This window comes from Simochromis diagramma, unplaced genomic scaffold, assembly GCF_900408965.1.
Source record: "Simochromis diagramma unplaced genomic scaffold, fSimDia1.1 OVJJ01000321.1, whole genome shotgun sequence".
NCBI lineage: Eukaryota > Metazoa > Chordata > Actinopteri > Cichliformes > Cichlidae > Simochromis > Simochromis diagramma.
Genome location: NW_024386772.1, coordinates 4,635,938 through 4,703,739, shown reverse-complemented (window position 1 = coordinate 4,703,739; position 67,802 = coordinate 4,635,938). Strand labels below are relative to the sequence as shown.

General features: G+C 40.3%; 7 protein-coding genes and 1 long non-coding RNA gene across 15 annotated transcripts in view; 4 read left to right on the top strand and 4 right to left on the bottom strand.

Moving 5' to 3' along the window:
* Positions 1 to 1,091: 1,091 nt before the first annotated feature.
* slc35b1 (solute carrier family 35 member B1) lies at positions 1,092 to 7,971 on the bottom strand. The gene is made up of 9 exons (XM_040044292.1): positions 7,282 to 7,971; positions 5,309 to 5,400; positions 4,992 to 5,122; positions 4,843 to 4,873; positions 4,199 to 4,359; positions 3,926 to 4,052; positions 2,511 to 2,617; positions 2,223 to 2,376; positions 1,092 to 1,936 (listed from the first exon to the last, which is right to left on the bottom strand). Exons 1-9 carry the CDS (start codon positions 7,404 to 7,406, stop codon positions 1,884 to 1,886), a joined length of 981 nt encoding a protein of 326 aa, XP_039900226.1. The 5' UTR covers positions 7,407 to 7,971; the 3' UTR covers positions 1,092 to 1,883.
* A 249-nt stretch (positions 7,972 to 8,220) lies between these two features.
* On the bottom strand, positions 8,221 to 17,343 carry fam117aa (family with sequence similarity 117 member Aa). Its single transcript, XM_040040870.1, has 8 exons — positions 17,220 to 17,343; positions 15,692 to 15,834; positions 13,027 to 13,122; positions 12,721 to 12,834; positions 12,285 to 12,401; positions 11,703 to 11,928; positions 11,388 to 11,562; positions 8,221 to 9,632 (listed from the first exon to the last, which is right to left on the bottom strand). Exons 1-8 carry the CDS (start codon positions 17,341 to 17,343, stop codon positions 9,419 to 9,421), a joined length of 1,209 nt encoding a protein of 402 aa, XP_039896804.1. The 3' UTR covers positions 8,221 to 9,418.
* A 2,450-nt stretch (positions 17,344 to 19,793) lies between these two features.
* On the bottom strand, positions 19,794 to 33,505 carry rundc3aa (RUN domain containing 3Aa). 2 transcript variants are annotated; one of them, XM_040044232.1, is made up of 11 exons: positions 33,235 to 33,505; positions 25,252 to 25,379; positions 24,903 to 25,036; positions 24,712 to 24,797; positions 24,424 to 24,513; positions 22,063 to 22,143; positions 21,808 to 21,973; positions 21,565 to 21,722; positions 20,847 to 20,960; positions 20,640 to 20,746; positions 19,794 to 20,295 (listed from the first exon to the last, which is right to left on the bottom strand). In XM_040044232.1, exons 1-11 carry the CDS (start codon positions 33,339 to 33,341, stop codon positions 20,153 to 20,155), a joined length of 1,314 nt encoding a protein of 437 aa, XP_039900166.1. In that variant the 5' UTR covers positions 33,342 to 33,505; the 3' UTR covers positions 19,794 to 20,152. The 2 variants fall into 2 exon arrangements, with proteins under 2 accessions (XP_039900166.1, XP_039900173.1); XM_040044239.1 differs by having other exon boundaries at positions 25,264 to 25,379; positions 33,235 to 33,504.
* On the top strand, positions 26,204 to 31,651 carry LOC120741416. Of its 2 annotated transcripts, none has more exons than XR_005697625.1 (2): positions 26,204 to 26,627; positions 29,285 to 31,651. It is a non-coding gene; the product is annotated as an uncharacterized LOC120741416 (long non-coding RNA). The 2 variants fall into 2 exon arrangements; XR_005697623.1 differs by lacking the exon at positions 26,204 to 26,627 and adding an exon at positions 28,047 to 28,215.
* A 905-nt stretch (positions 33,506 to 34,410) lies between the features above and the next one.
* Positions 34,411 to 38,698, top strand: rnf113a (ring finger protein 113A). Its single transcript, XM_040044305.1, has 10 exons — positions 34,411 to 34,551; positions 34,962 to 35,041; positions 35,453 to 35,551; positions 35,809 to 35,916; positions 36,096 to 36,205; positions 36,531 to 36,637; positions 37,742 to 37,831; positions 37,908 to 38,001; positions 38,083 to 38,189; positions 38,556 to 38,698. Exons 1-10 carry the CDS (start codon positions 34,446 to 34,448, stop codon positions 38,621 to 38,623), a joined length of 969 nt encoding a protein of 322 aa, XP_039900239.1. The 5' UTR covers positions 34,411 to 34,445; the 3' UTR covers positions 38,624 to 38,698.
* A 38-nt stretch (positions 38,699 to 38,736) lies between these two features.
* On the bottom strand, positions 38,737 to 48,403 carry strada (STE20 related adaptor alpha). Of its 4 annotated transcripts, none has more exons than XM_040044260.1 (13): positions 48,382 to 48,403; positions 47,443 to 47,506; positions 46,922 to 46,979; positions 44,637 to 44,665; positions 42,506 to 42,608; positions 41,648 to 41,769; positions 41,347 to 41,455; positions 41,086 to 41,209; positions 40,812 to 40,983; positions 40,560 to 40,664; positions 40,100 to 40,353; positions 39,941 to 39,983; positions 38,737 to 39,768 (listed from the first exon to the last, which is right to left on the bottom strand). In XM_040044260.1, the coding sequence occupies exons 2-13, from the start codon at positions 47,452 to 47,454 to the stop codon at positions 39,613 to 39,615; spliced, it is 1,287 nt and encodes a 428-aa protein (XP_039900194.1). In that variant the 5' UTR covers positions 47,455 to 47,506; positions 48,382 to 48,403; the 3' UTR covers positions 38,737 to 39,612. The 4 variants fall into 4 exon arrangements, with proteins under 4 accessions (XP_039900194.1, XP_039900185.1, XP_039900203.1 ...); XM_040044251.1 differs by lacking the exon at positions 48,382 to 48,403 and adding an exon at positions 48,123 to 48,243; XM_040044269.1 differs by lacking the exons at positions 44,637 to 44,665; positions 46,922 to 46,979; positions 48,382 to 48,403 and adding an exon at positions 48,123 to 48,243.
* Positions 48,240 to 56,495, top strand: ddx42 (DEAD (Asp-Glu-Ala-Asp) box helicase 42). 3 transcript variants are annotated; one of them, XM_040044187.1, is made up of 18 exons: positions 48,240 to 48,362; positions 49,917 to 50,138; positions 50,259 to 50,409; positions 50,494 to 50,555; positions 50,909 to 50,945; positions 51,233 to 51,385; positions 51,511 to 51,615; positions 51,774 to 51,893; positions 51,978 to 52,154; positions 52,247 to 52,375; positions 52,475 to 52,574; positions 52,678 to 52,725; positions 52,818 to 52,915; positions 53,183 to 53,459; positions 53,632 to 53,858; positions 53,978 to 54,088; positions 54,191 to 54,304; positions 55,188 to 56,494. In XM_040044187.1, the coding sequence occupies exons 2-18, from the start codon at positions 49,924 to 49,926 to the stop codon at positions 55,791 to 55,793; spliced, it is 2,730 nt and encodes a 909-aa protein (XP_039900121.1). In that variant the 5' UTR covers positions 48,240 to 48,362; positions 49,917 to 49,923; the 3' UTR covers positions 55,794 to 56,494. The 3 variants fall into 3 exon arrangements, with proteins under 3 accessions (XP_039900121.1, XP_039900128.1, XP_039900134.1); XM_040044194.1 differs by having other exon boundaries at positions 48,289 to 48,362; positions 49,922 to 50,138; XM_040044200.1 differs by lacking the exons at positions 48,240 to 48,362; positions 49,917 to 50,138; positions 50,909 to 50,945 and having other exon boundaries at positions 50,378 to 50,409; positions 55,188 to 56,495.
* A 2,164-nt stretch (positions 56,496 to 58,659) lies between these two features.
* The window catches only part of limd2 (LIM domain containing 2), an 11,169-nt gene continuing 2,026 nt past the window's right edge, over positions 58,660 to 67,802 (top strand). The window contains exons 1-4 of the mRNA XM_040044319.1: positions 58,660 to 58,842; positions 66,448 to 66,492; positions 66,705 to 66,841; positions 66,954 to 67,802. The exon at positions 66,954 to 67,802 is cut by the window's right edge and continues 2,026 nt beyond it. Of these exons, the coding sequence (XP_039900253.1) occupies positions 58,840 to 58,842; positions 66,448 to 66,492; positions 66,705 to 66,841; positions 66,954 to 67,113 (345 nt within the window). The 5' untranslated portion in view covers positions 58,660 to 58,839 and the 3' untranslated portion in view covers positions 67,114 to 67,802. The remainder of the gene's footprint in view (positions 58,843 to 66,447; positions 66,493 to 66,704; positions 66,842 to 66,953) is intronic.

Sequence of the window (67,802 nt, the reverse complement as noted above, 5' to 3'; positions counted from 1 at the left end):
ATCATTCCACACTGGAAAAACAACAGTTCAAAGAAATAACAAATAGTCTAAAATCATCATGACTTTCATGACCTTGATGAGTTATCATATTTTTTTAAAGTTGCTATTTTGTTTTCACTTTTGTTTTATTTGGATTTTCTCCTCACAGTTAATGTTGTTAATTTGTTGTTGAGGCCTCCCCTCTGCACTGTTATGAGTTGTAATTTTATTTTTTGAACTATAACTGTGGTATATTTAAATGCTAAATGCTACTTTCATATAATTTCCTGAGTACTTTCTCTCAAAGTGCACACAGAGTTGAGTTTATAATTTGCATTATACATAAATAGTGCTCACTTACTTCAAATTTATTTTAATTGAATGATAAAATAGATCTCAGATTTCACTGTATGATATTGGTGAACTATGATATTGATGTTAAAAGTTGGTTATAAAAATGTATTAATTAATCATGCTAAAGAAAACAAGAATTGGGCTTTGGACTGTGACATTTAGAGTGGATGTAAAACTAATCTAAGTGGAAGGTTAAACCCTGAAAATGTCATCAGATTTCAATTTTTGCTATCAAATGCACTTATTAAATTATGACAGATTTAAAAATCTTGGGGGGGAAAACACTTATGTCCCCTAAGTACTTTGAGGACCTATAACTTAAAATTTCTGTAGTATGAAGGTAAAATTTTGCAGGCCTTATTTAAATACATTAAAGATTGCGCATTTTGTTTCTTTATTAAATATAAAGAAACAAAACAGGCTGCTGTTAACATCTCTTATCAGTGTATCCATGTTTTAACTGCAGAGTTCACTGTCAACTATTTCTCCTCCAAACACTGCATTGATTTTCAAGACAAAACAAAACAAAACCCTGGCTATTTAGTTTTGATTGTCAGGTTTAAGGACATTTCCCTTAAGATATAATCAATATTCCAGTTTTTTACCAGTTCCATTCAAAATATTGATTCAGGGGCATTTCATATTTAGAAGTCCAGTGTCCTTTCATTCCTTAGGTGCATTTCCACAATCAATGCATCTTTAAAAATATTATTTGAAGTAGAGAAAATTGTGTAAGCTACATATTATTGGAATATCGATGGGTGTTTAAATACATTTAATTGTTGGGTTTGGCTAACAAGTTTAACAAGTAGCTGGTGATTAGTGCCATGATGCAGTCAATACCATTCTAGAATGAACCGATTTGAACCAGTTTTTAAAAACTGAAAAAAAAAAAAAGAATAAAAATGACAACAAAATATAATAATTTCCCTTTTATGGCAAGTAATTTTCAACTTTAGAAAATAAACGTAAATACAATTTAAAAGTAAGACTGGACATAAGACAACAGGCGACATACAACCATCTAAATTTTCATAAAGGACATTAAACTTACTAATTGTTTTCTCAGACAAACTAAATGTTACAATTACACACATTCAAGCATCCATTTGTAAACCATTTGGTGTAATTTCATGGGTTAACTGCTGGAAATGTGTTTCTAAGGCCTTGTTTGGTTCAACATCAATCCAAGGCAGGTGAGCTGGTTTCAGAAACAATAAAGATTTGTCTGAATAAAATAAGGTTTACACCTTTGCACTTCAGCCTGTTCAAATTCTTCCACAAAAAGGACTGCAGGTTGTGTCACAGCTCATTCTGGACTTGATCCCATATAATGCATCTCTTCAGTATATCAACTGTACACAACAGAAGCTGGAGTTGAAAACTACAACGACTCTCTTTTAAATGCAGTAAAATATCTGACCATAGTTCAACAAGTCATAGGCACATATAGTGTGCCTGTACATGATGTCTTATGAAAATAATATACTGGCTATGGTTTCCAATCTAGTGTTTCTCTTCTTTTTTTTCCTCATGTGCGCCAGTGTGTTTCAGTGTGTCGTCTTCTTGGGGGCTTTGCCAAATTTAGCATCCATTCCAAGACCTAAAGTGAGAAAACCAAAGATGTGAATGGAGGGAAGACACAACATCTGAACAGATATTTTATATACATTTAACCTGATGAAATGTCTTGATGCATACTCAATCATCCAGGTAAGTAAATTCCAAAAATTTGACTCTGTTCATCTGGATGTAGCGTTTTCAATGGGAGAAACGTTTTGTCACTTGGATTGAAAAGACTATGTCCAGATGAACAGAATCAACCTTTTGGAAACCTGACGAAATGGAAATCTAATATATTAAAATACGAAAGTAGTATAGTTACTGACCAAGGAATACGAGAATGGTGCCAACCCACTGCATTGTAGTCATTACATTGCCAAACAAAATAACAGAGCCAAGGATGGTGAAGAACTTCCTCGTAGTTGTGACAATGGAGCAGGTCAGAGGCCCAAAGTACACAACTGTCATGAAGATGAAGGTCTGAAAAAGGAACATTTGAGCCGGCGAGTCAGGATGTCAGTCATTACTAAGTATCTATTGTAAAACACAACAGGGTGTTTCCTGTTCTTTAATATGGCATTGCTAATAATCAGTACTCGCATTGATCCACCTACCTGGCCTAAAGCACTGGTGACTCCAAACAGAAATATATTGTAAAAGATGCCCGGGTGGCGCTCTGCAAAACTCAGGAATTCCCACACTTCCCCTGTCCACAACACCGCTGAGAACAGAGAGGAACGTAACATCAACAACTTTTCAAAAACACAGTTCATTTCTGACTATCCTTGGTAAGAAAACCAGACCGAGTTCACAGTGTGAATGTACAGCACCACCAAGTGGTTCTGTACAGTATTAGCAGTTAGGTGAAATCTTAGTGTGGGGGTGTAATGAATTTGTAGGAGTGGAGGTATAAGAATACCTTTGCATCTTGGGAAATACTAGACATCAAAGTCTTGCTGTGCATGTTGAAACCAGGAGTATATCTGCATTTGCACACATTTGACAACCAATAACTAAAAGCTGTTAAGGTTGCATATTGGAACTGCACTTAACGCTTACAAAAAAAAACGCCATCGTTTTATAAAATGTAAATTAGCATAATAAAGTGGTTCAGGAAGGATAGAAAAACACTCCAAGACAGCAGACCCTACCAGTTAGTTAGCTTAAAAGTGATGACAGTCCTCCAGTTCTCATATAATCTTTGACCTTTTGATCTTTATCTCAGAGCCCATTAGTACCCAACCTTAAAAAACCCATCATTAAATTGTGTTTGTTTTATGTGCCTTGCTCTTCAGCATATTGTAGCAATCTGCTAACAGAACTGAGGGCTTTGAGGTGGAGGATTTCTTATCTAAAAAGATAACACTCCGCACTATGCCTTGACTGAATTAATGAGTTTTTGCCTCCTGAGGGAAAAGTGCACACATTTTCTGCTTCTAATGCAGCTGTTATTGGTTCTGTTTGAGGTTTTTTTTTTTTTTAAACTTCTTGCTACCATCTACTGCATCACACCCGCTATTCATCCTGGAGCTCATGTCAGAATCCAGAATGAGAATAAAATATACCAAACTCACATTAAAATCACCTTAGGAACACAGCACTACAACGGAGAACACCTTATGGTACTTTTGTAAATGCAAAATCACCATGAGGTGATTTCACTTTGAATTGGTGTTTAAAAAGTTTTGAGTGGAAAAGCACCTGAAGAAAACTACATTAAACATAGGATATTTTGTTCTTATCTTTAATCAAAATTTTTTTGTTAATTATAAACATTATAGCACCATAGGAAATTTTCTGCAAAAGCCTTAAACCGGTACTATGCTCTTAGATAATTATTCATAAAGAAAGCTTTGAAACCATATATTCACCAGTGTTGGCAGTACTGAACCACACCAAGGTGAGTTTGCTCATTAGTGTCTCCTCTCTAGCTGCAGGTGAGCAAATCAGTGTAATGGCCAGATGTATTTTCAGTTGGAATGAGAGCCTGCATGCTCCTGACACATATTCTATTAGATGTGAGACTCACCTAGTCCCAGCACCAGACTGGACCACATGTTGATGTTCAGCATCATGTGGTTCGCACCCGTCTGGAAGCGAGCCCTCATGTGATCCTGGGCCACACCAGTCAAACCGTCCAATGTCAGAGAGACCAGCTATGATGCAGCAAAACACAACACCGAGACGTGAGATGAAAGTAATGGGAAAGTCAAAGCACCCGTGAGGACACGAGGGAGATGCAGGCAGATGGGCAGCATATGAGGACAAATAGGTGAAATGAACAGAATATGTGTTAGCTCACCAACAGAATCTCTCCAAAGCCAAAAATATGGTCATCAGCAACAGCAGAGCTCTTGTTGGGTTTATAGAGAAAAAGAGCAACACCGCTCACAATCAGCAACACACACAGGTATTTAGCCAGTGGATACTTCTTCCTCAGTATTGTCACACCGAGGATCATCACTGCAAGGACACAATAACAGAAATATGAAGCCGATTGATACCAGCCTGGACAGCGTGTCAAAACTTCAGCCCTGAGAGTGAAACATATGGAAGGAAACAGAATTCAAGCGATAACCAAGCTGTGAGGGGTGAGAGTTAACCTTCATGTATAAACAGGACATACTGTAATATGCAAAGCAGGCTCTCAGCTCCACACGCCTAAGAAGAATATTCAAACTAAATGTGTCCCTAATCTGTAAGAAAAGACCTCAGAATCACTCGTGTTTGTTTAGTAGCCTACACTTAAAAAAAAAGTAAATAATTTGACTTTGTATATTTCCTCATACACACCCTGCATACTGTACACTTTCTGAATTAGTCAGTACAGACAGACTGTTGTCTACGGAAACAAAGGTAAGCAGTGACAAAATATTATGTAAATGATATGGTGAAAGAAAGCACTTTAAAAAGCAACACTACAACACTTATTTTTGTTCGATTTACCTGGTATGGGTTTGCAGGATTTCCCCAAAACCTATCAAACAAAAACGCAGTTATAGAATATGCAAGGTTCAAGCACAAATACACATACAATGAAAAAAGAAAAACACATAACCAGTTACTGTTGACCCATTTAAATAGGGCATACTCACCTGGGTGGGGTAGTTGACATATTGAAGGGCAGAGTTACTGGACACCATGGCTCCAAGATAAGAGAGCGAGCACAGGCCATAGAGCCAGCTCTTCGTGTGATCTGGCTTGGAGCTCTCAAAAAACTGGATCACTAATTATTAAAAGAGAATTAAAGAAAAAAAGTTCACAACATTACATTATTTTAAATATTAGGCAGAGAAGTTAACATACAAGAGATTCGACTGGTGTTGTTCTCGGGTGTTTCCTAGCAGAGTCAGTGGAGTCTTTTAACCACTGTTATTAGTTTTTGTGTGCATTTTGTGCAGCACATACTCACAGATCTTTGCAAAGACACAACTGATGATGCACTGGATGAAGACCAGCGTACGGGCGAATCTGAACTTCTCGTGACCATAATCACCTCGAGTGCTAGAAAACAGAGAGCAACAGCATGTTGAACACAACAGACCCGTCTTGGCAGGAGCATGCAAATAGCTAGGTTAAACATCTGAGTGGTTTCATGTGTCTCCTAGCTGTGAAAAGGGCATTCAGAAAAGGAGAGTGAAAGAGGGGTGTGGTGAGGGTAGCAGTCTGTTAGTGGACCAAAAGTTTTTTCAGCAGCTGTCTTGCTTGAGTACTTGGTGTCAGTTTGCAATTGTTTTTAGTGGGCTAATCTGAAGATAATATGTCCATATTCATAACAACATGTAATAACATGTAATAAAAGTCAGACATTGGTTTGTAGAAGTGCCGCTTCACCTCACATGGCATTTTCAAGTCATCATTTTGAAACCAGAGAGTATTCCTGTACCCTTTGTTGACAGCATACCATCTGTGTCCTTTCTCAGTATGTGAAAGAGAACACAGGCAGAGCTCTGCTTACTTTACATAAGCCAGACTGCAGATTTTAAAGTTGCATGTATAGGAGAAACAGTATACATGAAACTAAAATGTCTCTTTTGCAAAAACTTATGCCTGAACCAGTAAATCTCTGAGATTTTTAAATGTACTCCCCAAAAAAGAAAAACAACGCAAAAACAAAAGTCTGTGTAATGCAGAATTTTGCTTTTAAGATAGACTAAAAATAAAAAAATTATTCTTCAGAGAAGAAGTTTTCCAGATGTCTTATTCTTTTGCATATTTCTCACACACGTTTCATTTCATCAAACAAATTTTAATATTAGACAGCGGTAACCAGAGAAAACCATGATTTAATTTATTAAGGCAAAAAGAGCCAAACCTGTGTGAAAAAGTAATTGCGCCCATTTATCGTTAAACCACAAGTTAACTCTGATTACCGCAATTTGAAAGCTGAGCCCAGTTTCACTAGTCACGCCCAGGCCAAACCCGTTGAATAACGAAATTGCTTAAATAGATCTTGTCTGACAAAAGATAAACTTTTTAGATAGTTTGAATCCCATCTTATCTGATGTGAAACTAACACATCATAACAGCAGCAGTCAAACATGGTGGTGGTAGTGTTATGACCTGAGGCTGCTTCATGATCAGAACAACTTGCTCTAATTGATGGAACCGCAAATTTTGCTCGACCAGAAAATCCTCATAGAGAATGTCCAGCCATCAGTTTGTGCCCTACAGTTTAAGTTCACTTGGGTTAAACAGGAAGACAATAATCTGAAACACCCCAGCAAGTCCACCTCAGAGCTGCTAAAAGCTGCTAGTCAAAGTCCAGACTTAATTCAGATTGACCTGAAACAGACATTCATTTTCAAAAAAACATTTAATGTGGTCAAACCAATTCTACAAAGAACAGTGAGGAAAGCAATATCTGCCCCACAGTGACATAAAGGAGTCATTGCCAGTTATCACAAATACTTGATTACAGTTCTTGTTACCAAGGTTGGCACAACCGCTTATTAGTTTTAGGGGGTAATTACTTTTGCAGAGCCCGGTAGGTTTTGATAGCCCCCCCTTTAATAAATTAAATAACAAGTTAAAAAAATGACAGTTTATATTTACATGGGTCATCTTTGTCTAATAGTGAAATTTAAGTGTGACAAATATGTAAAAATAAATAAATCAATCAAAAAGGGGGGATACTGCTGCAGTACTGTATTTAGTTTTACTTAACAGATCTGGAGAGCTACAAAGACAGTGCTTCAGGTCATATGCTCATATGATTACGATTATGAGAACTGTGATTTTTTTCTAATGACAAAACTATAACCAAACTCCAACTAAAATTTTAATGTATGCATAGCAATATTAAAGCGGCAGCTTTTTGAAGGGAGTTTTGGTTCACAGCAGCATAACAATGTCTCTAGTTTAGCTTCGTTACTTGTTACTTACATCGTCTCTTGCAATATTCCGTAATAAAAGTAGCACACGAAGACTCCGAAGAAGCAAACGATGAACCGTAACCTCATATTGTCCCACAGCCAGGCCGGCTTCCCAGCTCCCTTTCCCGCTGCCATGCCGTCGTCGACCACCCCGGGAATGTTAACCGACACCACCGCTCCACTTCCCGCTCCACTTCCCGCTCCTCTCGCTCCGACCTCTCGCTCCACTATAGCCGCTATCACGAGCCCGGAAATGGCGCTCGCGTGTTTACGTTGGCTGTGGATTATGCACCAGCTGGAAGACTTGGTGATATATCGCAGTAAATCTTATTTGCCGGCGCTTGCCAACTCTTGTCTTGAGATTCGAGTATCATGCCATAGTTGGTTGTCCTATACCACCCCAGACAGAAGGGCCTTCTAGCTGTGCAGCTGCTATATTAAAAGCATCCCGTTTTTCACACCCGAGTAACGGTAAGGATGTGCCGCTCGGGTTTTCATTGGGAAATTAAAACCTGCAATTAGCAGGAAAAGTTATCTTCTAAAAGGACCCATTAGGTGTCAGCACCTGAGCCTGTACGCTTATATTAAGTTTAATAAAACTACCCTGAGTCATACAGGCATAATAACGTGTTTAATATACGCCGCTCCAATCCTGCAAACAAAACGCTGCCTCTTCTGTGATCGTTTGGTGTTCGCGTTAACCTTTAATGGTTAATCGTGACTTGAGGCAGCTATTTAAAAAGCCGAGGTCCTTTCTTGAAAATGTCGCGTGCCCTTTTGTCGTCCTAGGATGTGGATTAAATTCATTGGTCCATGTAAGAATTATGGAGCCGCTTTAAGCCAATCACAAAGCTGATTTGGCAAAGGAGGGAGGGTTTAGATTTAAAAACCCATAGACACACGTGTCAAATGCAGACACGACAACAAAAAATAACCACAGGAATTATAATTACCGTAGAAGGCATTTTAACGCCCCCAAAACAATTTTCTTTTATTGTTTTCTACACAGGCAACAGCACAGGTAACAGTAACTGCTATCACGTAAAAAGAATACCAAAAAAAAAAAAAAAGCTGACAAATTCTTCATTGACGTTTACTCCCCATTTATCCTGTAGGTCATTTATTATGTTGGAAAAAAAAAAAAAAAACACAATTGAATAATAATTCAATCAAAAGGAAGTCAAGCTCTTCACTAACACTGTGGTCTAAACTCCAGGGTTCAAAAAAGGCTCAAACTGACAAACACTGCGACCTGCTCTAATTATTAAAAATAGTTTGGTTATAACAAAGCCCCCTGTAGGCAAATAAAGCTATAAAATGTCTGCTTATAAAACAGCACAAGTCAGAACAGTGAAAACAGAAGCAGTATCATCTGCTTCTTATAAAGACATAAAAATATGTATCTCCCTTGAAACACGTCTGTAGAAAAGTAGGCCATTGAAAGCTTTAAGCCAAAAATATTTCAAACAGATATATATATATATATAAAAAAATTCAACAAATATTTTGTTTTTCATCAGTTAACCCTCACAAATTAAGCTGGATGTTTATCTAAAATCAACAATACTCGACTAGAATACCCATCAATTGTTTGGATAGTAAGAAGGCAAAACCGGTACCAGTGTGTTTTCTAAGTGCTAGGGTTTTTGACAGTAAATTCTCACGTTTCAAGATGAAAAATAAAAGCATCCCTTCTAGACTGCGGTCTCTAACTAGAACAATTTTAATGCAAAAGAATGATTTAATAAACGCAAGTACTTATAAAGCTTTTCAAGCATTTCCACAACTTAAATCCTGCAGTCTAATCCATGCCTCATACGGTTGAATACTAGGACAGTTTAAGTGCTGATGAGGTAAATATCAGCTGAATCAAAGCTTCCTGCAGGTGGAAAAAAAAACATAAAAAAAACAAAACAAAAGATAAAGCGGGCAGAATTTAGGCCACAGTTATTCTAAAGTATGACAGCAACAAATCTTCACAGTCACAAAGGTTATTTTGATCACAGTGATGATGGCGTGTTACAGCAGTGATGCAACACTGTCCATTGTCACGATGCATTAAAAATATATATATATCACATCCAGTTTCTGCTTGTCCTGGCAGTGCAATGTGGTTCAGTCCTGAGAGACTCTGCTCAGATATCCACCTACTGCATGCCCAGGTGCCTGGTAGGAGAGGCCTGACCTGAGCAGCCAGTGACGGGAGATACCGACAGGCCACGAAAGAGGAGGTCCATGGAGGGCAAGAGGGGCTTCAAAAGACTGACCGGGCAGAAAGCTGAGCCTCCGTGGGGGGTGAAGTTGACTTTATTGGGGTCAGGGCAGGATGACTGGAGGAGAGTCTCATCCTGATAGGCAGAGCTGTAGATGGAGAGATAGAAGCATGAACCCCCATACTGCAACACAGCACCCACGGCTTTATATGTAGTTACATATTTATAGCACCATAATAACAACTTCTACAACCCTTCAATTCCATTAAATTATTCAGTGAAAAATAACTGTCACACAAGATCAGAAGGTTTCAAGTGTGCACTGATATTCTGACAAGACTAATTTAAGCTGTTTTCTTCAAAAGTGTATAAATTAGCTTATTTTCTAAGGTTCTCATAGTGCATTGAGCCGCATAGTTGATTTAACACACATTTTTAGGCCAGGTGTCCTTCCTGATGTAACCTTCTCATTTATCCAGACTTGGGACTGCTCCAAGGCAGATACTGACTCGTGACCTCCTGAGGCTGGGTTTGCGTTTCCTCCGAGTTGTGACCTTTTGCGCATTAGGCAATTTTGCTAATCAACACACTATGGAATCCCACAAATGTGTAGGATAAAATGCTTTTTCATCTGTTTCTGCTGATACAGTGACTGGAGATTTTTCTACAGAATATCAAATAAGGATGCCATTATTATTGCAATTAAAGTGCCACAAATAATAAGTCATCCTAATTCGGTAACACAATCAAGGCTTCATTTTTCCTGTATATTTCATACTTAGTGACAAACAGAATTAACAGATGAAAAGGTGGCATATAGGGAACCAATCTAAACTCAGATGGTGTCATAATTTGATAGCAACTACAGTGTGCAAATAACATCATCTTACTTAAATAATCATAGATTATATATGCATTTATGTCTCTAGATCAGTGGTCCCCAACCCCCGGGCCTCGGACCGGTACCGGTCCGTGAGTCGTTTGGTACCGGGCCGCGAGAGTTGAGGCTCAGGTGTGAAATGTATGGTTTTCAGGGTTTTTATCGGTTTTCAGTGTTATCTTGTTATCGTTTTTATCGTTAACTCGGTTTTCCTGGGTCTTTTCACGTGTGTTATGAATAAATCTTCTTTTTTTCGGTACCGGTACTAGTTTTATTTTGTTGTATTTATCCGCGACACCTTAAAGGCCGGTCCGTGAAAATATTGTCGGGCATAAACCGGTCCGTGGCGCAAAAAAGGTTGGGGACCGCTGCTTTAGATAACTATGTCCTCCTTAACGGGTGGGCCAATCTCAACAAAACTTTGTATAAATATCACCACACATATAGGAATTATTATCATCTATATGTTTTTTTTAAGGAAAAATTTCCTATAAATCCAAGTTCTTTGTATTTGTATATACATTATGTTTATATAATGATTCCCCTGCAAATGCAATGTTACGGCCTCAGTTTGTACTTGTTTCACGTGTCACGTGGCTTAATGTAAATAAGTTAGATTTTAAAAAAAATCCTCCTTGGAGACCTCTCAGACTGGAAGAGACTGGAAAAATGGCATAAATTTCATCAAAGTGGTGGACACTTGGTGCTCAACCTGGAAATGTTAAATTCATAAGGGACCACATGTAAATGCATAGCAAGCTGTTACAAAAATACACCTTAATAATAAATTTATTATTTATGTATAAAACTTTTGCAACATTATTTGTCATTACTGGCTCCAAGGTTACAACGTGTGCCTTTTGTCTTGTGATCTGAACTTGATTTGGAGTGGTAATGACATCCTGTTTTGCTCTGATGGTACTTGTGGGAGGGGTTTAGTTGGGTACAAAAGTAAATTTGTGGTATAGAAAGTAGGAAATAATTGCATGATATGATCTATGCATGATGCTTTGGTGTACTTACACTGCTTCCTCACACACTCGAACTCGCTCACAGCCTTCTGGTGGTTCGCGCTGAAAAGAGTAGGTTTTGTTGGGACGAGGCGAAGAGGAGCAGGCCTGCAGCAGAGGAGGATCCAGTGCAAATGAAGGAAGCGATGCTGATGGAGAGGGACACAAGATCTCATAGTCTACAGGCTCTGCATAAAGAGAGAGAGATTTTTACTAACAATACCAGAATTAAAGCAAACCTCTGTCTGTTGTATTATTATTTTTCAAAAATATATCCATTTATGGTTTAATAAAGCACTGCAAAACAGGAAATGTAAGCCTGTCTAACCTGGCTCTCCCATGGTGCAGGGAGATTGGGATGGGGATAAAAGTGATGGATTCAAAGGACAAGGTGAACCTGAAGGTGTCAGAAGTGACGTATCAAGAATACAAGGGGACTGAGAAGGAGAAAGAAGGGAAGGATCCAGTGGCCCCGGTGAGGGGTCACTCTGAGAGCCACTGCTGCATCTCTGGGCAGGGGCGGGAGCTCTGTGGCCATCTGGGATATCCAAAATCTGTAAAATTCAGAAGCAAATAAATGAAAATTTAGTATAATAACACTGAAGTGAATGTGAATAACGATCCTTTTCTTTTTTTCATGTCAGTATGGACCAAAATCTCTGAGGAATGTTTCCAGCACCTTGTTGAATCTTTGCTATGAATAATTAAAACAGTTCTGAAAGCAAAAGGCGGTCCACCCTGGTATTAGCAAGGTGTAACTAATGAAGTGACCCGTGATGAAATATGGCACACAGATATTTTGATGAGAAAAGCAACTGCACTATAAATTGGTTGATACTGGTAGTTCTTATAACCTTTTGATATTAAAACCTCTCTGGTTTTACGTATAAGCAAGTTTCAGTGACCTAACCTCATGCTGATCGTCTTGTTTTTCACACACAAACACTTCCTCCAGCTCTAAGTTGAGGCCCTCGACGCTCCGTCGCAGCCGTGGAGCAAGTCTGTTCAGCGGCATCAGCGGCATCGTCTGAGGAGAAACGAGTATAATACGGACAAATTCTGAGGTAGCCTAAGCCTGATTATCTGGTTTTTCACTATTGCAATTGTTAATAGTGCATGTGAACAGTACAGAGTGATATGCTCGTTTCAAACTGTCTTTCAGAGACAGCATGGCAGTAGCACGGCAGACTTGATGACAGCCAGTACTAAAAAAAGAACAAGTGTTTTTTATATCCCTGTTACCAAGCTCCTCCTCGTCTGCCTGTGGAACACAGTCTGGCATTGGGAGCAATCATGAAAACTTTGTTGTATGTGTCCTTTAATATCCTAATTGGACAAAAGGCTACCTGAGTGACTCCTGCTGCATGACCTGCAGGCAGGGGGTGGGGGGGGAGCTCGCATCCTGCTGAGGGAGGGGCATGGCGGGAACGCTTCTGCAACTGGTGTCTCAGCTTGGCCACCTGAGGGCAGAGTGGAGAGAAAAATGATTCAGGGGTCATTGTGATTCATTCAAGGTTAAGGTTCAAAGTTTGCCCTGAAGGAACCCTTTTGTTTCAGGCTATCAATGGGAGGCCAAAGAGAAGAAGAGTGTGAGTATGTGAGAGAAATAGAAGAAATGATTAATTAACTGCTTTAGTGTATACAATACTTGCCTCCCTTAGGTGCTCTGCACTGCCCCAAGAAGCTGAGCGCTTGTGCCCACCAGCACTTCGTCTTCCCCGGGTTTCCTCTGCCCAGGAACTTGGAGTCTTAAAAAAAAAAAAAAAAAAAAAAGGGAAGAGAGAGAGCATATATAAATAAGGCATCCAGTGTTTTGCCTGACATGCTGTTGAGGGGCTCTGGTAGAAAATGGCCTAATTGGCAGTAATTCTGGCTGTCAGAAAGGGCGACCTTTTTGGAGACCCACTCTATTTTTTTTTTTTGCCAAAACCAGCAAACTCCATTCGACACTCGTGTGCACAACACTTAAGTTGAGCCCCACAGCTGTCTTGCACACCTGCCCCACAACAGCTGTACAGCGGAAGGCGACAAGAAACCACTATGAGCTGCAAAACAGCCCGGCTTACACTCTCATAAAAAAACATCCAAACCACATCAGTGTAAAAACTATAAATACAGTGCATTCAACACCTCAGTGCACTTACACACACAAATAAGTTATTTGTTGTTATTCACAAAGTCACACACTGTTGAGGAAAAACAAAAAGCAGCCAGCAAGCAGACTTTTTAGTGCACTTCTTCCTTTGTCAGTCACAACTCTGTAACATCCTTTTCACTCCTATATCCGTACCGATTTCTTCACATTGACTCTTGATCTTCTACCAGTGGGAGCTGGGTTGTTTGCTGCTGACTGTTGGTTGTATGCAGTAGACTGGACATTCATCATCACGCGGGTCAACTTAAGCAACAGGATCCGATACTCTAGGTTCTGGTGCCTCCACGTTTAGGGTCAACTGCTTCACACACCTTCAAAGAATCTGATCCACTCCCTGGTGTCCAGTCTATTCATAAGCCACTCACAGGCAACCATGCACCGTGACTGCATTGTGAATTTCTGTCCCCCGAAACACAAGGTGCTCGGCCTCACAGCTCAGGGAAGTCTTACTGGTGCCATTACTGCCTGTAGAAAAACACCGACATCATCTCCTCTTCAGTCGACTCATACGTACTCTGTCGCCAGGCTAAATAAGTCCGAAAGCAGCATGAGTCAGTCATACAGTGGCGTTGGTGTAGAGTTACGGCTACCAACCTCCCCCACCATCCAACATCAAAAACCCCACCCTCCCCAAACCATGGACAAGGGATCATGGAACACGAACCTATAAAAAGACCCCAAGGTACCAAAGCACTTGGTCTCCATGGCTAATATTTCCAGCTTGAGGGACTGATTAAAATGTGCTTGGTATTTATTTTTTTAATATAGTGAACAAGGTGGAAAAAAATATTATTTCCTTTACATTTTGGGCTAATTCTATAAAAAAAATAAAATAAAATAAAAAATCTTCATTTATGCAGAACCTCAGATTTAAGAAGTCCCAATCAGAGAGTTTTCATTTTTAAAGGTTACTATATTTAACTGCTGCTACTTTAATAGGTCAAATTAAAGAAAACTCTAATGAGATCTGCAATCTCAACAACTATTGAGTGTGTCAAGATCATTTTTAACCACCAAGGTGATTAAAAGTTAGTTAGAGAGGCAAGATTGAGATGTTTTGGACGTGTGCAGAGAAGGGCCAGCGGACATATTGGACAAAGGATGTCGAAGATTGAGGAAGACTACAGAAGATTCATGGATGTAGTGAAGGAGGACATGGTGTGACAGAAGAGGAAGCAAAGAATAGGGTGAGATGCTGGCTGCTGTGGCAACACCTAAAGGGAGCAGTCGAACGAAGATGAGGATGACGAGGATGAGATTCCATCAGCTTTGTGCTAATTAGCAAAATGCTAAAACATTTTTGACTGTCAGCATGTTAATATAATGTTAGCATTTAGCTCAAAAACAAGCCAACAAAACTCAAAGAGCTGCAGGCACTAATTCAGACTAAAATCAAATGTAATTGCCTCAAACATTTAATTGATTAATTGGTTGCAGTTACTTTCATTTGATTCACTAAGTGATTATTCTAACACAGACTGGAATAAAAAGGTGCAGTAGTGTGCAAAGTAAAGAATGAAGTAACACCAAACAACTAGTCATATCATCTGACATAATGCAGAGGAACTATGGCAGAAGGAGGTGCTGGGTGGGGTGCTGCTGAGTATGTGTTAGTGTGGTTTTTGGGGAGTGCTGGGGGATGGGGTGCCTGTATAATGAGGTCAGGAGGGGCCTGTGTCTCACAATGGAGGCAAAGGGGGTTCGTTCGGGTTTAAACTGTGTCAGGAGAGAAGACGAAGCTTGCGGAGCTTGGCGATGTTACTCCAGGCTTTGTGCACTAGTTACGAGCAGATACAGTCGAGGGGGGGGGAGCAGCGAGGGAAGAGAAGCAGATTTTTTTTTTTTTAAAAGAAGAACAAAAACGAGTATTTCCAGTTGGCTGCCTTCCACCCGCCGCGCCGAACTGGAACCACCAGACACCTGCAGAGCTAACATCAGATATCTTGTCCTCTATAGAAATCGTTAACATCCAGGAGAAGCACAGCACACACAAGTTTGCCTTTTCTGCAATTGATTCAACAGGTTCACACTGTGTTCCTGCACTAACAGAAGCACTGGTACAGAACAAACTGGGATTAATTGAGACCAAGCTCATTCGATTATAGCAACTCCATCACAGTATCATAGCAGATTTGGGGGTTTCGGGATATATTAATCATTACCTGCGTGGCTTTATCATTGACACAGCTAACTACCGCCCCGTCTGCCTCTTTGGGCCACTGCCCCTGGAGATAGGGCCCGACAATCGCGTCCAAAGAAAGAGTTCGGCGGATTGTGGGTTTTGGTGGACGAGCCGTGGTTCTGTCTGCTGTGGAAACAGAGAAAATAGAAAGAAGCCAGGGGCATGTTGAGACTGTGTAAGCTTCCACTCAGTACATGTCGAAACTGTTTCTGTGCTGAAGAGGGATTGAACTCCTGCCTGTGTAATCATGTTTAGCCTTCAGTAAGACACTGTATTGGACATGTAAGTGTAAATAACTCTTTAGCCCCAGTGGCAGTTGCTCACAGCCTCCTTCCTTTCCATAAGTGTGCAGACCACAGGGCTGTGTGAGTGTAACAAGTGTGTATGTGTGCGTGTTGGCAGCGTTTTGTATCTCTGGCAGGTGTGGACCATGCCTTTGACCTGGAGCAAAGCCATCCAGCTACACAACACTGGCAACACTCACCACAGCCAGCTAGTACATTTACAACTAATCCAAAAGCACACCCACAGTATGTTGTCATCAGCCCATGCTGCAGGGCAGACAGGACACATAAATAACATGCAGATGTGAGTTTTGTGGATACAGTGAAAGAACAAGCACTCAAAAGTAAAACAAAGAGGTCTTTAAAGCTGCTGCTGTGTTAGCATGAAGCATGCAGCAGGAATCCCACAGGTCAGAGTGCTAAGGGGCAGCTGAGTGTCTAAATAACATTATGAGAACAGTGTTATGTTTCAGGGCTAGCAGCCTTCATTGTTGACTTAGCACGTTGGAATTGTACTCTTTTGAGCACAATCCAAGTAAAACGGCTGGTGCATAGTTAGGCACACTGAAACAGTTCGTGCCCTGGCTTTGGGTGAGAAGCATGGTCGTCTCTTGTATTTGCTTCTTAAATATTCTTCCTGCTTTTCTTCAGTGTGCTGTGGTTCATTAATCATTCAGTGTATGAATAGCTGGTCCTGGTGTTACATGCTTTCCCTCTAGAGCTCCAATTAACAGTTCTAGAGACTTCTGGAAGAATCTTTACAAAGGTGCACTGATTAAACTGCAGAGTACTTTGAGGAATTGAAAAATAATGCATTTCCTATTAAATATGTCAGAAAATAGCAACTATTCCCCCATCACAAATTCAGTTTTGTCTTACCAGCTTTTCAAAATATAAAAATATGCAGTTTTTAAATGACAAAAACAACTTAATTCATCCACGATAAAAACAGCAGCAGGGTCAGTTTTCATTAATCACCCAGCAATTCATGTTTAATGATTAATCACTCTGGCTCAGTTCGCCTTTGTGATGATACACAGTCAATATGTTTGCTTGAATAAAATCCACTATATATCAAAACCACAAAACATTAACCCTTTGCCCCACTGGGTCACATTTCTAAGGAATAATGATGATTAAGTGATGCACAATCAAACTTTTCAGCTCTGGACCACATGGAAGTGAATGCAGATTCAAGCCCCCTCCTCCTGAGTGTGTATTTACCCGTCTTGACCTCTCTGCTGAGGAGAGCTGAGCCCCTCTGGAGCTGGTATGGGACTGTGGCTCTGAGGGGCTGCAGGCTGGGGTTGCTGCACCCCCGAGGCGCTCCTCCACTTCGGCTCGACATCCCCCCACTTGGCTCCCACAGCCGAGCGCAGCTTATGAAAACAGTCGTCCCTGCTTTTCTTTTTCCTCGTCGTTCACTGCAGCTCTCACGGGCTTTCTCACTGAGCGCGCTCACTTCATCCACACTGATGATCCAAAGCTCTGATCGGGCCTCTGGATGGAGAAACTACTCGAGCTTTCTTTTGTGATGTTGACCATGATGTTTGCTGCCTCACTGCTTAGTTTCGGGAAGAAGAAAAAACACGCGTGTTAAGTGAGCTTTGCAGTTTAACGCATTATACCAAACTCCGTATTATTCTTCATGCTGCAGAGTGAAAAGGGCACCAGCAGAGTCTGAGTGGTCCTGTGTCACATTGCTGCTTGTTTCCCTTGTCTGCAAAGTGACAACACAACTACTCAACCTGTGCAACTATCTCGTGCAGCATGTAATTCCAAGGGAGGATGATGTGGTTGGTTGCTGCAGAATATTACTGAGCACTTATTGGCCATCACATCCATCTGTCTCCTAAAAGGAAAGCCACCGCCCCCCCAAGCATTAAAAAAAAATTGAAGCTCCCACCCACTTTGTTGAGATTTTTTTTCCTTCACTATGCGGGGCATGCGCCATCCCCTCCTCCCTTTAAAATCCACGTACAAACCTAAATCTATTCACAGGGTGTACGTGTGGCTGTGTGTGTGAGCCTTTGTGGTCTTTCAAAGAAAGTTCAGGGACCGCTAAAGGTCACTGCAGGGGTTCAAGGGATCGAGGGCAATTTTCTCTATTATATCAGAATAAAGCAATGGCACTGAAGTAACCTTAGAGCAACGTGCTTGTAGGTTTTGCAAGTTGGTAATCCTCCACAGGCTTAAGCAGAAATAGACAAATTAAAGTAATATTTTATTTGATACAATATTCCTAACAGATATTTTCACCATTCTTTTTTTTTCCTTCTATAAAAAACGTCTTCAACACAAGAACCAGGATTCGGGTTTGTGCACTGTTTACATGATTTTGAACTATTTGCTTGGATTTTTCATTTTTATTCTATTATAACCACAAAATATAGTTGAAATGATCCATAATTCCTGCCAGAGTTATAATTAAAATGTATAATTTCTTGTGGAATGCAGTTAATCATAGAGGAACATCTGCACTATTCAGTATGACTTTGATGTGCCAAATGGGAGCATCTACAGACTAAACAAATGATATGAACACGTTTTTATTTATGCTACATAGATGCAAATTATAATAATATACTTTTAAAGACCTTAACATTAAGTTAATGAGCTACTTAAAAAGTCCCCGCAGGCATTGTTTGTTCCCAGCAATATGTCCTGGCAGCATAACAAAAGCACAGGAAGCTTGCTGAAGGGCTGAGAGGTTCCTGTGAACTGATGAGGATTATGCTTGTAATGTTGAATTATTGCGTCAGGGAAAATAACATAGACAAAAATTAATCACTGGGTGTGTAGCTGTTTGACAACTCCATATTTCAGTGACGTAGATAGAATTTTTCACAGAGTGACTGCTGGAGGATTGTGGTGCCCTCTGAAAAAACAAAAAAAGCTTTGGTGAGGACAAAGCATGTCAGGACGCCCACGATCAGCATAGACCAGTCAGATCTGTCTATCATGAGTTATCAACTCCAGGAATTCTTTTACTACTGTTTCAACTGTTTCTTGCATCAGCCATGAAATACTGACTATAAAGTTGGTAAAGTTTCAGCCTTTCTATCAAACACTCATCAGCAGAATAATTCTTGCAGGTTATTATGTCAAAGCTGGAATTTTTAAAAAGATGTTTTGATCCGTTTAGAGGAAGTAAAGTCTGTTTTTTTCATTTTGTGGGAAAATGCAAGTACTCTAATTTGTTGCAGAACCCAAAGGCTTAGAAGTTATATGATATTCATATAATATATTTAACCAGCAGATGGAGCCACAGCGATGCAACTCCCTACTTAACATCTATATTGCTTTTGCCACTGTTCCTTCTAAGACACACTAAAAGACACACTTCATGGAAAAAGGCAATTTATTGCAACACAAAATAACTCAACGTACTGCATACGTGTAAAAAGAACATACTGTTGGAGATGATAAATGAACATATGCGGTACTTTAAGACTTAAAAGAATCCATAAATAGCTGCACAGATTTAAACCTACTGAAAATGTTTGTGTTGTTTGATTAGCCAGGCAGGAATGATAAGCACTTTCAAGGGTGACAGACCCTAATACCGTTCAGTCACACAGAGCATACGTCTCGATGCTATGACACCATAAGGGCAGCCTGTTTAACCACCCACCCTCTGACTTTATATGGATAATCTGCATCTCTTAAAATGATCATCACATCTGTCTCTGCATCCAAAGAGCTGCTAGTGCTGTCTTGGTTACACTTAAAATGGAATAAAAATGGCCAAAGGTGCACAAATACACAGAGAATACCATGAGAAGAATACCGATTTTCAAATAAGGAGCAAGATGGGAAAATTTAGATGCGACTGGATGCTTTGGAAAATGTCTGACAAGTGTTCCCGGAGGCATTGCATGATTTCAGATGAAGGGATTGACAGATACAAAGAGGGATATGAGGAAAAGATAAGGTGAGGGGAAAGGAAACAACCAAAAGAGAGAGACTCTTTTAGCTTCATGACAACTTCACTCTCATATACAAAAATCCAGATGTGGTGTCATAAGATCCTGTTGTTATCCCATAGAGGTGGCTATAAGATGAGAGCAGGGTTTTGGTAGGGTGTTTGGACATGGTCAACGCAGCAAGGCAGACAGGCTGGGGTTCAATCTCGGCTGTTGTTGGTCTTGAAGCTCCTAGCTGGGAGAGAGCGCAGGGCTGGGTTCAGTGCTGATGTTGACTAAACACTCACTGGACTTGAGGCTTGCCAGAGACTTCGAGCTCGGTAAAGAGGCCAAAGAGCCGCACAGACCCAGCATGGAAGGAGTGTTATCTTTTCCTGCAGGAACATAACACGGAGAACACAATAAAATTCAACTTGTGATCATGCATAGTTTAAGCTGCCCACATGAGGCATTATAAATGGGCGTCAAGCTTGCATTTGTTATGAATATGTATGTCCATGTGTATGGGTGGCTGCTTCTGAAAGGCTTTTATGTAGCTGTGCAGAGAGGAGGGAGCAGGATTATGGTTACTTTGTTAAGTATAAAAGCAGCTAATAAAAATCGACTCTGCCACTGCATAAAATTGCATTTTACTTAACAGTAAATACTGTCTACAAAAACAGAAAGATAATATCATCACTAGAGTAACATTAAAATGCTCTACAACAAACATTATTACCTGCAGAGGTCCAGGCAGCGTCGCCATTCTGCCTCCCATCAGTCTTCTGAGAGTCGGAGTTCAGACTGACTTCAGCGGAAAGCTGCTCCAAGCTGTGGAAGCTCCTCCTAGTTTTCACAGAATATCACCAAGACACAAACATGTCTGGATGAGCATGTATTACAATATGTTTTTAAAAAAAGAGCTGTGCTGTTTATTTAAGCTCACCTGCGGAAGAGTTTGACATCACGTTGGTTGTTTGTGATGGTTGACCACTGGTTGATGAGTGGGATGGAGAGATCTTTAGCCAGGTGGGAGGAGTCACAGGGCATGAGGGCAGAGCTGAATGCAGCAAAGAGTAAAATTATTAAATTCCAAAAACTCTTAGTTTTAGTAGACAAATATATGAGCCTGAACATCAAAGACAGAAGCAGCAAGCAAAAGCATCCATAGTTTGTTATAGTAGTCTTTAAAACAGCTGTCAGTTAAATACACAGACCCTGGTGTTGCTGAACATCCAGAATCATCCTCAGATTTTACAACAGACCCTCAAAACTAACAGACATCAACAAGATCAGTGAGAATTGTAGAAAACTGGGGATTGAAAGAAGCAGGTTTTTTGTCAGGTTGTGTATCTTTATATTATATCTACAACATTTAAATATATTAAAAGAATTACAGACATATCCCTTTGCAGTCTCTTCATGAGGACAGCGTCAGAAGCCAGTGTAATAGTGTCTTTTATTCTTCTAAGCAGAAGCAAAGTTGTTAAGTCAACTAAAAGTCAGAATCTAACTGTCCCAAGCTGTGAGGTTACATTAAAACAATAGTTTTAGCTCCCCTTTTAAACTTGGCCCAACATGTAAATACACTGCATAATGGAAATCTGTGTGCGAGAAAGAGCAAACGAACAAATGTAATGCCAAGCTTGTATGTGCTAACTCACAGTTGTGCCTGCAGCTCCAGCACAATGGCTTCCAGCTCCTTCTTCTCTTGTTGGCTCTGCACTGTCAGCTCCTCCACCTTGGCTCTCAGACGCTTGTTCTCCGTCTCTACGTTCTTCAGCTGTGACTCCCGCAGGCGCACCAGCTCCTCTAGATAACCCTGAATAACACATATTGAATGAGGCAGGTAATTCTTTGCAGATGCTCATAGCAATGATCAGATATGTAATGTTGTTATGAGTCACCTTCTGAGCGTAGACAATCTTAAATCTTTGTTCCATCTTGCGACACTTGTTGCTCCAGCTCTCCTCGTCTGTCACCAGAGGGATGTAGGGATGCTCGGGGATGCTCTCCTCGCTGTTACTGCTGTCAACACTGCGCCGGTCCTCCTCATCACTAAGGTAGTCATAGCTAAACAAGAGAGAGGCTGGAGTATTAATGTGACCCCATTCCTGTGCATGCATGCATGCATTGTTAGAAGTGGCATGATGAGCGCTCACCTCTGAGTGAACTTCAGGTAGGGCGTATAATCAATCACAGCCGAGGATTTCCCATCCAGAGTCTCGCCCTTCAGGCAAAAACTACACGGAAAGAAATAAAAAAGAAAAAGAAATGGAAAGTGCTGTGTACATTATCCATTAATAAACATGCCTACACTACTGGAAAATTTTATGCATTACTAGGTACTATGCTCAGATTCAGATGACAGCTTTAAGCCCACTATAAATACTGGGCTTAAAAAAATTATATAGCAGACCTAAAAAGATGACATACACAAGGTAAGATACACAAAGGGGGCCTAATATGCTCATTTTCACCTAAGTAGGATTATTCTTGGACTCTGCTACAGTAGTAACCTTTTATTTACTGTCAAAAACAAGCTGTTTTAGCTACTCTCCCTTGAGACAATTTGGCCAATTTAATTGGCTCCCATCCCAGAACAATGTCAATTAGATCACAACATTAAAGGCATGTAGATGAAACACTAAGGCAAAAAAATTGTCTGACAGCAAACATTTAAAACGATTTATTGGTTCAAAAGCTGACCTATTTATTTGAAACTTTGGCCATGATTAGTATTAGTATTCACCACTGTATCAGTATATATATTGCTGTGCAAAGGCTTTGAGCAACACTTCATTCATTTACATTTTACTTCCAAGAAGCCAGACTTTTTGGATTCTTTAAAGTGTTCTTGTGCAGAAGTTTTTCAGGCTTTCTGAAGGTCTTTCAAATAATTTTTGCTGAGAGTTCAAAGACTCTTTGTTAAGTTGTGTTTAGTGTTTACTTAATTACTTAATACAAAGAAGTGTTGTATCCACACATAACAGACAACTTAGCAAAGAACTGGTTTTAAAATAGTATCTTTAGGCACTTTGTTACTCAGACTGCTGCAAAAACACATCATTTGTTCCAGTTTATTTAGTTGAATATATTAAAAAATGCCACAGACAACACAGTTTTATTTTTGCACCAACAAGGTGATTCCCAAAGAGCTATTGGCTAAACACTTGGTATATCTCAGCATGGTGGGAGTGCAGCGTGTCCTTCAAAATTATAGAAACTTGACAAATTATCAAAAAGTATCAATAAGTCAAGCCCATAAGAAATAGTTAAAAAAAACATCCAGCAAAGACTTGACAACGAGCATGAGAGATACATCATACGCTCCAGCTGATCCATCTACTGTTCAGTCTCACAAGAAATGGTCTCAGTGGAAGAGTGGCTGTCAAGAAGTCATTCTTATCAGTAAACCATCCTGCATTTCATCCAGTGGCGTTTGGGATCTTGTCAAAACATTATGTACGCAGAAAAGTACCAACAGATTTTAATCCATCATGCAACACCATCTGATTGGCAATAGTTTCATTTTTCAGGACGACAATGATTCCATTGTGGACACCTCTCCCTTATACATAGGGTGAGAAGTTCGGCCATCCGGGAGGGGCTTAGAGTAGAGCAGCTGCTGCTCCACATCGAAAGGAGCCAGCTGAGGTGGTTCGGGCATCTGACAAGGATGCCCCCTGGGCGCCTCCTGGGTGAGGTGTTCCAGGCATGTCCCACCGGGAGGAGGCCCCGGGGCAGACCCAGGACACGCTGGAGAGATTATATCTCTCGGCTGGCCTGGGAACGCCTTGGTATTCCCCCGGATAAGCTGGAGGAGGTGGCTGGGGAGAGGGAGGTCTGGGCCTCTTTGCTTAGGCTGCTGCCCCCGCGACCCGGCCTCGGATAAAGCGGATGAAGATGGATGGATGGATGGACAATGATTCCAAACGCAAAACCAATGCTGTAAAAGCATACTTGGATAGAAAACACACAATGGAACACTATCAACCATGGCCTCAACAGAGCCTGGACCTCAACCTTACTGAAGACGTGAGGGGTCATCATCAAAAGGCAGCCAACATCCAAAAAAGAATGTCTTTTAAGAAGCCTGGAGAACTATTCCTGAGGACTACTTAAAGAAATGACAAGAAAGCTTGGCTAAGAGAGTCCAGGCTATAAATAAAAAAAATAAAAGTGGTCACAACAGGCTTGAAAGTCAATGTGACTTTCAAGCCTGTTAGAATTGTACAAACTCGGTTTTTGCCTTATATCCTCTAATTCCATGTGTTTCCACCTATTTCCTGTTTTCCTGGAAAAATATAAAGTGATGAGAGGTACCTTAGGACTTTTGCAGGGCATTATATTTTACAGAAAATAAGAAAAAAGCATAATTAAAGGATAATAGCTCCACTTTATGATAGCTTACCGCATTCCACGTAATACCATATTGATTTTAAAATGCCTGGGCTGGTGTCTGTGCTTCTTTCAAAATATATTGTGTTCTGTGTCACAGTCTCTGCACAGCTCCACCTCACCTGAAGTCAATGGCACTCAGTCCAATCAGCATGCCAGTCAGCACTGTGGCCTCCTCTCTCAACATAATGGCACCATCATCATAGAACCTCCTGCCAAGTAAAGAGGTGATTATCACTTCCGAATTTCTAGTTATCATACTGAGTATTTACATTCATTTTCATAGGAGTAAAACCCTGTATATAGAACCGATGTTTCGTATTGAGACGCTGAATGTTAAGTGAAGGAAAACAGGACTGGGGAATCATTATAAACCAAAGGTTTAGTTTAAATTAAGAATCCAGTCAAACCTTGTTGTTCTTGTGTCTCTGAGAGCAGTGGACACATATTCAGAGAGACGTTTCTCCATCAGCGCCACTCGAATCCACGCCCGGCCCTGTAGGACGACGTATTAGCGAGTGGGAACAGAAGACCTTTTCTCACACTCATCCGCACACAAACAGACACGCACACACACTAGAGTGCATACAAATCTCCTTGCCTTGGCTCGTGATGTGCTGATGTTCTCTATGTTTTCGATGCTGGCGATGCAGTTGTTCTGCACCTTGCTGCACGCCAGCCGGATGTATTCCCAGAAGCTGCGCTGTCCATCTGAGCTGAACCAGCTGCCAGAACCTGGTTTAATATTAAAACACACCAATCAATCATTTCTGTTCTGACAGCAAGTGAAACTAAAATATGCACCCACAGCAACAATCCAGCTGACTGTGTAATCGCACCCATTTTATGGCTTTTTGACGAGAATGCCTGCTGCATTTTTATTTCAAATATATTTCGACTGTTTCACAATGAAAGTCATATTAACTTTGTCCATCTTTCCTGCATGTTACCTGCAGTGTTACCTTTGAAGCGGTGGCTGAGGATGTGCTCTAAAATGGCAGCAAAGTTGATAAACTCCTCAGATGAGTCATCTATGGGCTCTGCTGTGTACTTTTCGAGGAGAGTCTTTACGGAGAATCTGAAATAGAAGTGCACCGAGAAAGAAAAATTAGACGAATACTGCACACTTTGATGGCAATGTGTGAGGGGTTTGGACTCTTAGTTGGCTGTGCTGCACATGAAATGCAGTTGTGTACTGTAACCAAGCAGACAAATGTACTACTGTATTTGAACAACAGCTGAGAGGATTTTTTTTCTTCTTTTTTTGGGAACTACGCCATCTTATCATACTGAGGTCACCCCAATTGTCTTGTGTACTGCACAATGTACCCCTTCAGTGCTTTGGCAGTGTTATCATGAAAACAATACAATTAACTCCCTGTCTTTACAGCCTTTGTGCGTGCTGTGCTTCCAGGTCCCTTTGGGTCTTGTCTCTCTGAGGGACCGACGAGCATGAAAGAATGATCAAATAATTCCCTCCCCCTTATCTATACATTGTGGTGTGATCTATTTAGGGCAGCTGCCGGAGCTTTAGCTTGGCTTTTGACCTCACATGCTCACCCACCGGCTGCACCACAGAAGGAACGCTATGCAGCGTGCATGTTAGGAGCGGGCATTCAGGCACAGGCTCGGGCGGGCTGCCTCGGCTTCGATGGGCAACACTAGCATCACAGAGGGCAAGACTGCCCTGGCAGTGGGAAACACCTCCATAGCCAGGGGAAAGACTACAGTCTCCTTAGGCAAATCCTCCATCTTCAGGGGAGTGACCACCACCTCCATGGGAGATTCCACCATTCAAAGGCAAAAGACGACTGTGGCTCTGGGACGGGCCAGCTTCAGCCGGGGAACCACTACCACCTCCTTCCGTAAAGCCTTGACGTCCAAGCGGAGGAACACCTAAATGGAAAGGACCCCCGAAGCCAGGGCTAAGACACCCAAAGCAGCCAAGCAGTCCAAAAAAGACTCTAACAATGAGTGGAAAACTACATTTTCGTCAAGCAAAACCTCCTTCACCAAAGGGAGGGTTTCTATCCTGAGGAATAAGTACACCATCTCCTGGGGTAAATACTCGATCTCCTGGAGCAGAACCACCACAATTTTGGGCAAAACCAGCATAGCAGTGGGCAATACCTCTGTTTCACGAGGAGAGACTACAAGCTCTCTCACTACCCTGACCTGCACCCATGGGACCAAGTCTGTGTCTGTGTTCAAAACCACTCTCGTCAGGGGGAAAGAAACGCATAGCAACATCTACTGGGATTTTCACACTTGAATCCTGCACATACTTAAAAACCCATGGATATATCTATATGGTCTGTTTTAGAAGGTCAGTAGTGATTCCAAATCAATAAAAAGAGCTGCTATGTCTATGATGTGTATAAAAAAAATGATAATGACCTGCAGATCTAATAGGTTCGCAATCAAAAGCGAGCCGTCCCATTCCCAAAGTAGTGCTGAGCATGTTATGCAAATGTGACATTGATGAAATGACGATTTATGGTGCGTTGACTTGGCAGGGAGGGGATGTGTGTGATGTATGTGGAGACAGAAGAGTATGTGTGTGCTCTTCATCAGCACTTTTCTCCTGTATGTTGTGCATCAACACGTCCGCATCGTTGGTTTGAATGTGGTATTTTTTCTGCTGATAAGACTGACTGATACTTCACATTTCCATAACTAAGCTCCCACACTGCAAATCCAGTTTTCACCCCCAAGACTGTAAAGGTTGATCGATGTAACAGTGCTTATAAAAGTAACATGTCTAAACACTGATGAGCTTGACTGTTTTGTATGTAGACATTTCAAGATCTGTAACACATTAAAGGGGAGGAAAATAAAAACTTTGCACGAGTTCAAAAAGTTCAGCAAGATTTCAGATGGATAATAAACACCAACTGAAGGAACCACACCCATATTCCAAACGGAGGGACGGCACAAATCCAGAAGAGGTGCAATCAAAGCTTCACATACATATGGAGAACATGAGCACATTCAGCGTCCCTTTCCTTTAAAACAACACGGTACAACTCATTTCACATATGGTGCATACAGTTGTACACAAAGGGAACATCTTACAATCACAGGCTATAGGGAACAATGGCTCAGAAGAAAGTGATGTCACCACAGACTGTCCTCTTTGCAACAATGTCTCCTTCAACCGTCCGGTGTCGTCGTGGCGCTGGGACAATCGCTTTACTGTCCCAGTCCCCCCAGATAGGCTGTGGCCACCTACGGCTGCCTCTGTCCATTCACAGGGACACATGGGTGGTATGTGGCCTTCCAAAGCCCACGTTGAAGAGCTCAACGAAGGCATTATGCGACACGGGGGTCGCACTATCCACGCTTAGCATTCTGGTCCACTCTGGATTGTAGCTGATGTTACTATTACTCCCGAGGGCTTGCAGAGCATAGAGTGCTGCATGAGTGTGCGATGCTTTGCGTCTAGTGAGTCCCGAACCCTGCCGTCGAATCTGGGTCAGGAAGACAAGCTTCTCCTCAATGGGCAACACCAGCTTCACGGAGGGGAAGACAGCCTTAACCCTGGGCAACACCACAATAAAGAGGGGGAAGTCCAAGCTTGCCATGGGGAATTCTTCCATCACCCGGGGCAGGAGCACAACATCTCTGGGCTCCTCCACTATCACCAGTGGGAAAACCAAGATCTCGCTGGGCAGTGCGTCCTTCAGCAGAGGTACCACCAGCACCTCTTTCCGGAAAGCCATCTTCCCCAAACGCAAGACGCTCTAGATGAGAGAAGACGGCATCACGGGGTGGGGGGACTGACTCAAAATAAGAATCATCAGAGAGGACGTATGGATAACACGACGGAATCGGCACTGAGAGCAAAAACTGGATTAAATTTACTTTTCGAGCCTTGACTTTGTCAGGTCACTTTGGATTTATCAAAGAAACAGGTTAGTGGCATCTGAATTTTGTCTGATAAAATGTTTGAAAAACCATGTAGATCAGCAGATTAATGGATAATAGATCCAGAAATCCAGAATGTTAGACTGAATCTCTTCAAGTGTGTTCTCTATTTCAGCTGGGCAGCTAAAACTGCTTTTGCTGAATAAAAAAAATCCACTTGGTGGGTATTGCCAAATAAGCACAAATATTGTGTGTTGGGACCGGGGGCGACAGCTACGATTTAGCTTCACAAAATAATCGGCTACATACTACCTGATGTTGTCTAAAGGGATCCCATCAGGAAGAAAAGTTAGAAAATTAGAAATGCACTAATCTGTCAGAAATATGAGATAATGAGTGAACAGTAAATCGTATTCACCCAAATTCACAGTACAATTCCTCTTTGTGATGCTTCCAAGTCAGAAAAATGCATTACATCAAATCTTTTCTCACTGTGCAGAGCCTAGATGCCATGGAAACCCAAGCAGTGGGTCTGGACGCTCAGTATACGAACCAACATGTAACAGCTTCTTGTTAGCAAAAGTTACAGCATTTAAAATCATAAAAACAAAATATCAACAGCTGTAAAAAACCTGTCTGACCTAATAATGTGAGAGCAACGTTATCTTAACAGGAATATTATAACAGATGATTGTAAATTAACTGAAGTCCTTTGATCTGAAGGGGAATCTCTGGCGTGCCTCAAATGCAAATGGATGGAGTGGAATAGCAACATGTTCTTGGTACGATTTGACACTGAAAAACAACTGCAGGGCCTTCTGACAAGCTTCTTTTGTGCAACCTCTCACTCAGCCTGAATCAATGCCAAGCACACTCTCAACTCTTGTTAAATGCCCTCTTGTTCTCCTTTCTCACCCCTCTACTGTACTTACAAACTTGCGTTTGATCCGCAGCACGACACGGGATAACCAAAACTGCGTTCATCAGCAAAGATGTCTAACCTAAAAACACAAAGCTTCACGTTAACTTTCTCGACTTTCATTTTTATTTATTTTCCCTCACATGCATTTCCCTGACTACTTTCTCTGTCTTCTTATTTCTGTCTCTGTCTTCTAGCCTTGGCATAACCAGCAGGATCAGATGACACAGGTGAACTCCTCACTGGCCGAAGCATTGCACAACGCCAGCCAGTGCTGTGTTTATCATCGTGGACTGTCGGGGGAGGCGTCCTGCACTGGACTGGCATGAAAAAGAAAAGGCTTTGTGCTCTGAAGAATATTTCAAATCACAATTTGGGCCAAATCCTCAATGACAAAAAAAAAAAAAAAAAAAAAAAAGTAAAACAAAAACCACACACACAAAAAAAACAACTACAGTAGGGTGTGTCTCTCTCTCTCACCGATCCCCTCTGTGACCAAGTGTCCAGGAAGTGTTTCATGGTCAGAGGAGGTGTAGAGGGATCACGGCGTACGACGGACAGTGAGGGTGTTGAGAAGCACAGATAGTGTGAATCAGATATTAGAGTATGACAGAGGGGTAAAAATGAGGAATAACAGGAGAAGTTAACAGTGAGAGTGTAGACAGATCAGCTGATGAGTGGTGTCCAAGTGTTCAGCCAAACTTTTAGACATTTCTGCTGTAATTTCAAATACTTGACGGTGTTGGTAAAAAAAAGAAAAATTAAAAAAGAAAAGAAAAAAGCGTAGGATCGGAAATCAGGAAAAATGCAAAAGAAGGCTGCACGGAAGCTGAACGATTAAAATTAGTGTTACTCCATCTGCACACGTAGATTCAAATATTCGTTGACTCTCTTGCCGATGCACGTCTAACAGGCGTGCTTTACTACAGTTCAGAACATTTTATTCTCTTCTCTTGAGCCACGCCCCAGAAGGCCTCAGAGCTCAGCCAACATGCAGCACATCGCCCTCCCTTCTTGCCTCTCTCCCAGCTCTCTTTGTTTACAGGAAGCGGCTGCATGGATACCTCTTCACATCAGACTTGTCTCACTCATCTTATCTATTTTTTTCTCAGGTTCACCATGCCTACAGTAGCACCGTTTCTCCTGTCACGGACCGCAGCAAGAGAGCTCTTAGCCAGACTAAAAAAAGCAGCAAAACATTCAATTTTAAACATTAACGGATGGAAAGCGCCCTTAAAGACAAACCAACACAAGCCGGTTGGTTTGCTTCCTCTGATCCCCAAACATTTTGTCAAACTGAGCTCAGATAAACAACGCTAATCCGAGAGTTGCACGAATGTCCTCCACTCGCTGCAAAAAGCCACATTTAGATGAACCCTGTTGCTATTGACAACAGTCCAGCTCAGTACGATACTGATACCACTGTGGATGTCATAAATATCAAGTCTCTACGTGGCCCTAAAAAGATTTTTTGGGTTTTCAGATACTTTTTGGGATGTCTGGCAATTCAAAAGTCCCCCTAACCTAAAAAGAAGGAGCATTCTTCTTACTTACTATTTAGAATAGCCATCTCTTATTATTTTTCTCTGTTGTTATTCTTTTTTTGTCCATTCTTTTCTCTGTAGATACAGCACGTCTCATTAAAATAGGATTGGTCTGTTAGGTTTGACACTGAAACACTGAGCAAAGATCAGTCAGATTTCTGTGGCTGGTACTCGTGACCCACATCATGCCAGATCAAGTGTACACACTTTTAACCGGGACTTTGATGCCAACACATTAAAGGAATTGTTGGGAGTAGAAATGTTAATCTCTGTGTGTGCTGACTGTATGTTAAACATGTATGATGTTGCAGTAAGAAAAAAAAGAGGGCAGACTTTATATATGCAGTAAATGCACACACACACACACACACTTAGGGTAAATAATAGCTTGGGCTGGTGAACTAATTAAGCACTAATGTCACAAACTCAGCTGTGGGAATGGCTGCATCTCAACAACCGCGACAGAGCCTGGATCCTGAATCGTGCAACACGATGCCCTGCCTGCACTAATGCACAGCCAGAGGGACGGTGCTGATTCAGGCTCTCTCCTCATTATCCGATCAGCGAGCAGCCTGTGAATCAGCTCTGACCTGAACAACATGAAAAAGGTCCAAAACACCATGAGCAGGGAGATCGGGCAGCAACTTGGACATGCCAAGAAGAAACTGCCCTCGAAGTGAACCTAATCAATGTCATGTTGTTCATTAGAAAATGGAAAAAAGTTGTTGTAGTAAGCATTACTGATGGAAAGCTGTTTGAGATTTATTTCTGTCTTGTCCAGTTTGTTTGTCTTTAAAACGCTTAAATGATTAAATCTGTCTTAGCACGGTCAGGAGAAACTGAAAACAAAGGTGTTTTTGTGTCCCTGCTAATCCTTGTCTGTGTCCACTGTGAGAACTTTTCTTTCTTTGCATGCATGCTCTCTGTGATGTTGTGTGTTTTTGCCTCACTGTACATGCCACTAAAACGCAGGCAGGACCTTCGATATAAAGGTACTGGAATAAAAATGCTTGACTGTGAGTGCATGTTGGAGTCCTTTTCTGTTTTGATTGGTGGTTTCTAGCACTACGGTGCAATAAATTACAAGAAATACAGCAGAGCTCAGACGCATGATGCCACTTTTATGAACACTTTTTATGATTATAGTCAATTTGCAATTCAAGATGAGGAGTAATAAATTTTATGAGAGCACAACAACATGATCAAAGCAGCATTTTCCTGCCAGTCTCTGTGGATATCACATAATTAACTAGTACTCCAAAAGTAGGATAAGGTCACTATAACCTAGTTATGTCAGAGAAAGGAAAAGAATCAGCAACATATTTTTACAAAATGGGTAGTTCAAGTTATTTTAAGGCAAAAAAACATCTGAGATGTGGATATTTGTGGCGTTTTTCTAGACTTGTACAGTATTAGGTTGTCCATCTTTGGGATGGGATGATTATTTGTGCAAAAGACGTTTGAGAAAATAGCACCTAGGCCTCTGAGAACTTGTGATAACATGGTCCAAAAGTTAATTAGCCTTCAGTGAAATGAGCAGAGTTACTTTTACATCAGGGATGCCTAATTTGAAAGGTTACAAAATTAATGCAAGGAGGTCATGAAGTGCTGAGAAAAGAGAAAAGAAAAAAAAGATTTCTGGGCTATTTTTAATAGTCTTGCTACATTTATTGTTTCTATATGAGTATAAACATTGGTCTCACGTGGAAGCATGCAAATTAGAGCCTCTGGTCAAAAAGGATGGAAGCTGTTAAAGCTCTAAATATCACACGTGATGTAATAATGTGCAGACTGGAACCAGGAGGGTGTTACATTATTGTATAAAACTGGACTTACTGTGCAGCTGAAGAGCTCTCGTTGTGTGAGCTGTCAGCTCACACATTTACAGTGCTAACCTCACTGCAGAAGACAGTGATTTATTAGAGCCAATCAGTCAGAGGCCATCTCTAGGCTGGATGGAGAAGGATGGAGGGCCCCTGATGTGGGGAGGAGTCCTTGCACTGCCCCAAATGCCCTTGTCCAATTCAGGCACTGAAGCTCACCATGATGGAGGAGGAGACCTGCTGCTGACTGGCTTATCTTCCCTTCATCCCTATTCTGCAATTGATTTTGCAACACTCATCACTTGAATCACTTGAAGGTGCATTTCCTGCTATAGAAACAAACACGGAGGGGACTGTACTTTTAAACGACTGACAGAATTAATAGATTAACATCATAGCAAAGAAAGAAAGAAAAAAGAAGCCCTGCGAGACGTAAACGAGCATTTAAAAACAAACCCTGGATAATTGAGTGGTTTCTGTAGTCTACTGTGTACTGTTTCTATTAAACTGGGTGTGATGACAGAAGGTACGTGAAGGTGAACACGCACCTGCCCCCTCCTTAACCCTCGCCTTTCTAGAAATGTGGCCCTTTTTTCTGTAATATTTTCCATTTATGTTGCTGCCATTGTTTCACTTTGGGAATGAGCGCAGGGGTGGAATTCTTGGATGAAAAAAAAAAACCTTCATGATGAGCATACTGGTGAAATTATAACCCGAACAGCTTGCAAGAACAGGCTCCTACTGATAAATACGGCACGTCGATGGTGTCGTGATGTATACCTGCAGACCGTGATGAGGTTTTTTCGCTCCACGCAGACGCTCCGAGCAGACGCCTTTTTCGATGTCAGACCCATAGCCATTGCTGTCTGTATACAGCCCGACTCCATCCAGCGGCGGCCCCGGGGCCTCTTCGGGATTCGTGCCCAGGCCAGGACCTCTCCCTCCGCGGGCCCTGAGTCCTACAAACACCGGCCGTCCTCTGCGGGGAGTCACGGATGCTGCTACAGTCGCTGCTGGAAGAGGAGGAGGACGGGATCTAAGCGACTAGAACCAAGTTACACGTATTTATCAGTGCACATTCCGGTTAAAACTTTCAAAATAAAACCATCTTCCCGTTTTCATCACAGATTCATGAATTATACTGGAATTTCCACTCTTCCGGTGTCAGGCAAAAAAAGTGATTGCTGATGTTTTTATGTGTTTGTATGTATTATATCTTGCCTTACATTGGTAGATAGGCTGGGGTCAACAGAATTTTCAAAGGGCTAAATATAAAATAAAGAAATTACCTTTTTTGCAAGTATCTCGACTCTGCGTTATTGTAGCTACTCTGCGTCCTGCATTATAATCAAACCAGTCCTTTTTTGCTGCTTAAAATATCTTTATAGAACTGTTCTTTTACATTTGTTGTAATCCCCAAAGCCCTCTTTGACCAAACATGTTTTGAAAAATATATTTTTAATATCAGTTAGACTTTTTACCTGGAAAAATAAAGGAAGTCACTGTCTAAGAGTAACTTAGCCAATTACTTCCTGCAGCTCCTACCTTGTGCCTGGTCAGAAACTTTTGCAATTTATTTGATAGATTATAGACCAACAAGTCATTTAAAACAGTTTAAATAATTATAACTTTTTGACAAGTATCTAAATTCCCCTTTGGCGGACGAACGTGTTCTGGCACAGCTCTAAAAACATTACAGCACTTCATAGAGTTCTAAAGATTTCCAAGACATAACTTAAATTCTCATGAATTATTTTTAAATATTAAATAGGTAAATATCATTGAGCAACCTTTGATTGACTGGCTCGCAAAAATTGCAGCCACTTTCTCACTGAAGTATCATTGTTGTCTTTTTAAATCTAACTTCACAATGCCTGAGTAAATGGACAGGTGTGATTCTCCTTTTGGCCAGTACAGGGACTAACTTGAGATGACTCCTAGACACTAGAGGGTGCTGTGGCGAGAGCAGATATTTACAAAACAGAGTCAAGATGGCGGAATCAGAGAAGCCTCGGGAGGGATCTTGCACTTTTCTGTTTAAAAAATCTAATAGGAAATTCTCTGGGCGAAAGAGAAAAGCAAGCGATAGCGAGAAAGGTTTGTTATTTAACTCACTTTCTGATCATTTAAAGCCCAGTGAACTTCCGGTGCCGACAGCGCTCGAGCTTTTTAATGATCGACTACTTGTTTCTGTTCTCGTAGTCCTTTACAGATAACCACTGTGTTATTAACACGGGAAGAGGCAAAACTACTGTATCTGATTCCAAAAATCGGAGAAACGATGTAAAGTACCGCAGATGACACATATTTTGTTCCTGTTATAAACAAATTTCACATTAGTGCCTCGTTTACGTTTCCTCGGAATTTGGAATGCTGGATGCGCCTGCTGTTTTTGTCCTCCTAGTTAACTCCGAGATTATTCTAAGATTTTGCAAGTCTGCTGTCAGTTATTGGGCAAGTTACTAGATTTTTTTTCACCAAATGTATCTCACTCATGTCCTTTTCAGATGAAAACAGTGATGAGGACCAGACCCTCGTTGTGAGAAAAGAAAAGAAAGAAACTCGCGTCAACCCAATGATTCAGAGGGTAATTAGGGGATTATTCTTTTTTTTTTTATTATTATTTATATTTTTTTGACACGTGTTTGTCGAGAATTGTTTTTTTCTGTCTTAATCACTGTGTACCTCAACGTGCACTGGAAATGGCAAGTATGTATCCAGAATCAGCTGGTACAAAGTTAGATTTGCAAAAGTCTAAATCTGCATTTAGATTTACAAGAGTACTAAAGTATTTAAAAGTGTGTTATGTTAATGGATATATAGATTTTTCTTTTTACATTTAGAATTTGGACAAACATTTTTATACACTTGCAAACCTGATATTTTGAAAAAGTTTATAAATCTAATCATGCAAACACACATTTGCAGACAAGACTGCTATGACAGTAGCCTCAAATGAGACAGAGGTGACTGTTTTTGTTTTGGGATTTTTGTCCAGACAAAGAAAGTGGAGAGAGATGCTGTATCATCCAGTGAAAGTGAAGATGAGAAAGAAGACAAGAAGATGACTGTTTCCTACAAATCCACACGATCAGCGGTGAGTTGACTTTTTCTATCATACTGACTTTTTAAAGGCTGTCCTTTAAAAGTAAAGGAGATATGAATGAGCAAGGTATCCAACCTTTTTGTTGTTTCATCTGTATGCATGCTGATTTGGCCTCTTCTGATTTGCCTTGTGTGTGTGTGTTCCCTCTCCTGTATACTGCTTAAGAGCCACAGTCTTGCAAACTTATTGATGTGCTTATATAAAAGTATTTAATGTAAATCTTTTTCCCAATCCTATCCAAAAACAAGAAACCAGAGGGACCGGAGGACATGGGTGCAACTGCTACATATCAGCTGGACACAGAGAAAGACAAAGATGCCCAGGCCATTTTTGAAAGGAGTCAGAAAATCCAAGAGGTAGTAGATGTTAAAGCCTTGTAGAAAAGGCTACAACTCCTATCACATAATGACTTAGTTGGAAAACTGTTCTGTTCATATTCACAAATTGTGACTTGAGTGCTAAAATAAAAAAAAAAAAAGTCCAGTAGTTTCAACTAAATATTGAACTAATGTTCTTCTTTTTCCTCTTGTAATAGGAACTGACAGGTAAAGATGATGATAAAATCTATCGTGGCATCAACAACTACCAAAAATTCATCAAGCCTAAAGACACAACTATGGGCAATGCCTCCTCTGGCATGGTCAGGTGAGCATTAAGGCGAGGCTTATCCATTCCATCACAGTCACATTGTGTCATTAAAAAAAATAAAAGTAAACAGAACACCAAATGCACTTCTCTTGTGGATGTGTGTATCATTAAAACTGCTAATAAACCACAAAGACAAAGGAAATCTTGAGCTTTTTAAGGGGCTTGAAATAGACATTAAATAATGCTCCATCTGCTCCTCAAGACTTTCCTATGATGGTGCATGGTTGATGATCTATCACTGATGCAGTTTTGGGTTTTTTTTAGTTCTGAAATGTAATTAGTTAATACTGATATGTATAATTCAGTTCAATCATTGTAACAGAAAAGGACCAATCAGGGCTCCTGAACACCTGCGAGCCACAGTCAGATGGGACTACCAGCCAGATATCTGCAAAGACTACAAGGAGACTGGTTTCTGTGGTTTTGGAGGTGGGTATGATATTTTAAAATACATGTCTTTTGTATAATTAATCAAACACTTTTCATTTTAATGTCTTTTTAATGACTTCCCTCCATCTATTGAGGAAGAAAAACAACTCAGATTAAATGTTACGTGTTAAATGGGACAAATGTAAGTAAAACCTCCCACTAGTTAGAACAACATACACTCATTGGCCACTTCAGTAGGTGTATCTGTTCAACTGCTTGTCGGTTCAGCCACATAGAAGCAGGCAAGAAATTTGGTTTATGTGACTCAAATGCTGCATTGTTGTTGGTGCCAGACAAGCTGATCTTGAGTATTTCAGAAAATGTAGATGCACTGGAATTTTCCCACAGAGCCACTTTTAGGGTTTACAGAGACTGGTTCACAATATTAGGTGAGCTGCAGTTCTCCAGGTGAACTTCCCTTTTTGATGGCAGAAATCAGAGATTGGTCTGACTGCTTGAGCCGATAGGAAGGCAACAGTAATTTAAATGACCACACATTACGCAGAAGAGCATCTCTGAATGGACAACTGTTAAACCTTGATGCAGATGGAGGTTCAGCAACAGAAGACCACACTGGGTTGAACTGGTGACAGCTAAGAACAGAAAACTGAAGCTACAGTTCACACAGGCTCACTCTAACTTTTACGATAGAAGAATCTTGTCTTGTATCAGCAGTTCATGCTGCTGCTGCTGGTGTAATATTGTTGGGAAACATTTTCTTGGCACACTTTGGGTCCCTTAGTACAAGTTGAGTTTGGTTTAAATGCCACAGCATATATGAGTATTGTTGCTGACCATGTCATACTCTTAATGACCACAGCGCATCTTTAGACTTTGCTCCCAGCACAATAATGAAACGTCACAAAGCTCAAACAGGTTTCTTATACATGACATTAAACTCACTGCTTTCAAACGGTCTGCGTTTATAAGAGCTCAGTCCAAGGAAACACTTTTAACATGTGATGTAATGGGAGAACTTAAGAATTTGGATTTTTTTATTTATTTATCTATAGATAAGAGCAATTTGTAGTGTGTGTGTGAGACATTTAAGAAAATACTGGTCGTTCAATAAAGCTTCCTCATGATCATCTCTCCTGCTATCAGACAGCTGCAAGTTTCTTCACGACAGATCAGACTACAAACATGGCTGGCAGATTGAGAGGGAACTGGAAGAGGGACGATATGGAGCCAATGGTGAGTTGAGAAGGAACTGCATTTTTGTTCCTACTGTAAACGATCTTTTCCTGAACGCTGTCTTATTTTTATTTAGATGAAGAGAACTATGAAGTAAGCAGTGATGAGGAAGACTTGCCCTTCAAGTGCTTCATCTGCCGGGAATCCTATAAGAATCCCGTAGTCACAAAGTAAGACTTTAATGTCATTTTTTTCCTTGCCAAGCTGTTCCCTGTTTTTGGAAACATATTAACAAGTCTAATGTCTCTCAGGTGCAGGCACTTCTTTTGTGAGGTTTGTGCACTTCAGCATTACCGCAAGTCCAAGCGCTGTTATGTGTGCGATACTCAAACCCACGGAGTGTTCAATCCTGCTAAAGGTAGGCAAGATCTCTATAAAACAGACGACTTCTTTAAATGTCTTGATTGTCCTTTCTGCATCCTTGGGTTGGCTCAGTTACGAGTGAAATCAATTTTGGCTTTAGACTTTGAGTGAAGGAGTCCATGCAGATGTGTGTTTGCCTACTTTTTGTCACTGCGCACTGGGGTGTGGAGAATTTACATAAAAATGCGTCAACTATGCATGCGATGGCTTCAAAGTATAACAGCAATGATTACTCGGCCACCAGCTTTCCAGCTGTCTTTGAACGTAATAAGTATAATCAAGGTTATAAGATAATATTGTAATCAGTGCAACTTAATAATACCCATTAATCATGTTTTATTTTACCTTTTCCCCCTCTCAGAGTTGATGGCTAAGCTGGAGAAGCACAATGCCATGACAGACCAACCACCATCCGATGAAGACAATTAGCAAAATCCAAACATTTCCAGCCTCCCCTTACGTGTTTGTCTGTGTAAAATTGAAATAAAACATTTTTTAACAAGGTTTACAGCCTCACTGTGTGGTGCCATCAAAATAAAAAGTTAACGTCAACCACGTTTATTGTTAAAAGTCAAGTTTGAGTTTTGCAACACATTGCTTTGCCCTCACTTTCAAATATACATGCAGACAAAACAAGCACCAATAAAACATTCATTTTTGACATGAGTTAATACCCAGAGTAAGTTCAAGCAAATACATACGTCTATGCTTTGATGGTTAAACTAACACGTTAATCTTAACCTCTGTGCAACAGAACAGTTGCCTGAAACATGAAATGTAGTTTACACTGTAACACAAGCAGAGCTAAGAAATGTGTTTACATGCTGTTAATTTAATTGACCCTCCGGGTAAACGCAAAACCTTCCATCTGGTGCAGAAGACTAACCGAGTCAGCTGTGAGGACCGCTGTGCGCCATTATGGCCTCACTGAGCATATGGGCCGCATCAAGCAGCCCTGTTCTCACACGAGGTAGAGTGTCCCCTCTGAATATTTAGTAGCAGCTTCAAACCAATTTGTTTTGTGAGACTCTTTAGGCTACAAACACAGACTCTCTGACCTCAACACTAGCATGAGGAAGTGAGAGTCCTGTTTCGTTTTAGCTCCAGGGGGCTTGTAATGTAAGAGTACAATCTGTAAACAGGTGTAGGTGTGTGTGTGTGTGTGTGTGTGTGTGTGTGTGTGTGAGAGAGAGAGAGACAAATAGGCAATCAGTGCAGTGCAAGAGTTTGTGCATATCTAAAGAACAAAAGCGTGAGAGATGTCAAAAGAGGCAGGATGGCTGCTGGTTTGTAACCTGGGTCTGAGAACAGCCACTCCTTTTAGTATTATATACATAGGGGCCATAACAAAAACTAATCTTGTCCCATCTGCTCAGAGAGTTTCTCATATGAACATCTTCCCGCCAAATCCTCCACTGTCAGAAGTCCCAGTCATCTACTTCCAGGTGGCTGAGACCGGACTCCAGACTGGCAAGTCCAGAAGGTGAGTCCTGAGGCTGGGAGCTTTCAAAGCTGGTGATAGGCGACACGGGCCGCAACAGCTCAGGTAGGGCCTCTGAAGGTCGCCGTTTGATCTAAGAAAACAAAAAGATTTAGAGAAAAAAAAACTGAAACACGACCAATTCATATCTTATTTACCAAATTTAAATGTTCTAACTCTCCCACAATTGTCTAACACTTTAAATACTATATACTGATACATGTACACAAGTGAAAATGTTATAATTAATTCGATATCTTGCACACCTGTTTGAAGAAGGGATGGCCAACAAGACTGGTTGCAGATGGTCTGAAGAAATGCAATTGGGAAAACAGTTAGTGTCCCAGTCATAACACATTCCTAAAAGCAGTTGCAGTGCATTTATCGCATATATACTTTAAATATGCAGGGAGAGTTTCCCCAACCTTTTTTCTGGGTCTCGCTGTAGACACAGCTCAACGAAGGCGTGGAACTGTGGGGAGAACGTCCGGTTGTATGGGTGTCCTCCTGACGATGACGAGGGTTCACCGTTGGAGTGTCGGACTCCTCCCGGTCCCGGACCCTCACAGATCCCAGAGTCAGCACCAGAACGGGAAGGCTTCATGGACAGCTCCTCTGGTGGTATAGTTGTGGTATCCAGCAAGCATGGCACTGTCCCGTTTAGCTTCTCCAGTAGCATCTGTGGAAATGAGCTAGTATTAGTTTAACCCAATGACCTTCTTGCACACCTTAGAGTTTGTGGTTTTAGTGTTCAGCTTTGCCCCCAATCTTCAGTTTAGATCAAAATGAAAATAACACCAATATTGTTGTTTACCATTAAATTACTTTCTACAGTCAAAATGTAACATAGGAGACTATTTAGGGCGTTGACACATCTCTGCTTACCTGTGTAGCTGGCATGTCTTTGAAGGGAACGTGTCCATTGGCTAGTTCACAGGCTGTGATGCCGAGGCTGTAGATGTCTGATCGAGAGTCATAGCCCTGGAGATTCTTCAAAAAAAAAAATCAAATAGAAACTGTCAGTTTCATCTGTACATCTCTTCTCATTTTCGTTGTGCGTGTAGCATGAAAACTATAGTTCTGCAGCCTCTAACATTGACCGCAGAACAGCATTCACAGTGTTGAAAAATGTAGTACCTGTTGCAACACTTCGGGACTAAGCCACGGCAGCACGTTAACGCTATACTGGGGGAAGTCGTGGACCACTTTGGCCCTTTGGCCATGTCGAATGAGGCTAAAGATGCTCCGCAGACCTGACATGCACACTTGTCCATCTGCAGAGATCAAAACGTGGCTGGCCTTCACACTCCTGCATAACCAAAACATTTAAGATAATCAATATCGTATCAGGTGTGAATGATTGTATTTTAATGACAGGGTAATATACCATTAAACCACATGCTTGTCTTACCGGTGCACATATCCCATATGATGGATGTATTCAAGAGCTTTGAGCATGCCTAGCAAAATGTATGCTATAGTCAGCTCACTCATACCATCTGTAAAATGTGTGCAGATGAGATCTCTGGCTGACCCTGCAAGATTCAAAAACAGATGATCGTGATTAGAAAGCTCTCCGACATTAGCAGAGGCCGCTTCATGAATTGTTAACATAAATTTAGTTGCATAACGTATGAAAAACAGCAATAAGGTAAGAAATTGGATTTCTTACCATAAGCCATGAAAGGTGTGATGACCCACAATTCATTTTCAGCTATAAAGACGCTCTTGTATGGTAGAATACTGGGGTGGTGAAACAACTTTGACACATGTAGTTCACCCTGTGAGACAGAAAGGAAACTACATCTTATTATGTCAGAACGAAAGATGGGGAGGAGAAGATTACATAAAATGCAATAGACTACGAGGCTGGCAAACAGATAAATTCTCAATAAAGCACTAAAATGAAATATGGGGAGGAGGGTGACATAAGAGTCAAGTCATGCACACTGAAGGCATTGAGCGATTCAAACCTGCAGGTAGGTAACCATGTCATTAGTGCATGACTCCAAGTCAATCCTTCGGATGGCCACATGCTCCCCAGTGGGTCTATATCGAGCCAGGTTAACAGTCATTAAATTGTCCAAGCCCCGACCTACAAGACAATATTCAAATCACTGAGACAAAGTCATCCTCCAGTTCTGTTTGTTTGAATATTTATGTTGTTGTATGTTGTTAAATGCTAAACACACACAACTTAACAATACTTTTTATTTACAATCCAAATACTACCTTTAATAGTAAAAAAACCCCCAAAACAACACATTTAGCTACACTTAAAACAATTCATTACATTCATCTTTAGTTTAAAAGGAAGGAAAAACCACCAGGACTCTAAACTACTGATATAGTAGCAGATCCAGCTCATGAGCTATCATAATTCACAGGAAGGTGACCACGGTGTGTGTACATTTGATTAAATTCTGATCAATACTGAAAAAAAGAGCAGTGATAAAAATTTTAAATGAACAGTTGATAGACTTATTGCTATAGAAAAACCTTATTGTTCCTTTGACCACTTGTTTATATATAACTATTTTTAAGTTGAGTGTTCTTTACTCAAGCATCAATACATTTTGTTTAACAAATGTCCAGAAATAACAAGAACGACATTAATGAAGGTCACCCAAAGCTACTACCTTAACTATATGGAGGCCAGCTGTGCTTAAAAGGTGCATTAGGAGTCAGGAAAAACCCTAGGTGATCTAGTTTTATGAAGAAAAAAAAAAAAACATCACAAGAAACTGTTCTTTAGCCAGTGCAGGCAAAACAAATCTGTTACTGCCAACAAAAACTGAATTAAGTTGAGGAATGTCTTTGATTTTACTTACCAATAACAGCAAGGAGCTCATAAGAGCTGCTGTCAGGAAGGAAACTGCCCATAGTGTCTCGACGAGGGAACGAGGTCAGACTCTCCTGACTGTCCTCATTGGCCTGGAGGAGAAAAGGAAACAGTGAACGAAGATCAGTTCTGGCATGAACCTCAGTGGTTATAGCACTGAACCAAAAGGGTTTGTGAGTGACAGCTGGAGACTTAGTCTTATGTGTGATAGCTGTTAGAAGATCACTAGAGAGGAGACTCTCTATGTTAGCATGACCCACAGCACTAGTGGAATTAGAGAAAATTAGCAACACAAACTGGGCAAATTATAAATCTAATCATTAAAATAATGACCAGAGCTCCACTTAATCAGAATACCTCAATAATTCCTCAATAATATGCAATTTTAATTGCTCCAGAGAATTACAGTGCATCAGTTGTATATGGTTACTCCTCTGAACAACACAGTGTAAAAACATGGATGTAGCTTCCAGGCCAATTGTGAAGGGTCTTAATCCCTATCTCATAGGTGTCAAACTCTGGCCCGCGGGCCAAATTTGGCCCGCAGCCTAATTACATTTGGCCCGCGAAGCCATACCAAAATACTATTAGAGATGGCCTACTGGTATTATACAGCTAATATATATATTGTTTAGTATTAAGCTTTGCTTGTTCCATATTCAGTTTTCCAGCAAAACTTATTTGAGTCCATAAGAAAAGATTCATTCTTATATCTGGAGGAAGATTTTTTTTTCAATAAATATTAATGTTAGCCCGCGACTTTGTTCCAGTTTTGAATTTTGGCCCACTGTGTATTTGAGTTTGACACCCCTGCCCTATCTGAAAGCCATGTGTGAACGCTCGTGTGCTAACAACTTGTCAATTACAAGTCACGAACCGATAAGCAAGCAGTTTCAAAGTCAGATCTGCCCCTCTCCATTACATCTGATTGCATTTTTTTGTTTGTTTGTTTGTTTGTTTTGCAACCAAGACGCTAATAGTGTAAATGCTCATTTCAAAGCCTCGGAACGAGACTTCATGGTAACTGTGCCATCTTTTAAACCATCTATGCTATGAACTAATTCTCCAATAACAAAAACAGAAGTTAAGCTTAAAACCTTTTACATAACATGTAGAGAACAGCTTATATTTTTGAAAGTGAGGACTCCTGAATTCCATCAGTTTACTTCTGTTAAAATGATGGAAATGGACAGACTGCAGTCAAGCTGTGGAGGCAAATGGCAGCAAGATGTATGAATATTTGGACTGTCTCCATGGTGACCAGCAGTAAGAGACAGGCAAAATTAGAACAGCACCCTTCTTTGATCATAATTGACTCTTACAGGCTGGAGATGGCTTCAAGATCAAGATCAGGAACACACAACTCCGAAAATATCCTCACAGATAAAACTAAGAGTTGTTTCTTGTGTAAACCAAGCCACAAGAAATTATCTTTATGTAGTTTAAATTAAATACACATTAAAACTGGCATGACAGCAAAGTCAAACATGCTTTGGTAGCCATCGCTTAAGGGAGTGTCGGCAAATGTCATCTAATCACATGGGGTACACTAGACGCTGCCACTGTGATCAGATTTAGAAAGGGTTACCATGCATTGCAAAAGCTCAACACATGGAACTCCATCCATTAACAAACTGCAGGGACACACGGTCGCAGACATCAAAGTGTGACACTTTCAGCTCACCACCAACTCAACATAGGGGCCGTCACCTCACACAGGAAGTGTGAAAACATACAATATCTTTTTAATGTTACTCAAGACTTTTAGTACGGCTACAAAAACCCATCAAAATCCAAAACAGCAGCTGCCTGAAGGCCAAAATGTAAACAGCAGCACACCAAAGGACTCAGACTATTTCAAATGAATTCATCTCTTTCAGGTATGCTTGTCTATAAACCACAAAACAGAAGCCCTTGTGAGTGAGGTGAAAAGGGCTTTCTATGCTACAAGCATGTACAGTGTGTGTCATGAACTGCAAAGTCATGCATATATAAATGTGCAAAGCCTTGAGGGGGTAGTGGATTCTGCTTATTCTGTGTGCGCACATACATATACATGCATGCACGCACATACACAAAAGGCACATGGGGTGATGCAGTGGCAGGAGTACCACACTTACTTTCCTGTGAGAGACTCCCTGAGCTTGCTCTGGGGTAGAAAAACCACATCAATGACATAAAAACATGTACACAAACAAAACAAGAGAAGGATCTGTGTTTAGAGAAGCTTTTGAACTGGTTAACACAGCCTCTGGAAGTAAGGGTTTGCTGCATGACCCAAAATTTGATAAATGAGCTTTGCTGGTTTCACATGATTTGTCTAATTCAGCATCTTTGTCCTTTTGGTGACCACCCACACAGAATGATCTGTTTTAAAGGCTTCATTCGTTCTTAAAAAACACAAATTTAAAAAATAAAACAATCTCACTAAACCCATCAGGCTCTTCCCAGATGTTATTTTAACCATCATGAACACAGCCAAAACAGAAATTAAATACTTGATCCAAATGCAGCTCTGAGCAATGATCTGCATGCATTGAAATGAAAATGAGACAAATACTGTACAACTTCTTATTAAAAACAAACACTCGACAAAAATAACAAGAATATCACAATTATAATACTAATTATTGAGGAGTCTGACAGCCCAAAGATGAGCTTTGCATTCACAGGATTTTCAGAAAACTTGACCTCTGACCCTAAGGTCTAGGTCCCACAGATATGAACTTCTTCAAGATTTTTTTGGTAGCTATACATATGGTGTCAATTTGAAAATTGTACGTCGCTTTGTTCTTCAGTTATTGCATTTACAAAATGTGTCGACATCACCCACCTGGCAGGGTGACAACAATACCCCATCAGCCCTTTATGGCTGAGGGGTAAAAACTATATAGAATATCAGAAACAAGAGTTAACAAATCATTACAACTCTAAACACATTAGCAAAGCAACTCTGTTGCCAATATCAAGATTTTATTTTATTTTTTTTAAAGTTGCATAAATGTTCCTTGTATGTACGTGGAACTATTCCAAATCTAACCTTAAATAAGTTGCTCAGAGTTAAATGACTTGTCAGCTGGGAAGAAGTAAGACAAAGTGAGAGTCACAGACATCCCTTGCTAAGGCTGTGTAATGAGTTTAACACTAGACTCCTTGGAGCCCAATTAACTGAGACACCATACTATGTAGGCTTTACAACAATATGGATGTTTCTTCAGTAACCAATTACATTAAATTATGTATGTGACATTGTAGCGCCATGAACCCTGCAAAACCTGGAGCACCCTCATTGCAACAGTCCCTCTACACCTCACTAAAGAGTTTCTTGTAGCCTTAAGGTGCAGTCATTAATGAATTAATGCATGAACTGCAGTCACTGAAGGTGGGGACTAAGAAATAGCTGCAGATTGTCCATTTACCTTAACTCTATGTCTCAGACCTCAGATCAGTTTTTATCAATGCTTGCATACTTTTCTGTCAGCTGAGCACTGCAAAACAATTACGCCAAACTAATGGCTGTGGACCTTTTGCACAGTTCAGTCACATGCATGCCTTTCTTGTTTTTTCGCTTTATTTCCGCCCTGTTTTCAGACTCAGAGTTGCACCAATGCTGAAACCTCGTGAATTTTTTTTTATTTTTTTCCCCCAGATCAGGAATCTAAGGGAACCAAAATAATCAAGACAAAAGCATTTTAATTCCCATCCTTGTTTTAATACTATTGTACCCTCTTCCTATTTAAATAAATAAATCTCCCTCTCACCCCCGAGGCATGGTATGTGTATGTGCTCCTCAAACTCGGGTCCTCTACTAGAGGCCTGGGACTCTGAGGGTTCTGCCTCTTAGCCATTCCTAGGACTGCACTATTTTTTTTTTTAATTTTTAGGTATGTTTTATCTTTGTTTGTAACCACATGTTTAAATGATCTGGATTCTTTTCATTGTTTCACATATGTATCTACTGTGTATTCCATTTTTAATGACCATTTATGTTAATGGTGTACAGTACATGTGGTCAGCTGCAACTTAATTCATTAAAAGGATAAAGTCGCATTTAATTACTTGTGAAATAAAATATTTAATAGTCAAAAATAAGCACTTTTAATACCAAATACAACTTCAGAAGAAGCATGACAAATACGTGGCAAGCCCACATGACATCAGTTGTGAGTGCCATCCTGTGATAATGTTCCTTTGTAAAATGAAACAATAAGTTAAGAACGCTGCTGACAGATGATTAGGGGATGGAAAGCTTTCATAATTGTGAAATTCACAGCAAAGTAAATACTCAACTGGAGCAAAGCTTCAGTGAAAACTGAAAGTTGTTTTCTGTTGGTGCTGTTGAATGGTCAGTGGTTTGTGAAAGGTGAACCCTATGGTTCAAAATTAATTTGGCTTTGAGTCTCACCTCCAAACAACTCCAAATCCCGCAGGCTCTCCACACTCAATTTCTCAGATACCCAACGCTGACATACACAGAGAGTTAATGGAAAAAAGGAGAGAAATGCAAGCAAGAATAAGGAAAGGTTACACATAAATATAGGCACATTTAATGTTGCTGAATAAAGTTGGTTAATTTAGTAAGGTGCAGCTGTAGAAGTTTCTTTAATATTGTGCAAGAGAAAGTTGTGCAAAGCTCTGTTTCAAACACATTTAGCAATTGTGTCCAGTCTTGTATATCGATAAGTAGTGCTGGATCGAAAGGCAAAGTGTTTCTTTGCTGTGTGAACTTTAGAAACATGAATACACTAATGATGAATCCCTTAAAGGGATTAATCCTTCTCTTGGTACAGTGGCAATCTTCAGTGGGCATAATGAATAAAAGCATACAATTAGACATAAGGCATGGTCTGGCTTAAGAATCAATCCTCATGATACCAGCCCTGCAAGACAATACAAGAATTTAGAAGAATTTGACCAAATACTTACAAGAAAAGACATCGATCCTCTCAAGTGTGTTACATTTGATGCCGAAAACAGATAAAGGGAATAACTGTGGAAACAAGAAAGAAAGAAAAAAAATGTATGTAGCGGTCTAGCCTCACTCAGTTGTAGTAGTGGTTAATTAAATTAAATATAATCAATACATGTTACAATTATTTCACAGAATAAATGTGAAATTTAACACGAGTTGTAGACAATAACATGTCTAATGCTTTGGTACGTCGCCAAACAAGCAAAACCAGTCTTTCCTCGTTTTCATTTCGCTTACAAGTTATCGCTTACTAAACCTTGTATAGAAAAATAAAACAACCAGCTAAATGACCTGTAGAAGTAACTATTGGTTTGACAGATGACATCTCTTTTCTTGTCATTTTAAGCCTAGAAGCGGTCGGAGTTTACGTTTCAGTATTGATGATGGCTACGCAAACAGATTTGCTGAGCGACTGTCAGCAACAACAAAAAAGGAGAAGAAGGAGAAGCGTGAATAAAGCGAAAGAAAATAAAGAAATCATTCACTAGTACCACAATAATATTATTGTTATTATTGAGGGGGTACTCGCTAATGTTGCTATGATGGAGGACACAGGGTGGCATAGTTAGCTAAAACGGCGACATTAACCTGTTTTAGTCAGAAACGCCATTATTTTAACACCTCGATAACTCACCCGTATAATGCTCGGAGCAGAAATGCCTTGTTGGTGTGATACTGTCTTAGACTAACTTATTTGGCGCACCATCCTCTCCGGCAGGATGTTTTTGATAGCTCTCTACTAAGCTTTATGGGTTGCGCGCCGTGTCGCCAGCGAATGACGAAACGCGCAAAAAGAAACCTCGCGCACACGGTTGACGCAAGCACCGTGGGGGACTAGTGAAAACAGAGGCGCTTTTATTGGAATAAGAAACAGGTAAATAAATACTCCCTACCGTTTAGCACTACAAAGGATCGATGCTTTCGGCTAATGAAAAAAAATGAAGCTCTGTGCTGCGCTTGGCTGTGAAAGGGCCTCGTTCACGGCAAAGTTTCGATCCTAACGTCGCACACCTCCTCGGCCTTACTGCGGCCTTGAGCTAACGCTAACATTTGGTGCAGATAAATCATGTCCAAGTGCTGTTATTGTCCAACTGCTACGACGCAAACAACCTCTCGAAGCTAGCAGGGCAATCAAAATGTATTGTGTTTACTTTTATCTTCGTATTTAGCGTATGCGGTAAGCTTTAGGAACCGTAACGTCGATGCTTTGCTGTTGCTTTTTAACAAATATGCATACCGCCAATAGACAGCAGTTTCTGTAGTACCGTCATAGATATCAATAAAGGCGTTTCATGAATTTTGTGTATTTATCATAGTAGTCGTATTGACGTGAATAGTCGTAGATGCTCGTCTGCGCATGTGTTGTTCAGCTAAAGTTGCTTTCCGCAGTAGGGGATGTAATGTACTTACAATCCGTATTATTTGTTAGTAAACTCGTCATTATCCACCGAAATGCCCTTGTTAGAAGTGGACGCTATTGACCATGTGACCGACTAAAGAGAGAGGTGTCCATAATGCTGAGTCAGATTGTGCTGAGGGCACCTTTAATAAAGAGCCACGAAGTATAGAAAAGGTCAGATGGAGCTGCACTTTGTCTTTCTGAATCAAGAAAAAGTGTATGATAGGATTCTAAGAGAGGAACTGTGTTATTGCATGAGGCAGTGGGGACTGGGAGAGAAGCATGTAAGCGTGGTGCAGGACATGTGTGAGGACAGACAGTGGTGAGGTATGAAGTAGGTGTGACAGATGGGTTCACTGTGGGGGTAGGATTACATCAAGGATCGGCTCTGAGCCCCTTATTGTTTGCAGTGGAGGTGGACACATTGAAAGATGAGGTCAGGTTGGAGTCTTCGTGGATTATGGTGTTCGTAGATGACGTTGTGATTTGTAGTGAGAATAGTGAGCTGGAGGAAGAGAACTGGTGAGAGTTATGGTCTGGAGAGAATAGGAATGGAGGGCAGTATAACCAAGACAGATTACATGTGCACAAATTAGAGGGAGACAGGTGTAACAGTGAAAGGTAGTCAAGGTGGATGAGTTTAAATACCTGGGGTCAACCATCCAAAGCAACGGACAGTGGAGACAGGGTGGAGACAGGGTGGAGACAGGAGCCTGAGCTGAGTTGAACATGATCAGGTTTTAGTTGGGATGGACAAAATTAGAAGTGAGTACATCAGACGAACAGCTCAGGCCAGCAACACTAAAGAGGCAAGTTTGAGATGGTTTTTAAAAACTGAGCTGCCTGTAAGGAGGAAGAGAGGAGGATCACAGAGGTTGGTGGATGTAGTGAAGCAGGGTTGGTGTGACAAAGGAGAAAGAAGAACTGAAAGAAGAACTATTTTTTAACTTTAAATTGGGAAGTGTAACAGGGCTGGTTTAAGATTTTAGAGACTTCTCTAAGAGCTCTTTTTTTTAAAATTCTTTTCAGAACAGCCATGAACTGGAACAAAGGTGGTCCTGGTGTGAAGCGAGGTTTTGGCTTTGGGGGGTTTTCACTCGCAGGAAAAAAAGAAGAGCCTCGCCTTCCTCAACAATCACACACATCATTTGGAGGCCCAGGATCTGGAAGTGGTGGATATGGGAAGAACCAGCAGCTCCCATCATTCTACAAAATAGGGACCAAAAGAGCTAATTTTGATGAGGAAAATGCGTGAGTATTACATATCTCACATATGTACAGTAATAGAAATATTAATTTCAGCCCTTGATAGCAGCACATGCTGGGATTGTGAGTAAATGCATACGCTGCATATGTCCTCTTTTCAATTAGATATTTTGAAGATGATGAAGAGGAGTCCAGCAGTAACGTGGATCTGCCTTACATCCCAGCTGAAAACTCACCCACACGGCAACAGATGCAGTCAGGTGGTGGCTCAGACAGCGAAGATGACCCTTTGGATGCTTTCATGGCCGAAGTTGAGGTGAGTAGAATTTTACAGATAAGCAGAGACTCAAACTAAACTAAATTCTGCCTTTAACAGATTTATTTTATTTTTATTTTTCAGAACCAAGCAGCTAAAGACATGAAGAAACTCGAGGAAAAGGAGAAGGAGAAAAAGTCAGCCAAGTAAGACTCTATATTTGCTTGTTTTTATGCTTAATTTAGGTGTTAGGCATTAAATAAAATAATTTCAACAGGAAAAAAGAAATTGCCCACAATTGGATCAGAATTTCATTTAATTTTAAATGTGGCTTAAGTTGCCAAAAGCTGTTAAACTTTACTCAAACCTTATCATTCAAATTTCTCCAAGAAAAAAATGTAAATAAAAATAAAAATCCAACAGTACCTTTGCTAAATAAAAAAAAAAAGAAAGATATTGTGAGGTAAGCAGATTGATCGTACTCATAGTGGGATGTGGGCTGTCTTTGGTGTACGAACGAGCCGCAGGGAAGTTTTTTTTTCTCCGCTTGTCATTTCAGGGGTATTCGTGATGACATTGAAGAAGAAGATGAGCAAGTGAGTGAGCCCTCCAAAGTTTTTAATCCTCTACTTTGCTGGTCAGAGAGGTCTACCCTCTCTAATGTTATAAAGCCTCATGTCTTCCCTTTTTTTTGACCAGGTTGCATATAGGATCAATATTTTTAAATGCATTTCATTCTTGTTTTTAAATTGTTGAGTATTCTTTAACCCATATGTTAAGCTTGTGCTATAAAGCTGAAAGTCTCATTTGTCACTTCATCCTGGAGGCTGTAGTAAGGCTGTACTAGCTCACTTTTTCACCTGAAATGATTTAATCTCTGCAGGAAGCTTACTTCCGCTACATGGCAGAGAATCCCACCGCCGGGCTGACACAGGAAGAGGAGGAGGAAAACATTGATTATGACAGTGATGGGAATCCAATTCCCTCTACAACCAAGAAAATTATCATGCCACTTCCTCCTATTGACCACTCAGAGGTAAAGTTCATAATTCTCACTGAAAACACACAATTGTTTGGGGGGGTTGTTGTTGTTTTTGTATTTCTCACATATGATAACTATTTGATTGTACATTTTGCTGCCTTTTTTGCAATTTTTCATAGATTGATTATCCACCCTTTGAGAAAAACTTTTACGAAGAGCATGAGGAACTCAGCAGCTTGACTGGAACTCAGGTGCTGGAGTTGAGGCATAAACTGAACTTACGAGTAAGTCTGTTATTCATTTTTTGTACCTGAGAAGGGATAGGGATGTAGTTTAAGCTTTCTTTTCTAGTCTTATTTTCTTTATCACCGATATTACTAGCAACATGGATCGCGAAATAAAGATTAAGTTATTTGTTGCTCATTGTTTTGTTCTTTCTCAGGTATCTGGTGCTGCCCCTCCAAAACCTTGTACCAGCTTTGCCCACTTTAATTTCGATGAGCAACTAATGCACCAAATTCGGAAGTCTGAATATACTCAGCCCACACCAATTCAGTGTCAGGTATGTTGTAATTTAATGTTTTGATATTCACATGGGTGAAAATTTAATAAGTTGTTATTAATGGGGAATAAATTTGGATTTTAGGGTGTCCCCATTGCGCTGTCAGGACGTGATATGATAGGTATTGCAAAAACGGGCAGCGGCAAAACTGCAGCTTTTATCTGGCCAATGCTGGTTCATATCATGGACCAAAAGGAACTGGAGCCTGGGGAAGGACCCATCGCAGTCATCGTGTGCCCTACCAGAGAGCTTTGTCAGCAGGTAAGAGAAGGTTGGAGTATAAAGGGTATATTTGAAATTACAATGTTAAAAGCGTTGGCTCAGTATGGTGTGTAACTGTTAATATTTACTAGATCCATGCAGAATGTAAGCGCTTTGGGAAAGCCTACTCATTGCGTTCAGTGGCTGTATATGGAGGAGGCAGCATGTGGGAGCAAGCCAAGGCTTTGCAGGACGGTGCAGAGATTGTTGTGTGCACTCCAGTAAGAACCTTTTTTCATTTCTCCTGGTTAAAGGATGAAGCATTTGCTGCACTGTTGCAAAATAAGCATTAAGTTCACTGCACGTGTGTGTTTGCACAGGGTCGTCTGATAGACCACGTTAAAAAGAAGGCCACGTCTCTGCAGAGAGTAACATACCTGGTGTTTGATGAGGCTGATCGAATGTTTGATATGGGCTTTGGTGGGTTATCATGGTCACTGCTCTAGGAAAGATGTTGTGCTTTTATTCTTTCTAATTTACAGTATGTTGAAATCATTTTTTGTTTTCTTTCTTTTTGCTTTAGAATATCAGGTTAGATCCATTGCCAGCCACGTTCGCCCAGACAGACAGAGTAAGTGATATGATTCATTATTTTTTTTTAATGCAAATACTGGAACTACTGAGAATTTATATATTAATATTGATTCATTAATTTCTTCTCAGCTCTTCTGTTTAGTGCTACATTTCGGAAGAAGATAGAGCGGCTTGCTAGAGACATTTTGGTTGATCCCATTCGTGTCGTGCAGGGAGACATTGGAGAGGTAAATATAGCTTTTAATGTTAATGCTTCTTAAATGTTCACAGGGTGGTGAAGTACATAGAATTCAACTTTTCCTAACTTTAGATTTTTAAAACGTAGTTTCATGTCTACTCAAATGTTCTGCTGCAAAATAGACAAAGTTTTGTAAGACATTTTTGTCTTTGAAGCTCTGTATTAAAAAGTACATAACATGTTTTTTTAGGCTTTCATTAAAATGCAAACAAAAAAAAGCCCTGACACTGCTTTTATTTTAATCCTCTCTAAAAAGGCCAATGAGGATGTGACTCAGGTAGTGGAAATGCTGGTCAGTGGGTCTGATAAATGGGGCTGGCTGACTCGCCGGCTGGTCGAATTCACCTCCACAGGATCGGTCCTCATTTTTGTCACCAAGAAGGCCAACTGTGAGGAGCTAGCTACTAACCTGACTCAAGAGGGCTACAGCCTGGGCCTCCTGCATGGTGATATGGACCAGAGCGAGAGGAACAAGGTCATCAGTGATTTCAAGAAGAAGAACTTGCCCGTTCTGGTGGCCACTGATGTAGCTGGTGTGTACACGATGTAGTTCTGATTGACACTAAGGTTTCCTTGTTCCCTTTTCTTTACGTTTTCATCACTTTCTGTAGCAACTTAATTTTCTTCAAGCTGAGAAACACATGCATGTATGAATGGAATTGTAATCTTCTAACATTTCCTTGCTCCCTTTTTTCCTCTTACTAGCTCGTGGTCTGGACATCCCATCAATTCGTACGGTGGTGAACTACGACGTTGCACGAGACATCGACACACACACCCACAGGATCGGTAGAACGGGTCGTGCTGGAGAGAAAGGTGTGGCCTACACTCTCCTCACTAATAAAGACACATCATTTGCTGGGGACCTGGTGCGGAATCTGGAGGGAGCTAATCAGGCTGTTTCCAAAGAACTGATGGACTTGGCCATGCAGGTTAGATAAATCACTGATTCACAAATAATATTTATCTGGACTAAATGCATCACTTTATTAATTGATTTTTTTTTTTGTAAACTTAGCTCAATTTGCATTGTTTTGGGTTTTTTTCCCAGAATCCCTGGTTCAGGAAGTCACGATTCAAGGGTGGCAAAGGAAAGAAACTGAATATTGGTGGAGGTGGTCTTGGTTACAGAGAGAGACCCGGCCTTGGGGCTGAAAGTTCTGTAAGTTAAAACCTAATGATTGTAATCATTAATGCACACTGTAAATTAATTAGCAAAATGCCCATAATAACAGATAATGACTTATAACTGTTTTCTTTACAGGATCGTAGCAGCACTAGTAGCTTGTTGTCTTCCACTAGTAGCTATGAAGGCTACAGCAAACCAACTACTGGGGCAATGGGGGATCGCATGTCTGCAATGAAACAAGCCTTCCAGGTACTCAATAATTCAGTTTTTCTGCCATTCTCCTTTATGGTCTATAATTATTCCTACCTAGAGAGATTTCAAATGCACGTTTACGACGTAGTATTAGGGCCACATTAAGAAAAAAAATATTATTGATCATTTTGAGAATAAAATAAAAGTTGAAAATCGAATTAGAGAAAAAATTCAAAATGTGGAGATTACATTTGTTGTTTCGAGACAAATTCCCACGGCTGCTGTATCCTCAGAGTTACTGAAATCGTACTTCAGACTCAGCTTAAGTGACAAGGAAAGAAATGATTTCTCTTTTAGCACATAAACACAGTGTGGTGATAAGAACGACGGTGAAAAGAAGATTCAGAAGCTGCATTTGGTCAAACAGAAAAACCACACAAACTTGGAAGAGTGCATTTGTACAAAATGGAAGGGCTGGTAATGGACAGAGGCAAGATTATCGATGGTTCCACCCTCGTTCAATAAAGAGGATGTATGTTATATCTACACAAGGCATTTTGTAGAGGGTATAGCAGCCGTGACAGTTTGCCTTAAACCGACAGCAGTAATCTGCACGATTCAACTTTTAACTCAAATTAGTATTTCGACTTTTTTCTCAAAATGATCAATAATATTTGTTTTTCCTCAGTGTGGCCCTAATACTCCTTTGTTAGACTTACCTCCATGTATTATGTATAAAGATTTCTGTAACTCCTCAGTGCTTAATGCAGTATTTTTTGTTTAGCCGCTTAAATCAAAGCTGAAAAGCAGTTCAGTTGCATCTTGATGAGTTCATCTTAAACTTACTGTGTACGCTTACTTTGGACATTCTTTGTTAGAAAGGAATAAATGCCTTAGGTTTAAGATAGTTAGTCATTCATAATGTCTCTTTTTCCTCTAGGCTCAATATAAGAGCCACTTTGTAGCTGCATCCAGCGGCCCCCCAAAGCTCAGTGCCAAGTCTAGTGGCTCCTCAGGATGGACCAGTGCCGGCAGCCTGAGCTCTGTGCCAACAGAATCTGCCAATGGCTCAGAACGGTCTCACAGTGCTACCTTGTCCATGGTGGGTTTCACCAGTGCTGGCTCCCTGAGCTCAGTGGCCCCCACCAGTCAAACCAGTTCACTCCAGAGCTACACTCCACCTGCACCTCCGTCACAGAGAGAGAGCTCACGTGATAGACACGGGGACGACCGGGGGCGTCACGGTGACAGTCAACACCGCCATAGCGACAGGAACGATCGATACAGCAGCGAGGATCGCTACGGAGACCGGGATCGTCACGGGGATAGAGATAGAGATCGTGACCGCCACGGCGACCGTGATCGCCACAGCAGCAGCCGCCACAGTGACAGTCGTAACGGAGATGGAAGCAAGAGGGACAGAGATGATCGGAGGAGTGATAGGGATGGGGGAGACAGGGGGAGTGGAGATGGGAGGGACAGAGGAAGCGATAGCTTTGCTGTCCCTGAACCACCTAAACGTAGAAAGAGCAGATGGGACAACTAAAGAGAACATAAACACATTAATCGATCTTTATGTGCACCCAACTGCTCCATAACAGGCTTGTCTGTATAGGCAGATAGCAGAGCATATCAGAGGCTGACACAAGCACAGAACCGTAGGGGATATTTTATAGATTTCGATTAGATAGGAAGTGTACCAAACCTCCTATCAGGCTGGTTAGGACATCATGGTTTGGAGTTTAACAGTTTGGTCAGATCAGCATAAGCGGCTCCGAGACAGCTACTGTACATATACCATCTAAGACTGTTGTTATTGTAAGTCAAGTCAAGCAATACAGCTGTAATAAATCCTCCTGTCCATTAAAAACAATCAAATTAGGATGTGTTATCGTTGTTTGTCTCACTGGCCTCATGCTTTTGGCTTGCAAACTTGATGCTTTATTTTCTCCAGTGGTTTTTTGCCAAGTGTGTTTGTATTTTTGCATTTTGTTAATCTACAAAGCAAACTGTTTGATTTCTGAAGGCGCACTGTGATGATTCACAGTCACTCGAGTACATGTCAAAACAAATATGTATAGTTCTTTTTGTGTCTTGTATTCAAGTTTTAGTGAAGTGCCTCTCTTTGGCATTTAGTCTGTATTCCAAAATGTTTTCAAGAAAATGCATTTGTTTGAGAGGAATTTCAAGTGTATATTGACATGGAAAATGAGAGGTTTTTGATTAAAAGGACTCCTTTGGCACATGCTTTTATATATTCATTTTTGGCTTTCATTACATAGTGATAGGGTCAGAAAGTTGGGATTGAGATGGGATGACATGATGCAAAGGGACTGGAGTGAAATGAAACCCAGCCTGCCACATTAAGAACTAAGCTCTTGTTGTATGGGCTGTTGCTTTAGCATCATGTGACATAAAAGGAGTTTTTACTGTTGATGTTAAAATCCAAAAAGGTGACATGAAAGATGGGAGTTGTATATTTCTCTAAAGTGGTTTAAATTCATTTAATTTAAACTTAAACAGTTCCTGGCAGCAAACAACCACAAAAAAGTGGTTTTGTCATTTCTCACTGTGGCCACTGGGGGGCATAAATGGTTGTGATACGCATCATTACACATAATCGTGGCGGTGTCAAACATATTTTTGCAGGCAGCTCAGATATTTGCGTATAATCCCTGTGTAAATTTTATTCACATAAACTACAAAGCAAAAAGTAAATAACTAGCATGTCACAATTTTACTCCCCCTTTTCAAAAAGGTTTAACCAATTTTCTCTTCCATATTTGGCATTCACTTCACATAACTATTGGTTTAACTGCTTCAGTGTGTTGCACACTGCTCAACACACCTGTATTTTCAAATTAGTTTTACCATGGCTACCTATTTTACTAACATTTACTGGCTTCAAGTCTGCAGCTTTTGATCCAAATGAAGTGTAATTTCCTGTGTGTAAGAGCTTCAAAGAAGGCAACTGGACATCTTTAACTTGTTTGAAGATGTTTCACCTTTCATCCAAGATGCGTCTAAAAGGTAAAGAGTTCCAGGTATTTAAACCCTAGTGGGAGTTGTTTCTTAAGAGGGGGTGATTTCATTTTTTAATTTTTTTAAGTCGATGATGCAATGTCCTCGAATAACTTAAAGACGTCCAATCACTGTCTAAACTTTCAAGCTCTTAAGTCTACCGTGACCGGGATCACCAAGAACCTACACAGATCTAAGACTATCTACTTTTGATTGAGCATTTCTACATTGTTATGAGGAAATATATGGATATAAATACACATTTTAGTCTTCTTACAATATGTACTTTATTTTGGTAACTTGTAATCTCCTGGTTTAAGAATTGATTGAATCGGGAAACAAATATAATGAATAAGGTGAAAAGCTGATAGTTGATAAAGCAAATAAATATGTGTGCTGATAATATATCACACATTATCACACGATTAGATTTTTGTGTTATGATGAAAAGCCTAAGATGTCTAAAGAAACAAAGGTGCACTTTCACCATAACATCTCAGTTTGTCCACATTGAGTGATTTTACTGTTATTACTTCCATATTACTCACATTCATATATATATATCTTTTTTTTACTCATACTAACAACTCGAAGTGTTTACCATACATTCACGAAACACTTTATTTTATGCACTTCAAGGACTTTACCTATCTCTTACCCATAGCCAATTCCGAATTCACAGATAATCTAATATGCATGTATTTTGACTGTGGAAGGAAGTCTAAGTACCCTGGGGAAAAGATGCAAACTCCACACAGGAAGGCTATAGCTCGGGTTCAAACAGTGCAGCTTTTAAAGGCACAAAACCTGCACAACACGCATTTTTGTAACAGATGAACACAGTACAATAGTATTTTGCACCTTTATGATCAGAACTACATGTATTTTAAGTAAGTAGTAAGTTAAAAATATTTTCAACTTATAGCACATTTTTACTCCTGTGTATGAATACTGCCATCGCATCACCCCACGATGATTATCAGTGAATTACATTAAAATAAATAAATAAAATAATGCACGATTCCGCGGTGCATTTAGTCACATGGTTTTGACAAATTTAATGCATAGAAAAAAAACAAAAAGCATCGAAAGCTTACATGACATGTTCACACACTTGTGAATTCAGGAAAGACACGTAGCAATAATATGAATAATATCAGAAGAAATGTGCAGTTCAAAGCAATTACCAAAGAATATCTAAACCAATAAGCCGGAAATTATTATCGTTGTTCCTTTAAAACATGTAGATTACGATTAAAATATATTTAACCTTTATTTAAAAACTTTCTGTTCGAGCCTTAGTTGTGATTTGTCCGATAACCTGCGAATGTGTCAGAACAGATGAGAACCAATAGCGTGCGACCTTCTGCCGGAGGAAAAAAAAACACGTTCCGTTGAAAACCCGAAACGAGAAGCGAAGAGGAGGCAGAAATTCGCCGGCGTTGGGGTTACTGTCTCCGAAAAAAATCTTGCCTTAACCCAAAAGTGAATGAGAGGGAAGGTATCTGCCTCCAGCTACTGAGCAAGCAGACTTCGTGTTATCAGCCAGTGTATCGCAGACAAGAAGCCAGATGGTGAGTGTGTATTTTTTTTTGTCTGTTGCACCGTGTGTGTGTCTGCAGCCTCCCCTCCCTCCGCCGCGCGCCCCTCTTCTTCTTTTAATTTTTTTTGTGAGAAGATGTGAGGTGGTAATGTCTTTCCACCCGGGAACGGTTAGCTGTGTAGAAACTGATTTGTTATGTAAACCACTGCGTGAATTGCTGGGGCAGGAGGAGAGAATCAGCTCTGAAAAATTTCCACAGAATTTAAATGCCCGCCGCCGCAGCCGCCGTGTTCCTCAGAAATGCTAACAGTGTGCCGCTTCTTGTCTGCTCGTTAGCTAGCTCGATGGCTAATTACTATAATCTAACCATAGTATCTAAATATACTATTGGTGCGTTATTACAAATCACTCTTGCTTATTATTAAGTCTACGACTTATAAATTTTTGTTCCTTTTTATCGGCCTACTTATACATGCGTTTAAATCAGCTGAATATTATGTGGCGTGTATTTATGTTTTTGTTTTGCTTGAGCTGCACCAGCCATAGCAGATTGTCATTACTTGCACCTGATATTTCTGTAGCAATTAGACCAAACCATGGACGAGCATTCAAGAAACCTGGGAAAGAAAAGCACGCAAAAAAGTATAAAGATGTGTGTTGTATTCCACTCACTGGGCATACTTTGCAGCCAGCTGGCTTCATACATGATCATAACATAAATGTTGACTAGCAGCATCCATCCAGGCATTCCTGCATCCCTATGAAATAACTGTGTTCATTGAGGGATAAGCAATTATCCAGGTTTGAATACAATGGATATACAATGAATATAATGGTCCTCTTTGACTTTGCCCTGCAGCATACAAAGTCGCCTTCCAAATGTATAAGTGACTGGGTTTTCAGCTTTATTTGCACTTACTGTAGTGGTTTGTATTGTCAAACCATTATGTGCGGTGTGGTAAAACCACATTTCATCCATCCAAAGCACCACAGCTTTAGAAATCTGTAATTATGGCCCTGGCATATGGCGAGAAGGCTTAAGTAAGTATACCGTCATTCTCTGATTTCCTACTATCATCAGTGTACTGTCTGAGTGTAATTTCAGTTGGAGTAGACTGCACAGATTGACACCCTGTTCTGCTGCCTGAACTACGTCAGTATCCTGCTGGATTTGGGAGCCTGTTGTTGCAGTTTGACTCACTTGTTTGCCCAGACAGTAAATAAACAAAGCAGCTTTCAGCAAACCCCATTTTCCAAAGCTGCAATGAGGATTACTAAAAATTGTATTTAGTTTGTCCATATGCTGTTCTGTCAAACAATTACCATTAACGGCACAAAAACCTAATTTGTTGGGCATGTCAGAAGTGCCATATGTTGGATGGAAGGGGGGGGTTGCCTGCTGTCAGATGTGCAGAGGAGTATTAAATGGGTCGCCAGCAGGTCCATGGCATAGAGCTGCAGGAAAAAGTGGCACATAGTTACACTGGGTGCATACCTGTGCCTTTATAGCCCCCTCTATCAATCATTTACTGAAAATAAGAAATATAGCCAGGAGGTATGTGTAAGCAGGCAGGCTCAGGCTTGGAAGGATGTTGAAACAATTTCACAGTTGATTTAATACTTTTAACTGATTTTATATATCTATATATATATATATATATATATCGTGTGTGTGTGTGTGTGTGTTTTTATTGTTGCATGGGAACGTCACTTCTTTGCAAGCCAAATCAGCTGTGTAGAGACGAATCAGTATTTTTCAATCATTGGGCAAATCACTGATTGCCAGTTGAGCACACAAATATACCTGACCTAGTATAAGGAAAAAAATACACGTCTCTTTCGTTTCCTGTGGGTATGTGCAGTCTCGCAGTCTGTAAACCTGCATAAAGACTCATTCCAGGAAGTCTTAGTACGTTACTTTCTCTTTGATTTATTTAATTTTCCTGAGAAGTTTCATGTCATTGTCTTGTAAATCAGATCACAGACAGATGTGTGGTGCTGGTAATAAAGGTTTGGCTGCTCTACTCGTACAGCAACAATCCGGACCATTGCCAGCAACTGCTCCAGTTGAAGATAAGAAACTTCAACATGATTATAGTCTTTTCTCCATTCTTTTTATACAGTCCGGTCTCCCCAGCCACCCCCACTGCCATTTAAAGCTCTGCGTGTCTCTTCTTTATACCAGTATTTTTCAGTCTGGACTGAAACCATTAACTCACATTACGTTTTGTCTCTGAGGTTGTCAGCACTGGTCCAACGTCTAAAGTCCTCACGGAAAATAGTTTTGAAGTACTCCAGTTCCTCACAGCATCATAAGTCAACAGAGAACATCTAAGATATCTCATGTCTGTGGGGGTCTGCAGACAATCACCTCACAAATGATTACTTTTGAACTTGAGAAGTAACTACTGAAGGCACTTTATTGAGCAACACTTAATTCCCTGTTCCTTGCCCTCCATTGCCACTGTGATGGAAATTTTGCTGTGATTGCAAAGCAGATATTTGCATGGGGCCATTTTTTTTGTAGACGGGATGAGGCATGTTACGGTGAATTCCATTCAAGGAGAAGAAGTTGATTGTGAAATGGTCTCTCTTCTGAAGTCCCCGATAACATCAGATCATGTCTTGAACTTGCATCAGTTTCTGTTCTACCTCCAGCAAGGTTGCTGAAAGCAGTGGCATTTTGCTACATCAAGTCAACACAGACTCCGGGTCTCAAAAACATTTTTTTTATAAGCTGGTTTTACTTCTTTCAGTTTTAAAAAGAAACCATAAACATACCACCTGCTGCTGAATACCAGCACCGACAGTAGTGCTACTGGAATTTGGTCTCTTCAGCAAAGGTAGCCCTGCAGTGCAACTTATAAGTTACTATATGTTTCTTGCTTTTAACTGCAAGTGATAAGTCAGTAACACTTTCTCCTTTTGAAATGGCAAACTACTTCTCAGAAATGATACATGCAAATGATATTAAAATGTTGTGGTTTTTGTACTACTGAAAGACTTTTCCTACTTCTTAAATTAACAGAACAGCAAAACCAAAAAGAAAATAGAGATCAGAAATGGTTGGGATTGACTTGTTGTTCATCAAAAAGTTAATGCACAGCATATTTGCCACAACTTTTCTGGTTGCAGCTTTCTTGTATGACGATCTTTTAATTTTCACAGTTAAATGCCAAGATAATGAAACAATGAACGATAGACTGAATCAGAAAAGCACTAAAAAGATGCTATCTTCTAGTCTCACAGTTCACCCCTAAAGTTCATGTCGTCTCTCATTAACACAGGTTTCATGAACTTCTTTGTCAATCTTAGACAGGAAGTGAAAAAACCTATGAGACGTGGACATGTGATAAATGGTCTATACTGTCGAACACAGAAAATGCCTCGTCATTTTCTTCTTTTATACAGGAAGTTCAAAAGAAGAAGAGAAGTAGTGGTCAAGCAAATACCAAAACTTGGCTCAGACATGATTACTCTGCAGACTGTTGAGGCAAACCTCTATCTGTGCTCTGGCAAACGAGACCATGTCATTCTTCTTTTAGCTGCTCCCCAGCCAGTAGCCATGTTCAAATATTTCTGCATCACAGATTTTTTTTTTTTTTTTTTTAAATTAACCTTATATCAGATGAGTGTCTTATTTTTTCCTTTCTCTGGCATGTTGTCCACATAGCTTGCTTTGTCTCTTCACGTTAAGCGTTATCGAATCTCTTCAGCAGGTTTTGTAGTTGTTAGATCATTTCCGTAGCTTGCACATCCATATTACGTACAGTTAGATATTTTCTGTAAAATAAATATTCAGGCTCTAGGTTTATGTTGTAAGTACTGGTCTGGAAAATTATTGTTTTTATTCGCGAAACCGTTAGGCTGCTGATAAACAAGCTCATTAACACTGTTGTGTGATGTGTTAATGATGACGAGGTACATTGTTCGGTTTTTTGACTCTGCTTTCCAAATTATTAAACAATGATCTTGTTTCTAAAAATAAGAAAGTAAGCAAGAGAGAGAAAGAGAGAGAGACTGGGAACCTTATTTGATAAATGACATTTGTTACATAGCTTCCCTCCATTCCCTTGTAGGGGCCTGCTGCAGCACTCTGTGTTTTAAGTGATAATCAAGTGTGAGGTGGTGGCATTTGCCTTCTTGTGTTCTGTCTATCAGCACTACAAGAGAAAAAATGTGTGTCAATTTTGAACTTCACTAGTATGTTGAACTTTCACCCCCATAATACTCTTTTAGAGTTTTTGTAGCTAGTTAAAGGTCTGCGATTTACATCAGCAGACAGCTCTTGTATACATTTCAAAGATTTAGAGATCGAGGGCCTTGGGTTGTAGTTTTGGTGCTTGTTTAACGTCAACATCAGTGAAGACTGTATACGCTTTATTGCTTAATACTTCCTATAATTCCTAAATGGCATCTCCACATACTCTCCCTATTACGTCTCCTCTTGATTTTGACAGAATAAGAACAGACCTGAGGGCCATTTGACTCCCTGGTCAAACACATCCATGGCCTCAAAAGGAGAGTAGGATTTTGGGACCTTGGTATTTTAAGTCAAAGGATTGAAATCACACTTCAACTTGGAGATCAGGATGCACAGTTGCTTACTGCTGCTAAAAGCTCTGTAGGAAAGATGCTGTAGCTAAGAATATAAATAGGGAAAATGGCTAACATGCCTCTGCCATACTGTAACAAAAATTACCCTGTAGCACCAGTACTAGCAAGCGATGGTGCTACGGGGTTGATGTGTAGCTTCTTATTTACTATACAAGTGTAATAGAGGTATTTAACCTTCAATCTAAGTCAACAAAAGTGAACAAAACCTCCTAGGTGGTTGCAGCATGAATACAAATGCACACAAGCATACGTGCATGTGAGATTAAAGCAATGTGAGGGCTGAATGTGAGGAATGATGCTGTGAGCTAAGAGTAGAAGCTCTTTTCCAAGAAGATTTGAAAACTTGAGTGAAAGTGCTCTTTGTTTGGTAAGATAACCACGCTCCAGCTGGCTCTCGCTCCTCATACACTGGTATGCTGAACTGCCCCACAGTTAAAACAGTGTTACTCATTGCAGGCCTAATTAATCACTCCACAAAACTTTATTTATGTTCAGATCAATTTTTATCTTTAAAATTTTTTATTGCGATTTATTCATACAGCACAAAGTTGCCGTTTACAGTCAATTATTAGTAAGAAAGTTGGTTAGGTACATAGTGATTATACTCCTTGTTGGGACTATGTAAGACAGAGGAAGCCAGATGTGTCAAAACAACTTCCTGCCACATTCAAGCTGTTTGATGGCAACTGAGACCCATATAAGGTAAAAGAAGACAAGATGGCACAAGCTAATCTCAAGTCTTCCTGCATGTTTGTGTACGTGTTTTTGGAATGACTACCCAGGCCTAACATAGAAACTAATGCTGCTGGGTTATTTTTACCAAAGAGAAAACAAAACATTAGCTAGTCTTTGCTTTTGCTTTGATCACTTTACCCTTTTTACATTTATTTCATGATTTCATTTGCACAACTTCCTTATCAGCCTTTACAGCCTTCTACTGATGTAAATATTCCCTGCAAAAAACTTAAAATATTACAAAATCACATTTGAGTTTCTGTAGTGTTCAGTCATTTGAGAAGATCAGATGCATGCTAGTTTCTCAGTTGTATTGCAGCAACAGGAAGTGGTCTATCATGCGTTTTGCTAGATAACCAGAAAAGTGTGAGCTGTCTGCTGGCGAGCAGCAGCAGCATAATGACTGAGTTCAAGATGAATGGGGGATAACGGGGAGACGTCCAACTGTTGGGATGTGATTACATCTACAGGAAGCGGCATGGCCCCACTGTTAATGAACCAATCGTTTCAAAGTATGTCATCCGGATGTCATAAGTACAGACAACACCCTTGCGGTTCTCCCTTTGAGGGTGCATTAAAGGCAGCGCTGTTCAAAAACAATATGCTAATTAATACGGCAACAGTTTACACTGTTAATCAAGTAGAACCTCTCTAATCATTAAACTAACACGTGATGTACAATCCAGGAAGTGTGATTTAATAATCCATACATTGTGAAGCCACATTTGTCAATAAAGTTTTGCAAAACTTTATCGTTTATGATTGTAGCCAGGAATACTTGCTATTTGCTTAGCTGTGGCCTTGCTGCACTTCAATGAGCAGGAGTTCTGTGACGACGTGAATTGTGTGTTTAATGCAGACCAAACATTAGCCTGACTTTGACAGTAATATAAATGAGAAAATAAATAATAATTTTTTTACATATAACACATAGTGCCAATATAAGTTATGTCTAGCTAAATTGGATTTTATGGGGCAATGGGACCAGTTGCTGTGATCTGTAAGACTTAATTTGCTCTACTGTTCAAAACAAACTTCTGACTACCAAAAAAGCACCTGGATCGCTCACTCCTATACATAGTACAGGGATCTAGTTTTTCAGGCATGTCAAGCACATTGCAATGCTATTTATCACTGGTTTGTTGCTTAACTTCTGCTCTTGACTCGTGTCAGCAGTTCAAGAGCGATTCATGCTCTAATGTGTCTTAACTCTTTGTTTGTTATTTTGTTTTCAAAGCTGTAATAAACCTGCAAAAAAAACAGCAATCAGCATTTGTCTCTGATGCTAAAGAGCTTTGAAGTTTATAGCAGTCTCTGAACCCCCATAACCTCACCCCAAGGTCCAGCTCCAGCCAGATTGCCTTATATAACAGGGTTTTAGCAAAGTCTGCAGTGGACTTTCCCCTACCTCAACAACGACTTCCCTTCTTTTGCACAGTTTTCTTGAAAAGCTTGTTTTGAATGTTTTTCTGTTTATTATCTGCTTCATCTACCTGTTAGTTCTGCTTAAAGATGTGATCATGTTCATTGCTTCAGGAAACCTACTGCAGTACTACTGTCACTTCCTCCAGCAAGTTTTTCATCTTTCTTAACCTTCTTCATGTCTGAGAAGTGTCTCTTTTGCTTATAAAACTGAACGAAACTGCAGTTACATGACAAAAACTTTAAACACCCATAGTGTGCAGAAAACTGTGCTGACTTGTGTTGTATGGCAGCCAGAGAATTAAAGAGTAAATTTATGAATGTGCATGATTGTAGGGTTGAGTCAAACAAAATGGTTCATTACATGAACTGATTACAGATTGCAAAGTTGAGTCATTTTTAAGATAAAGACTGGCAGCAGAACATCAGCTTTATTACTTCAGTGAGAACTCTTCTACCTTTTGTAATAGAGTCCATGCCATTATCCCTTAAGATTTCTTAACTGAACGACGGCGTCTGAGTTGTTCTGCTATGTTGAGGGCTGATCCATGCAGAGCAACGCACAGCTCAAGTCACATGACTAAACAGAAGGCACCTGATCCTCTCCCAGGGGTGTAAAGAGACAGATGGAGTGAATAGAAAGAGATCAGATTGACACTATTAAAACACGGGCAAAGGTAAAAAGAGGACAGTGAAAATACCCTTTAGTGTGATTTTTGTGACGCCTGTAATTTTATCGGACAGTGTTACCTAATATTTCTAATGCGTATAACACACACACACACACACACACACACAATATGCATTATACATATTTGAATCATTTATTTAATTGTTAAATGTATTTTTTGTGCTCACGCAGGACACCGGAAACACCACGGAAGAAAAATCCGTTCAACGATCCAAGGTAAATATATATGTATTTGTCTTAAGCTTAAGCTCAAGTTCACAGCTCTGTGTTCACCTGCATGTGATACTTATGCCCAACTTCACTTTCATCAGCATTTGATCTTAGGAGAGAGCATTTAGTGTCTAGCTTTCATCTTGCTAAAGCTAAAAGGCTGTATTGGGAACATTATGTGCATGCCTGGTAGTAAAGCAGTATGTTTGTGTGCTCAGTCCTTCAGCTTCAACACCCAGAAGGAAGTGTGTACATCATGTTTGAAGACAGTCTACCCAATGGAGAAACTGGTTGCAAACAACCTTGTCTTCCATTCAGCATGTTTCTGCTGCAGGCACTGCAATGCCAAACTCAGGTGATTATATATAGTATACTGGGGTTTTTTTTGTTTTTTTTTGTTGTTTTTGTTGTTTTCTCCTGACCACTGTCATCGGCATGTAACTCTTTGATTCCTCCATTTCTGGCAGCCTTGGCACTTTTGCATCTCTTCAAGGTGAATTTTACTGCAAACCCCACTTCAAACAACTGTTCAAGAGCAAAGGAAACTATGACGAGGGTTTTGGACGCGAGCAGCACAAACAGCTCTGGGCCGCCAAGGAGACAAATACTATAACAAAGACGCCATAATCATGTCTGCCTTTGTCCTGTCGCAGACCTGCCTCTTCTTTTCCCTCCTCCTAACACCTCCAATGCATCACGATGAACACATGCCTCATAAGCTGGGGCACTGTTAAATCACCCACGCACTCACTCGCTTTTTAAATGCCATCAAAACAAATACATGCACAGACATCTAGAAAATTACTGGGCAGTCATGATATATACCACTTACCGTAATTTTGAGTATAATTTGATGATAACTGTTAATTTCCTAATTGTATTTTCCAATTTCCTGTTTGAAATTGGTAGTTGATTGTGACCAAAAGCCTTCTCTGGTGTGGAGAGTGGAATAGTGAAGAGTTGTTTTTTTTTTTTTTTTTTTTTTTTTTCTCTCTCTCTCTTTTTATTTTGTTTTAATTAATTGCACCCTTTTATTTTTAGAAATAAGTAAACTGTATGCTCAGGCAAGCATATCTAAGGGGTTAAAGAGCATCACGTTTTGCGTTAGGGCATACACTCAGGTCAGTTTTAACCCATGGGTTTAAAAGAAGACTTATCAGATTTTATTACTCATTGTAAAAACACACACATCAAATTAAAAAAAAAAACGATCCTCTGTATTATGACAATGCTGTCAGACAGGTTTGTCAGGTTTCATATATTTGAGGAACAAACAGGGTACAATGTACTGTAAAATAACCGTGCACGTTAGCAAC

What these genes read in the sequence shown, in the direction of transcription:
- slc35b1 (XM_040044292.1), bottom strand. Translation starts at nt 7,406, where the DNA reads ATGGCAGCGGGAAAGGGAGCTGGGAAGCCGGCCTGGCTGTGGGACAAT. An exon ending in TTGTGTCTTTGCAAAGATCT is followed by an intron (nt 5,123 to 5,308) that starts GTGAGTATGTGC and finishes TTTAATAATTAG; the next exon opens with TGATCCAGTTTTTTGAGAGC. An exon ending in TCACCAGTGCTTTAGGCCAG is followed by an intron (nt 2,377 to 2,510) that starts GTAGGTGGATCA and finishes TTCCTTTTTCAG; the next exon opens with ACCTTCATCTTCATGACAGT.
- fam117aa (XM_040040870.1), bottom strand. Translation starts at nt 17,343, where the DNA reads ATGTCGAGCCGAAGTGGAGGAGCGCCTCGGGGGTGCAGCAACCCCAGC. An exon ending in TCAATGATAAAGCCACGCAG is followed by an intron (nt 13,123 to 15,691) that starts GTAATGATTAAT and finishes TTTTTTTTTAAG; the next exon opens with ACTCCAAGTTCCTGGGCAGA. An exon ending in CGAGTGTGTGAGGAAGCAGT is followed by an intron (nt 9,633 to 11,387) that starts GTAAGTACACCA and finishes CTCCATCTACAG; the next exon opens with CTCTGCCTATCAGGATGAGA.
- rundc3aa (XM_040044232.1), bottom strand. Translation starts at nt 33,341, where the DNA reads ATGGAGTCGGGCTGTATACAGACAGCAATGGCTATGGGTCTGACATCG. An exon ending in AGAGACACAAGAACAACAAG is followed by an intron (nt 24,514 to 24,711) that starts GTTTGACTGGAT and finishes TTTACTTGGCAG; the next exon opens with GAGGTTCTATGATGATGGTG. An exon ending in TACCTGAAGTTCACTCAGAG is followed by an intron (nt 21,974 to 22,062) that starts GTGAGCGCTCAT and finishes TCTCTTGTTTAG; the next exon opens with CTATGACTACCTTAGTGATG.
- rnf113a (XM_040044305.1), top strand. Translation starts at nt 34,446, where the DNA reads ATGGCGGAATCAGAGAAGCCTCGGGAGGGATCTTGCACTTTTCTGTTT. An exon ending in GGAGTCAGAAAATCCAAGAG is followed by an intron (nt 35,917 to 36,095) that starts GTAGTAGATGTT and finishes CTCTTGTAATAG; the next exon opens with GAACTGACAGGTAAAGATGA. An exon ending in GGGACGATATGGAGCCAATG is followed by an intron (nt 37,832 to 37,907) that starts GTGAGTTGAGAA and finishes ATTTTTATTTAG; the next exon opens with ATGAAGAGAACTATGAAGTA.
- strada (XM_040044260.1), bottom strand. An exon ending in GGATTTGGAGTTGTTTGGAG is followed by an intron (nt 44,666 to 46,921) that starts GTGAGACTCAAA and finishes TTTCTACCCCAG; the next exon opens with AGCAAGCTCAGGGAGTCTCT. An exon ending in CAGCGAGACCCAGAAAAAAG is followed by an intron (nt 39,984 to 40,099) that starts GTTGGGGAAACT and finishes GCATTTCTTCAG; the next exon opens with ACCATCTGCAACCAGTCTTG.
- ddx42 (XM_040044187.1), top strand. Translation starts at nt 49,924, where the DNA reads ATGAACTGGAACAAAGGTGGTCCTGGTGTGAAGCGAGGTTTTGGCTTT. An exon ending in TTGAAGAAGAAGATGAGCAA is followed by an intron (nt 50,946 to 51,232) that starts GTGAGTGAGCCC and finishes TAATCTCTGCAG; the next exon opens with GAAGCTTACTTCCGCTACAT. An exon ending in AGATTGTTGTGTGCACTCCA is followed by an intron (nt 52,376 to 52,474) that starts GTAAGAACCTTT and finishes GTGTTTGCACAG; the next exon opens with GGTCGTCTGATAGACCACGT.